This window comes from Nicotiana tomentosiformis, chromosome 2 (assembly GCF_000390325.3).
Source record: "Nicotiana tomentosiformis chromosome 2, ASM39032v3, whole genome shotgun sequence".
NCBI lineage: Eukaryota > Viridiplantae > Streptophyta > Magnoliopsida > Solanales > Solanaceae > Nicotiana > Nicotiana tomentosiformis.
In genome coordinates this window covers 152,228,417-152,300,505 of record NC_090813.1, presented here as the reverse complement: position 1 = coordinate 152,300,505, position 72,089 = coordinate 152,228,417, and the positions used below count along the sequence as shown (strand labels likewise).

The 72,089-nt window shown below is 37.8% G+C and overlaps 1 long non-coding RNA gene and 1 pseudogene across 1 annotated transcript; both read left to right on the top strand.

Annotated features, from left to right (window-relative positions):
- Window positions 1–39,569: 39,569 nt before the first annotated feature.
- On the top strand, window positions 39,570–44,076 carry LOC117280903 (uncharacterized; annotated as a pseudogene).
- An 18,010-nt stretch (window positions 44,077–62,086) lies between these two features.
- Window positions 62,087–68,523, top strand: LOC104093064 (uncharacterized). Its single transcript, XR_001968639.1, has 3 exons — window positions 62,087–62,333; window positions 65,997–66,111; window positions 67,754–68,523. It is a non-coding gene; the product is annotated as an uncharacterized lncRNA (long non-coding RNA).
- Window positions 68,524–72,089: the final 3,566 nt, after the last annotated feature.

Sequence of the window (72,089 nt, the reverse complement as noted above, 5' to 3'; positions counted from 1 at the left end):
ATTTACAATGCCATGCATATGCGTATAAATGTCATACCATGCATAGGTATATGTGTTCATATCATCATCAAGCCTCTGAGGGCATCCCATCATATCATCTCGGCCACTGTGGGAAAATCATCAACGTATACCAGCTGATCAGGTGGTGGTGCGTATATAACGCCATAACCTTTTCCCAATCTCATATACATATAATATGCGTGTATATAACGACATCTGGTCATGGGTCAATGTACATGTATAAATGCATGAAATGCATAAGAAATACGTTAATAAGATTTTCTCGGAATATCATAAAAATAATATGCATGTCGGATAAATTTTATCAAATATGTATTTTTCTGAGACCCATGAACAGAAGATATAATAATAATTCACATGGGGAATCAAGAATATAGACACCCCTAATATTTCTATGAATAGAGTCATTTATGGAAATTGTGCATTTGCTCGTTTCGTTCGTGCCGTATAGATCATGCCAAAAAGAAAGAAGGGATAGCCTTAACATACTTGAACTGATTCTTGTAGAATTTGCAATTCACTCTTTACAAAATCAATCAACCAACGTTATCAATTCTTGGTACGGATTTGCTTTGTTCTTTAAAGAGCTCACATCCAGCCACTCTTCTATAAGAGATTCAATTTGGTTTGTAAGACACATGAATTTATGTTGCCAAAAATGTGAAGTAAGTTGATAGTCTTATTAATTATAGAAAGCTTTTAGGTGTGGCCCACGTTATATGTGTCTTTCCTTTATTAAAAGGAAATGTCTCACATTCTTAAGACTTTCCACATAGTATAGTGACTTAAGAGTCACAATTCATGGATTGCTTTGCTGCCTCGTGGAGGATGTTTTATCTTAACCACATTCTTTAATTTATCACCCACAACTCCTTAATTAACTAGGTAATGTCCCATTACCCAATAATTAACCAATTACCCAATAATTAAGAATTATCTCAATTTACTTAAAATACTACTCACTTTTAACATATTTTATACATCTCACTATCATGGCCATGTGATACCTTGTATGGTATTAGTCCATAAATACCAGGTATTTTAGCTCGGGCCGTATTTTATCTGTCAAACTTTGACGAAATTCATTTTCTTCGATTTGCTTACCCTTTCTCCTTCACGAATTTACTCATCATTTGTTTGAAATAGTAAAATGCTTATAATCTCAAAATAATCCTATTCCCGAACTTACGTCGATTAACTTATGACGAAACTTTAACGTACGAAAATGTGGGATGTAATATCTCATTTTCGAGCTTTCATCAATTTACTTATGGCATACTTTTACGTACGAAAACATGGGGTGTAACAAGTAGCCCGCATAACCCGGAGAGTCTTATGCATCTCATCAGTGATGTCCTGTGGGTCCTCCTCAGGATTAGCACTCGGGAATACTGGAGGATCCAACTGAAGAAACCTGTTCACCCTGGAACCACTAAAATCCCCTTGTTGGCTAGACAAAGTGGGTCCAACATTTGATCTCTGGGCTTGAGAATCCACTATCTGTGTTAGCATCTGAATAGCTCCCCTAAGATGCCCATCAAAAATACCAGAACCAGAAGCTGGGGATGGAGGTGGAGGTGGAAATTGAATAACGGTTGGAGGAACCGTTGTACCCTCAGTAGGTGCAGGAACTGGTATGGCCTGAATAGGTGTAGTGAAATCAGGTAGTGTAGCAGTCGGGGGATTATCCTCACCCCTCGGGTATTCACCCGCCTCTCCAAGTAAAGGGTCAACTGCCACTCCCAAGGCGGCATTGGCTCCTTGGCAAGTTCTTGCTCTCTCCTTAGATGCCATATACTGAAAGTTAAAGGAATGTACGAGTTAGAAGAGGAACAGTTGCATAATTAGCTTCATCGCACGATCCAGAATATCAAAGAAGGGTATTATTCCTAAATGTCCAAGTAGCCTCCAACTTATAGATGTGGTCGACAACACACCGATAAGAAGGACTCTACTAGACACGGCTCCAAGATATCCTAGGATACTTTAAAACCTTAGACTCTCATACCAAGTTTGTCACGCTCCAACCTCGGGAGGCGCGACTGCCACTCAACCAAGTGAACCCGGCCGAGCAAGCCTGTTAGATACTTTCTACCCAACTCACCCATGATAAGAGAAGGCATGTTTTTATTAGCTAACTAGTAGAAGGACCATATGCATAGACATTTCCAAACCATTTCATTTTGCTACTTCCTGTTAAGTTTCAAAAAGGCATACATTTTGTGATTTAGTGGAACAAAAATCCAAAATACAACATAATCCGTTTGACCTTTCTAGTACCCATGTACAACCCACATCTACGGAGCCTTTAAAGATACAAAAGAGAGTCAAGATGGTGCCGACAACAAGGCCTCGGCTATACCTCAAAAATGACCGCAATATAAACAAAAGTTATAATACATGACCCCGGAATGAAATGGGGCTCACCGAGTCCGCTGAGAAGAGGATGCAACACTATCTGTGATCAACAATGTCTGCTTTGTAACCACCTGCATCCATTTAAAGATGCAGCGCCCCCGGCAAAAGGGGCGTTAGTACCGTTAAATAGCACTAGTATGTAAAGCTAAACACCAACTCAATAGAATGAATAATAATACAAGAGGAACAGTCAAGAATTCAATAAGGGCTTCAAATAATTTTAAAACAAAAAGTTAAGGATCATATACGTTTTCAAGTCAATTTCCATATTATTAAGTTGGGTGATCTTTAGTACCGATGTTCCACAATTCATAATGCCTTCGAATTCTTACAAAGAGTTCGATCTCGACCCGATCAGCTAGGTCGTCTCATTTTTGATATTACCACAATTTCATTATGATTTCCAGCACAGTACCACCATGTGTGCGGCATGGCGTCCGATCATGCCCCAATCGGCTAGGCCATCTCATTTGAGACATTACCACAATTTCATTCACAATACCACCGTGTTCTTACACGGAGTACGATCTCAGCCCGATAGGTTAGGCCATCTCATTTGAGATATTACCTTTTTCAGTCAATCGTCTCACATCGTACTTCTTAACAATTACAAAGTCATTCTTGGCACTGGCCGTATTTCATAGTTTTAGTTCCTTTTTCCACGTTCAAATATCATTATCATTATCAACATCAATAGGGCTTCCCATTCAAGACATTAATTCACATATGAGCAATTTAGGAAATCTTAGGCACATAGAGGCCTTAGGCACAATTTGGAATAACAACCTTTATTTCGGTCTTGACATGAAGTTTTAACATTCCTACCACATATTCCACATTTTTGAACATATTCTCAAATGTCAAGATGACATGATGAAGCATTTAGAATAAATATTGAACAAACATCCTTCAATACAATCACATTAGGAAAAGCCAATTCAATAATGATCAAGGACTTACTCCAATTACACGAACACCGTGGGATTCGATTCTAAGAAGAAGGGGGTTTAGCCAACATACCTCAATTGAGCTTCTCAACTCTAAAATAATCCGGAATTCTTAGAAACTTCAATCTATTTTAGAAATATAACAAGTTGAACCAAAAAATAGGAAGATGATCATGGTTTTAGCTCATTTGAGCATTTTATCAAACACTAGTTATGCATTAAGGTTCTAAGGCTCTTTTGTGGAAGAATCCATCATTTTCCAACCCACTCTCTACCATTTTTAGCTCACAATCTTCCCGAATACTTCAAGGATACATGCATGTAAGACAACAACCCCCCACACCCAATAATTGCCTCTTTAATTATCCCATTTTTACAAAATTTAAAAATTGAGAGCTAGGACATAGATTCTTACCTTTAGGGTGAAGACTTCCTTTGTTAATCCTCAATGATCGAGCAAGAATTGATAGGTAATGGTTAAAGATTGCTCCCCCACTCTAAGAACTCTCCCTCTTACTCTAATATATCAGAAATGTGCTCAAAATGGTCTATGGAGTGTGTTTTAACGGAATTGGGTCGGGTTTAAAAACCCCCAAAATGGAGCTTTGGAACGGGTTCTGCGGTCGCATATGCGATCGCATAATGGTTATGTGGTCTGCGAAATGACCGCGAAACAGGGTGCCAAAACTGGAAAAAAACTGACCTGGGCTGCGGTCACTATACGACCCGCATACCTGTTCTGCGGTCGCATAATGCACCGCAGAATTAACCTCCCTTCAAAAAATCAGAAGGCGCGATATGCGATAAGAATGCGGCCCGCGAAACGGTTATGCGGTCGTATAATGGCCGCAAAATTGGGTATCAAAAATGCCCCAAATGCACAACCGCGGCTCGCAAGATCGCCATAAAGAATTTCTACTAATATAACCTCTACGCCTACTTTGGCATAATGGAAACCGAATTTTTAGAAAAAATTGTATGGGGCCTTACACATGAACAGACGATAGAATAATAAGACATATGGGGAATCTAGAACATAGGAACCGCTAGTATTTATGTGAATAGAGTCATTTATGGAAGTTGTACATTTTGCTTGTTTCGTTTGTATCGTATGGATAATGCCAAAAATAAAGAAGGGATAGCCTTCATATACCTGAGCCGGTTCTCTTGACAATCCTTCTAACGCCCGACAATCGCGACAAAACACATGACTGCAAGATCGGAGTAGGAAAAAATCCATATGATATTCTTGAGAAAGATTATACTGGGCTCCCTTAGAATTGTAAATCCCGTTGCTATTGCGTAGTATAACTTCGTATGAATTCCTTTGCTAAAGATCGTTACTTGTGAATTTGATAAGTCTTTTATGGATTTTGCTAAAGCACTCACGCTGCTCTGGCATTAAGGAGTTTCATGTGAATTCTTGTTTGAGACATCACCCGTTGCTTAGCAACATAAGTATCGTACTTAAAAGATGTATGAAAGTCTTCTTATCTATGAAGTTTGTGAGCCCCCACTTTTGGGGATGAATTTTGCCTTAAAATCCCCTAATTAAGCCACCTAAATACCTAATTTACCTAGTCACTATAAGGCTTGTCCAACAATCCATCTTGCTGCCACGTTTTGGGAGGCATCTCCATTAAGCTTATCCACCAATTTCTAGTTAACTAGTTAATTTCCTACTAAAAATTAATAATTATCTACTTATCCACATAATCATGAATTATCTCAAATTACTTAAAATAATACTCACTTTTAACACACTTTATACATTTTACTATCATGGTTATGTGGTACCTTTTATGACACTAGTCCATAAATACGAGGTATTATAGCTTGGACCGTATTTTATCCCAAAATGTCAAACTTCGACGAAACTCATTTTTTTCGATTCGCTTACCCTTTCACCTTCACGAATTTACTTGCCACTTATTTGAAATAGCATAATTCTTATAATCTCAAAATAACCTCATTCCCAAACTTACGTCGATTAACTTACGACGAAACTTTAACATACGAAAATGCGGGATGTAACATCTCATTTCTGAGCTTCCATCAATTTACTTATGGCGTACTTTCGCGTGCGAAAATATGGGGTGTAACATCATTCCACCCTTTGGAACATTCATCCTTGAATGTTGACTAATGCACTTATCATTATCATAACTTATAGCTCTTGCAAATACTTTAGTACTCTCCTTGCTATCTAGGCAACTGTTCTGTGAATAAATCCAAAGGCCAGGGCGTTCCTCCCTCTTTTTTTTCTTCAAATCATTACTCAATCGAAGGCCTAAACGTCATTCCTTATTTATCACAATTACACCCTCATTCGAGTACCAGGACAGCATTCCATCTCTTCCAGGCTATACTGAGCTTCAAGCTATATTGAGCTTTCTATAATTTATAGAAACTATTAGCTCTCTTGTTTTCATGGGCTTAATCCCGAGGACTTATCCCTTCTCGTCGCCTTCTCACTCGCCTTTCCTTATCCTTGCTAATGTCTTCTTAAAACCTTGTCGCTCTACCATACTTTAGCTTGCGACCTACACATATCTATTTATACTACTTGCAACCTTCCTTCAACTTACTTGCACCATAGATTTCCTTATGTTATTCTGGAACATCAAGCGAGACATCACATCATCTCTAACTCTTATCTTTACTCTCTTGACTAGGCCTCTCGATACCTAGAAACCATAGGTTGGAAGATATGCCACTGACGATGCCGCTACCATTCCTGGATACTAAATCCCAGCGCTTCTAGCCTTTTATCTGCAGGATGGATTATTTACAACCTTCTGCATTTGAGTATCTCGTGCGTTGTTAATCTTTACCTTACTTACCTTAAAATCTCGCATCACATCTTCTATCTTTTTCATGACCTCCCTTCCACATAGGTATAATTTACATCCACAACTTGAAGCTCTATTATAATACTTGCACCTTTGGTGCATACACAATCTGGTGGGAGCTTCATATTGACTTCTTATGATGCTGATACTCTTTCTAGCTGGCTCTATCGTAGGGCAGTTATAGAATATGGTTGTTGTACTCTCTCTCTTGTGCCTCATATATTAAGGATGATCCTGCAGTTCTCAATCACGGTTTATATAATTGTCTGGGGCCAATAATCAGACTCTTGATTTACTGGTTGATGTAACTCTTTAGTTTCCTCTTCCTCCTGATCAATCATTATAGGCTTAAGCTATCTTTCGATGTGGCTCCTAGTATTAGTTATTACTTTAGCCTTTCATGGGCGCTATGGAATATCTATGCTACAATCTTCTAACAATTCAATCCTTTGTATATGCCCTGGGCTCAATTCTTTCTTTTAACTTATACTGGAGTCTTCTATGGCTATATGATTGTCAACATATATGATGCATGGGTAATACTCCAAAATCTTAAGTGTGTTCATAACGTAACTAACTCTGGATCATTGATCGAATAATTCATTTCGTTCCATCCCAGCTTTCTTTAAACATAAGCAATTACTTTTTCTGGTCTTTCTGCTCCCTTGTTGCGTGCATACTTAGCATCTTAGTTCCCATGCATGTCGGAGTTTCGTGAAACTCATATGATCTCGAGTATTACTTTTGAATTTACTTCCCGTTCACTAGCCACGATAGGTGCCACTTTCTTATAGAGTGCATATAATGTTGTAGTGAGACTATTGTTACAAGACCATTTCCTCTTTTGGTCACTGTGCTTAGGTTGAAGCCTTCTTCCTTATTTTCTCAGCTAGTCTTTCGTTGTGGTACTTAGGGAGGACCCTCTGACTCTTCTAAAGCTACGAGTTCATTACATCGTATACTCGATGGAATTTTTGATGTCCTTCCTCGCCTATAATTATCCGTAGTTATTTACCTCCACGCCCTTGTACTTGTAGGGTTGCTTTTGAACTGATATTTTGACCGTCTTCCCAGTGGCACTCTCTTTTATTTTCGTAACACTTATACGGTACCTTTAACTACCCCAACTCCTATCTGAATATTTCTCAAGGGTCACAATATCATTATCTGTGAGACTGAATTCCCCATGTTGGGGTTCACTATGTTTATCTTGCACAATCTGTTGATTTGTCTATATCCTCTTGTCTAGCCATAACTAGGCTCTTTCTGGATCAACTACTAACTACTCGTTGGCCCATTCTCATATCAATATTATGCATAATATTTCTTGGGTTATTTCCTTTGTCTTAACTTACGTCTCGCACAAGCTCCTTCTCTATCAATAACATCTCGGGCAGGAACCCTTACTTTCTCTCCTTGACGTCATGTTTCATAATGTTCTGGAATTGTAGCATATCTGTAGGATTTGAATAAGTGCATTCTCATCCCTTTTCTCATTGTTATCGCATTCTCCCTTTACCATTCCATAGTTACTATGATCACTAAATTCTGACTTAATGCCACATCACTCCATATTCCCCCTTTAGGGGAGTACTAAGATCTAGTGCTACGACGATCTACCTGTAGATGTTTTATCTCTTTATCTTTGGCATTTCTTCACATCATCGATAACCCTTACCCGCCTTGCGGTAATCCTTCTGTACCAAGGATAACAAAATTCCTTACTCACGAGGGTAACACCTAGTGTAACTGGCACACATAGTCCCTTAAGCTTAACTTTGCTCACATTGCTTGCTATAGGGAAGCGTCTCCCTGAATGACCTTTAAAAGTTATTCTTCTGTCATCCATTCTATTATCGTTGGAACGCAATCTAAAATCCTCATGATGCCGACTATTATCAAACCACTCAATCCCTAATTCATGTTTAGTTTATCTTGTTCACCAACCCATACTAATTTTTATTACTCTAGTGTCTAACTTTTCCTTCTAGTAGTCGCGTTGGAGTCACAAACTTATTTCTCGAAATGAGGATATGACTTTATGGCCTATACTCTTTTTTTGTCTCAAGGACTGTCACCTCTCGTCTTTTCCTTAAATTGACTATAGACTCATAGTATTGTCATCTTTTTTATCTATCGTTGTCATCCATGTATCACATCTTACTCATAATGCTTCATTATCTCTCTATTTATTTCCCGCTAATGTTTACGTCTATCACTTTATTCTGAAAATTTCAACAAGACATTCTCTTGCTTTTAGCTCCCCTTTGCTCCATCCACTGCCTCTTTGGGTTGCCTAACATTCTCTCTCTACTAAGGACGGGAGCCACACTAAGATAATATTTATCCCTTCTAGGCTTCCAGTGCCTATCTTTGTAGTACTCATAACTAGCTGTACTATTTTAGAGTGCACCATCTAGGTGTCTCTCAAGGAGATCTATTAGCACATTTGCAATATCCTTCAGAAATGTTAACTAACGCAAACAATTCATCCACCATTTTGGGTTACTCTAACCCAAACCAGATCATGATATCCCGTCCTCCTTTTAAACAATATCTGTTAGCTCCCATAGGGCATATCTGAGATGGGTGTGGCTAATTGTATATACATCTGTTATTGTTGAAGGTAACTCAAAAGGCTTATATTTCTCTACCTGAATTGTAAATACTGATAATCTCCATTGATTGGGCGCCTCGTACCCTTCTTCACCTGGCTTCTTTTATTTGTTGAAACTTGTATCTACCTTCTTAATCTATCATTACTTTTAACCATATGGGTGAATAGATATTCTTGCCTTAAGGCTCTTTATCAAGAAGCTTACACGTCTTAGTACACACATATTCTGCTGAATACCTCATATTTATCTATCATAAGCATGATGCAAAATTTGAGTTCCTCTAACTCAACTCTTCCACAGCTATATCTCTTACCATCTTTCTCGATGTAGACATCGTCGTATTATGAATAAGATAGAGTTTAGGAAATTGAGTTCTTACAACTGATCTCTACCACACAATCTAGAGTAAGAAGAAAGAGTGACAGTCCTAAATGCCCTGTAGCCTCCTACTTATAAGTGCGGTGCATAACACACCAATAAACAAGACTCTACTAGACATGGCTTTTGTCACAACCCAAATCGATGGGTCGCGATGGACACCCGGTACCTTACTCAACTGAGTAACAACGTAATGTATCTTTCGTATCATACTATCATAGGTAAATGAGCCGGAGAGGCTGTCGTGATATAAGTAGAATAAACATGAGAGAATACTCGACATAGAACGACCCAACCTGATATAGAAACTTACATACGTGACATACGGGCCTATAAGGCCAACATCATCATTTGTAAACTCGAAACCTAGGCCGACAAGGCCATACAAGTATCCGTATACATGACATCTGTCTACAAGCCTCTAAGAGTACATAAGTATCATAAAGTATCCATACCAATCAATACATGTCCTAATTATACTGACCCAATAAGCAACTCCAGAGCAAATGGAGCGCACCAACACCTTCCGCTGAGCTGATAGCCTACTTGGAGGACTCTCAACCTGTCTATCGGGACCTTCGGGCATGAAACGCAGCATCCCCAGGCAAAAGGGACGTCAGTACAAATAATGTACCGAGTATGTCCGGACTCAACATAGAGTCTGAATAAATTTATGAATCATTAATATTTATAATGCCATGCATATGCGTATAAATGTCATACCATGCATAGGTATATGCGTACATAACATCATCAAGCCTCTGAGGGCATCCCATCATATCATCTCGGCCACTGTGGGCAAAATCATCAACGTATACCAGCTGATCAGGTGGTGGTGCGTATATAACGCTGTAACCTTTTCCCATATCCCATATATATATTATATACATATATATGCATATATAACGCTATCTGGTCATGGGTTAATGTAAATGAATGCAATGCATGACAAGTACATTAATAAAATCTCTCAAAACGTCATAAGACCATTATGCCTTTGATTAATATCATGAAATAAACTTCATCAATTCACGTATTTTCTGAGACCCATGATGTCACGCCCCAACCTCGGGAGGCGCGATCGGCGCTTAACCGAGTGAACCCGACCAAGAAAGCATGTTAGATACTTTCTACCCAACTCACCCATGAGCCGGTTCTCTTGAAAATCCTTCCAATACTCGACAATCGCGACAAAACACGTGACTACAAGATCGGAGTAGGGAAAAATTCGTATGATATTCTTAAGAAAGATTATACTGGGCTCCCTTAGAATCACAAATCTCGTTGCTATTGCGTAGTATAATTTCGTATGAATTCCTTTGCTTCATCGTTACTAGTGAATTTGATAAGTTTTTTATGGATTTTGCTAAAGCACTCACGCTGCTCTTGCATTAAGGAGTTTCATGTGAATTCTTGTTTGAGACATCACTCATTGCATAGCAACATAAGTATCTTACTTAAAAGATGTATAAAAGTCTTCTTATCTATGATGTTTGTGGGCCCCCACTTTTGGGGATGACTTTTGCCCAAAAATCCACTAACTAAGCCACCTAGATACCTAATTTACCTAGTCACTATAAGGCTTGTCCAACAATCCAACTTGCTGACACGTTTTGGGAGGTATCTCTATTAAGCTTATCCACCAATTTCTAGTTCATTAGTTAATTTCCTACTAAAAATTAATAATTACCCAATTATCTAAAAAATTAAAAATTATCTCAAATTACTTAAAATACTACTCACTATTAACATATTTTATACATCTTACTATCATGGTCATGTGGTACCTTGTATGACACTAGTCCATAAATACGGGGTATTATAGCTTGGACCGTATTTTATCCCAAAATGTTAAACTTCGACGAAGCTTATTTTTCTCGATTTGCTTACCTTTTCACCTTCACGAATTTACTTATCACTTGTTTGAAATAGCACAATGCTTATAATCTCAAAATAATCTCATTCCTGAACTTACGTCGATTAACTTACGACGAAATTTTAACATACAAAAATGCGGGATATAACATCTCATTTCCGAGCTTTCATTAATTTACTTATAGCGTACTTTTGCGTACGAAAATATGTGGTGTAACATATGGTGTATCTTGTGAGATGTATACGAATCATCGGAGTCTTTAGTACTATTCAAGCAAAAGGATTTGAACTTGAGGCAGTGAAGGTGGTTGGAGCTACTGAAGGATTATGATATCACTATTCTTTATCAACCGGGGAAGGCCAATGTGGTAGCCCATATCTTGATTATAAAGGTGAAAAGTATGGGGAGTTTAGCATTTATTCCACCTAGGGAGAGGCATTTGACTATGGATGTTCAGGATTTGGCCGCAGTTTCGTAAGATTGGATATATCAGATCCTAGAAGAGTCATTGCTTGTGTTTGATCTTAGTCGTCCTTGTTTGAGCGCATTAAGGCCCGTTAGTGTGATGATCCCCACTTGCTTGTCATCAGAGATACGGTGCATCGAGGTGGTGCTAAAGAGGTGACTATTGGTGTTGATGGTGTATTGTGGCTTTAGGACAAGATTTATTTCCTAAAGTGGATGGTTTGAGGGAGTTGATTCTTGAGGAGGCTCACAGCTCCCAATATTCTATTCACCCAGGTACTACGAAGATGTATCGTGATTTGATGTAGCATTATTGGTAGCGGAGGATGAAGAAAGACATTGTTGGATATGTTGCGATGGTGTTTGAATTGTCAGCAGATCAAGTATGAGCATCAAAGATTGGGTGGTTTGCTTCAGAAGACTAGTATACCATAGTGGAAGTGGGAGCGCATCAGCATGGATTTTTTAATGGGGTTGCCATGGACATTGAGGAGATTTTATGTTGTTTGGGTTATTGTGGACAGACTGACCAAGTCTATATATTTCATTCCAGTCATGACTTCCTATACTTCGGAGCAGTTGGTTAAGATCTACATCAGGGATATTGTCCGCTTGCATGGTGTACCTGTTTCTATCATCTCCGATAAAGACATTTAGTTTACTTCGCATCTCTGGAGAGCGGTTTAGTGTGAGTTGGGCATGCAGGTTGAGTTGAGCACCGTATTTCACCCTCAGACAGGCAGTCCAAGCAGACCATTCATATTTTGGAGGATATGTTGAGAGCATGTGTCATAGATTTTAGAGGCTAGTGGGATCAGTTTCTTTATTTAGTAAAGTTTGCATACAACAATAGCTATAAGTCGAGTATCTAGATGGCTTTGTATAAGGCACTATATGGAAGGCAATGTCGTTCTCCGGTTGATTTGTTTGAGCCGTGTGAGGTTAGATTATTAGGTACATATTTTAACAAATAAAAGAAGCCAGGTGAAGAAGGGTACAAGGCGCCCAATCAGTTGAGATTATCAGTATTTACAATTTAGGTAGAGAAACATAAGCCTTTTGAGTTACCTTCAACAATAACAGATGTATATACAATTAGCCACACCCATCTCAGATATGCCCTATGGGAGCTAACAGATATTGTTTAAAAGGAGGACGGGATATCAGGATCTGGTTTGGGTTAGAGTAACCCAAAATGGTGGATGAATTATTTGCGTTAGTTGACATTTCTGAAGGATATTGCAAATGTGCTAATAGATCTCCTTGTGAGATACCTAGATGATACACTCTAAAATAGTACAGCTAGATATGAGTACTACAAAGATAGGCACTGGAAGCCTAGAAGGGATAAATATTATCTTAGTGTGGCTCCCGTACTTAATAGAGAGAGAATGTTAGGCAACCCAAAGAGCCAGTGGATGGAGCAAAGGGGAGCTAAAAGCAAGAGAATGTCTTGTTGAAATTTTCAGAATAAAGTGATAGACATAAATGTTAGCGGGAAATAAATAGAGAGATAATGAAGCATTATGAGTAAGATGTGATACATGGATGACAACGGTAGATCAAAAAGATGATAGTACTATGAGTCTATAGTCAATTTAAGGAAAAGACGCGAGGTGACAGTCCTTGAGACAACAAAAGAGTATAGGCCATAAAGTCATATTCTCATAAGGCTCCTTATCAAGAGGCTTACACGTCTTAGTATACACATGATCTACTGAAAACCTTACATTTACTCATCATAAGTATGATTCAAAATCGAGTTCCTCTGACTCAACTCTTCCATAGCTATATCTCTTATCAACCGTCTTTCTGGATGTAGGTATCGTTGTATTACGAATAAGATAGAATTTAGGAAATTGAGTTCTTACAACTGAGCTCTACCACACGATCTAGAGTAAGAAGAAAGAGTGACAATCCTAAATGCCTTGTAGCCTCCTTCTTATAAGTGTGGTGCACAACACACTCACAAACAAGACGCTACTAGACACGGCTTGTAGACTCCCTAGGACAGAACTGCTTTGATACCACTTTTGTCACGACCCAAACCGATGGGCCGCGACGGACACCTGGTACCTTACTCAACCGAGTACCAACATAACGTATCTTTTCGTATCATAGTATCATAGGAAAATGAGATGGAAAAGCTGCAGTGAGATAACCAGAATAAAATATGTAATACCAACTTATACATAAGATATACGGCCTATAAGACCAAAATGATCACTCGTACACAGAACATAGGCCGATAAGGCCATATATTCTTTCATATACATGACATCTGTCTACAAGCCTCTAAGAATACATAATCGTCATAAAGGTCAGGACAGAGCCCCGCCATACCAATCAATACATGTGCTAATCATACCGACCAAATAGTAACTCCGGAGCAAATGGAGCGCACTAACACCTTTTGCTGAGATGATAGCCTACTTGGAGGAGTCTCAACCTGTCTAACGGGACCTGCAGGCATGAAACGCAGCGTCCCCAAGCAAAAGGGACGTCAGTACAATAATATACCGAGTATGTAAGGAATGAAAATTAGTAAGTAATAGACATGAGAGAAACATGGAGTAAAAGACTCAATATGTAAGTCTGAATAACTCTGTGAATCATTTCATATTTATAATGTCATGCATATACGTATAAATGTCATACCATGCATAGGTATATGCGTTCATAACATCATCAAGTCTCTGAGGGCATCCCATCATATCATCTCGGCCACTGTGGGCAAATCATTAGCGTATACCTACTGATCAGGTGGTGGTGCGTATATAACGATGTAACCTTTTCCCATATCCCATATACATATAATATACGCGTATATAACTCCATCTGGTCATGGGTCAATGTACATGTATAAATGAATGCAATGCATCAGAAGTACGTCAATAAAATCTCTTAGAACGTTATAAGACCATTATGCCTCTAATTAATGTCATGAAATAAACTTTATCAACTTACGTATTTTCTGAGACCCATGAACAGATTATAGAATAATAAGACATATGGGGAATCAAGAATATAGACACCCCTAATATTTCTATGAATAGAGACATTTATGATAGTTGCATATTTTGCTCATTTCATTTGTATCATTTGGATCATGCCAAAAGGAAAGAAGGGATAGCCTTAACATACCTGAATCGATTTTCTTGACAACCCCTCTAACACACGTCTTTTGCGAAAAATACGTAATGGCGGATCGAGGTAGGAAAATATCCGTATGATATTCTTGAGAAATATTGCACTGTACTCCCTTAGAATCGTAAATCTCACGCTTTATCGTATCATGAAGTTTCAAACAAATTGTTTGAACTCCATCCATAAGCTTAGCATCACCAAACAAATTTCTATCGGTAAGCTTTTGCAAGCTTAGCATCACCAAATAAATTTCCATCCGTAATCTATTTCAAGTTTAGCATCACCTTAATGAGATAAGGGATGTATTAAATTTGTTGGTTTTTTTTGTGGGACCCACTTTAGGACGATTAAGCTTTGGCCTAAAGGCCCCTAAGATGCCACCTATTTTAATGACTAATGAGTCATTGCTTGGGCTGTTACACCACATATTTTTGTACGTGAAAATTCGCTATAAATAAATTGATGAAAGTTCGAAAATTAGATGTTACATCCCGCATTTTCGTACGTTAAAGTTTCGTCATAAGTTAATCGATGTAAGTTCGTAAATGAGATTATTTTGAGATTATAAGTATTATACTATTTCAAACAAGTGATAAGTAAATTCGTGAAGGTGAGAGGGTAAGCAAATCGAAGAAAATGAGTTTCATCGATATTTGACATTTTGGAATAAAATAGGGTCCGAACTATAATATCCGGTATTTATGGACTGATACCATACAGGGTACCACATGACCATGATAGTAAGGTATATAAAGTGTGTTAAAAGTGAGTGGTATTTTAAGTAAGTTGGGATAATAATTAATTATATGGGTAAGGATTAATTATTAATTTTAGTGGGAAATTAGCCAATTAATTAGAGATTAGTGAATAAATCTTTGGTAAAAACAACCCCCAACGTGGCAGCAAGGAACCACCCCAAACAATGACTCTTGGTTAAATGGATAGGTGGCATTTGGAGGGTTTTGATGAAGTGATATTTCTATCTTCAATACGTGTGCTTTTTGTGCTTACGGCCAACTATCAATACTCCAAATTTAGAAGTACTATTATCTCTAAGGATTTTAATATTCAAGATAGTGGTTCTAGAGATAAGTGACCAATTTTACGTTGATTCTACCATGAACAATATGGCCAATACATAGGCGTAGTTTTATCATTAAGGATTCCTCAACAATATTTTGAAGAAATTCATATCAAATCAATCTTGATGCACCGGTAGCCTTTGGCACGCGGTTAGATGATAAAAAATAAGAAGACTAGAATCATGTTTTTATGAACTAAGCATGCAGCATCATTTTATACTGCACATGCAAAGAAACATAACGATTATACTCATGTCGGTTTCCTTTAGCGGATACGAGTTGAACTCTTCAGCAAGTGGAATAAGACCAGGTATGTGAAGGCTATCCTTTTTTTCTTTTTGACACGATCCATACAATACAAACGAAATGAGTAAACACATAATTTTTATAAATGACTCTATTCATAGAAGTACTAGAGGTGTCTATATTCTTAATTTCCCGTGTGAATTATTGTTATATCTTCTGCTCATGGGTCTCAGAAAAATACGTATTTGATAAAGTTTATCCGAAAGGCATAATGATTTTATGATATTTCGAGAAATCTTATTAACATATTTCTTATGCATTTCATGTATTTATACATGTACATTGACCCATGACCAGATGGAGTTATATACGCGTATATTATATGTATATGGAATGTCGGAAAAAGTTATGGCGTTATATACGCACCACTACCTGATCAGCTGGTATACGTTGATGATTTACCCACAGTGGTCGAGATGATATGATGGGATGCCCTCAGAGGCTTGATGATGTTATGAACGCATATACCTATGCATGGTATGATATTTATACGCATATATGAAATGATTCATATGCATACATTTATATACATGACATTAACTATGAAATGATTCACAGATCTATTCAGACATACATGTTGAGTCTTTTACTCTATGTTTGTCTCATGTCTATTATTTACTAATTTTCATTCCTTATATACTCGGTACATTACTTGTACCGACGTCCCTTTTTCCTGGGGATGCTACGTTTCATGCCCGCAGGTCCCGATAGACAGGTCAAGAATCCTCCAAGTAGGCTATCAGCTCAGCGGAAGATGTTGGTGCGCTCCATTTGCTCCGGAGTTGCTATTTGGTTAGTATGATTAGGACATGTATTGATTGGTATGGCGGGGCTCTATCCCAGCCTTTATGACAATTATGTATTCTTAGAGGCTTGTAGACATATGTCATGTACGTAAATGATTGTATGGCCTTGTCGGCCTATGTTTAGTATACGAGTGATCATTTTGGTCTTATAGGCCCGTATGTCACATGTATAAGTTTTTATATCAGGTTGGGTCATCCTATATTGAGTATTCCCTTATGTTTATTCTGGTTAGCCCATGACAGCCCGTTTGACCCATTTGCCAATAAAAGTACGATCAGAAAGATATGTTATGTTGGTACTCGGTTCAGTAAGGCACTGGGTGCCCGTCGCGGCCCATCGGTTTGGGTCAGATAAAAGTGGTATCAGAGCAGTTATGTCCTAGGGAGTCTACAAGCCGTGTCTAGTAGAGTCTTGTTTATGGGTGTATTGTGCACGACACTTATAAGCAGGAGGCTATAGGGCATTTAGGACTGTCACTCTTTCTTCTTACTCTAGATCGTGTGGTAGAGCTCAGTTGTAAGAATTTAAAGTCCTAAATTCTATTTTATTTGTAATAAGACGATACATACTTCCAAAAGACAGTTGGTAAGAGATTGGATGTGTTTGTGGAAGATTTGGGTCAGAGAAACTCGATTTTGCATCATGCTTATGATGAATTAATGTAAGGTCTTCAGCAGAATGTGTGTGTACTAAGGCATGTAAGCTTCTTGATAAGGAGCCTTAAGGTAAGAATATCTAACCCCCCTCCCCCCCCCCATATGGTGAAAGGCAACAAGAGAATCAGAAGGTACGAGTTTCAATAAGTAAAAGAAGCAAGGAGAAGAAGGGTACGAGGTACCCAGTTAGTAAAAATGGTCATTATCTACAATTCAGGAAGAGAAATATAAGCATTTGGAGTTACCTTCAACAATAATAGAGGTATGTACAATTGGCCACACCCATCTCAGTTATGCCCTATGAGACCTAACAGACATGGCTTAAGAGAAGGACGAGATATCAGGATCCGACTGGGGTTAGAGTAACCCAAAATGAAGGATGGATTGTTAGCATAGTTGACATTTCCGAAAGATATTGCAAATGTGCTAATAGATCTCCTTGTGAGACACCCAGATGGTGCTTTCTAAAGTAGTACAGCTAGATATGAGTATTACAAAGATAGGCACTGGAAGTCTGAAAGGGATAAATATTATCTTAGTGTGACTCTCGTCCCTAGTAGAGAGAGAATGTTAGGTAACCCGAAGAGCTAGTGGATGGAGCAAGGGGAGTTAAAAGCAGAAGAATGTGTTGTTGAAGTTTTCAGAATAAAGTGATAGACATTAATGTTAGAGGAAAATAAGAAGAGAGTTAATGAAGCATTATGAGTAAGATGTGATACATGGATGATAACGGTAGATCAAAAAGATGACAGTATTACAGAGTCTATAGTCAAGTGAAGGAAAAGACGAGAGGTGAAAGGCCTTGAGACAATAAAAGAGTATCCATAAAAGTCATATCCTCATTTCGAGAAATAAGTTTTGACTCCAACGCGACTACCAGAAGGAAAAGTTAGACCCAGAGTAACAGAAATCAGTATGGACTGGTGAACAAGATAAACTAAACATGAATTAGGGATTGGGTGATTTGATAATAGTTGGCATCATGGGATATTCAGAGATTGCATTCCGGCAATAATAGAATGGATGACCGAAGAATAACCCTTAAAGGTCATTCAAGAAGATGCTTCCCTAAAGCAAGCAATGTGAGAAAATGTAAACGTAAGGGACTATGTGTGCCAGTTACACTAAGTGTCTACACTAAGTGTCTCCCTCGTGAGTAAGGAATTTTGTTATCCTTGGTACAGAAAGATTTCCGCAAAGCGAGTAAGGGTCACCGATGATGTCAAAACACACCAAAGATGAGAGGTAGAACATTTATATATAGATCGTCGTAGCACTAAATCTTAGTACTCCCCTAAGGGGGGAATATGGAGTGATATGGCATTAAGTCAGAATTAAGTGGTTCTGGTAACTATGAAATGGTAAAGGAAGAATGCGATAAACATGAGAAAGGAATGAGATTATACTTATTCAAATCCTACAGATATGCAACGATTCCAGAACATTATGCAAACACGACGTCAAGGAGAGGAAATAAGGGTTCCTGCCCGAGATGTTATTATTAGATAAGGAGCTAGTACGAGATATAAGTTAAGACAAAGAAAATAACCCAAGAAAGATTACGCGGAATAATGATAGGAGAATGGCCAACGAATAGTAAGCAGTTGATTCAGGAAGAGCCTAGTTATGGCTAGACAAGAGGATACAGACAAATCAGCAGATCGTGCAAGATAAACATAGTAAACCCCAACATAGCGAATCCAGTCTCGCAAATAATGATATCGTGATCACTTGAGAATTATTCAGATAGGAGTTGGGGTAGTTAAAGGTACTGTATGAGTATTACGAAAATAAAAGAGAGTACCACTGGGAAGACAGTCAAAATATCAGCTTAGGAGCAACCCTACAAACACAAGGGCATGGAAGTAAGTAACTACGGATAATTATAGGCGAGGAAGGACATTAAAAATTCCATCGAGTATATGATGTAATAAGCTCGCAGCTTTACAAGAGTCAGAGGATCCTCTCTAAGTACTACAATGAAAGACTAGCTAAAGAAATAAGAATTGACTTCAACCTAAACATAGTAACTTGAAGAAGAAATGGTCTTGTAACAACAGTCTCACAACAACATTGTATGCACTCCATAAGAAAGTGACACCTACCGTAGCTAATGAACGGGGAGAAGAAAAAAATCAAAAGGTGATATTCAAGATCATATGGGTTATATGAAATTCCAGTATGTGTGGACACTAAGATAAGCCAAGTATTCATGCAATAAGTGGCAGAATAACCAGGAAAAGTAATTGCTTACGTTTAAATAAAGTTGAGAAGGAACGAAAGGAATTATTCGATCGATGATCCAGAGTTAGTTACGTTATGAATGCACTCAAGATTTCGAAGTATAATCCATGCAGCATACATGTTGACAATCATATAGCCGTAGAAGACTTCGGTATAAGTTAAAAGAAAGAATTGAGTCCAGGTCATAGACAAAGGATTGAATTGTTAAAAGATTGTATCATGGATATTCCATAGCGCCCATGACAGGCTAAAGTAATAGCTAATACCAGAAGCCGCAGATCGGAAGATAGCTTAAGCCTATATAAAGGTTGATCAGAGAAAAGAGGAAATTAAAGAGTTAAATTAACTAAGTAAATTAGGAGTCTGATTATTGGACCCAGAAAATCATAGACCTCGTGATTGAGAATATTGCAAAATCACCCTTAATATCAGAGGTACAAGAGAGATAGTACAACAGTCATATTCTATAACGGCCCTATAATAGAGCCAGTTAGTACACCAGCCTCATAAGAAGTCAGTATGAAGCTCCCACCGGATTGTGTATGCACCAGAGGTGCAAGTATTATAAAAGAGCTTCAAGTTGTGGATGTGAATTATACTTATGTGGAAGGGAGGTCATGATAGAGATAGAAGATGTGATGCGAGATTTTAAGGTAAGTAAGGTAAAGGTGAACAACGTACAAGATACTCAAATACAGAAGGTTGTGAATAATCCATACTGCAGATAGAAGGTTAGAAGCTGTCACGCCCCAAAACCGAGGAGCGCGACCAGCGCTCAACCGAGTAAACCCGACCGAGTAAGCCTGTTAGATTTCATTCTACCCAAACTCATCCATGAATAGAGACAATACATATTATCATTAATTAGACGAAAATGTGTTCATGACTACAATACCAATTCATTTCCAATAGTTTTATCATTTTTAAAGTCTCAAATGGACAAGTAATACATCCACAACTCAATCTTTACCATTTTCAGATCAACAATCTTCCTGCACCCTTTGATAACACATGCATGTAAAATAAACAACTCTCATGCCTAAAAATTATCTTGCTAGTTACCCATTTTCAGAAAATAACGAAATTAGGGTTTAAGGTGTAGAATCTTACCTCTAGGATGAAGACCTAGTGAGCTTTCCTTCTTAATTTTCCAAAACTTGAGCAAGAATTGAAGAAATATTATTGAAGAACACCTTCTCACTCTAGGAAACTCTCTCTCACTCTAAAATATCAGATTATGTCTCAAAAATGACCCACAGAGTGTATTTAATGAACTAGGATCGGGTTTTAAAAACCCAAAAATGGAGCTCCGGAACAAGGTATGCGATCGCATATGGGATCGCATAACCGATATACGGACCGCATATCGGTCGCATAATTGGTTACAAAATAGCCAAAAGAACTGTCTGTGTATGCGGTCACTATGCGGTCCGCATAACTGTTATGTGGTCACATAATGCACCGCATAATAGTTATGCGGTCGCATAGTCGACCGCATAGTTGTTTTCAACTGACCCAATTAACTGCCTCACTCTGCGGCCATTATGCGGTCCGTAGAGTGGTTCTGCGGTCGCATAATGGACCGCAGAAATGCACTTTTCAGCCAAAAAATATTCTTTACTTTCCGGTGCATTGTTCAACCCAAAAAGTCTGAACCATGCTACAATCCTCAAACACGTAAGCCTAGTCCGGCACCATGAAACATTATTTTCTTTGTAAATTTTACCGAGCTTTACACTTAAGTACTTCGAAATTTTCCAGGGTGTTACATTCTCCCCCGCTTAGGATCATTCGTCCTCGAATGAGGGTAAAAATCCGTCATTAGCATCTTATGCAACTCAGTTTGTATCATACCACATTCGAGCAGCCCCAAATTTGACTAACTCCCGAAATTTCCAAAGCTTTTGCTAGAGTTTCCCTTGTAACTAGGCATATTCACCTGTCAGAGGGCCCCAGAAACACATCCTAACAACATATACGTATTCCAACGACGTAACATAATACAAAACAACACCAAATGTGATCTCATAAGCAATATATATCTAGAAAGGAACACCCTTAATGCCAATTGTTCACATGATACAAAATTCATAAAAAGTAAGTCTTATAATTTTTTCCTAGATCACAACTTTAAATACATGGTCATTCAAACAAATAAGGATACTTTTTCTTCATTTCTTCCTCGACCTCCCAAGTAGCCTCTTCAACCTGTTAGTTTCGCCACAACACTTTTACGGAGGCAATTTCTTTATTTCTCAACTTTCGGACTTGCCAATCAATAATAGAAACCGAAATCTCTTCGTAAGTCAATTTCTCATTTACCTCAATAGTCTCAATCGGAACAATGAGTGTCGGATCTCCAACTATTTTCTTCAATATAGACACATGAAACACCGAGTATACTAATGACATCTCAAGTGGCAGCTCAAGCTTGTACGCCACCTCACCGATCCTCTGAATGATTTTTTATGGTCCGACATACCTCGGACTCAATTTCCCTTTCTTACCAAATCGCATTATACCCTTCATGGGGGAAATTTTCAAGAATACCCAATCATCTTCTTTGAACTCCAAATCCCTACGACGAACATCCGAATAGGATTTCTGACGACTCTGAACAGTCTTCAACCGCTCCTTAATGATTTTAACTTTTTTCATAGCCTGATGCACAAGGTCTGGCCCTATCAAATCTGCTTTTCCAATTTCGATCCACCCGGGAGATCTACATCTCCTACCATAAAAAGCCCCGAATGGTGCCATATGAAAGGTAGCATGATAGCTATTGTTATATGCAAATTCTATGAGTGGTAAATGATCATCCCGGCTAACTTTGAAGTCTATAACACAAGCGCAACATATCCTCAAACGTCTGAATAGTCCGCTCTGCCTGCCCGTCAGTCTGCGGGTGAAAGATTGTACTAAGATTCAACTGAGTACCCAAACCTTGCTGAAATTTCTTCCAAAAATTAGCAGTGAATTGTGCCCCCCGATCAGAAATAATGGAAACTGGGGTGCCATGCAACCAGAAATATAAGCCTAGTCTGGCACCATGAAATATTATTTTTTTTGTAAATTTTACCGGGCTTTACACTTAAGTACTTCGAAATTTTTTGGGGTATTACAGAAGCGCTGGGATTCAGTATCCAGGAATGGTTGCAACGTCGTCAGTGGAATATCTTCCACCCTATGGTTTCTAGGTATCGAGAGGCCTAGTCAAGAGAGTAAAGAAGAGTTAGAGACGATGTGATGTCTCACTTGATATCCCAGAGTAACATAAGTAAATCTATGGTGCAAGCAAGTTGATGGAGGATTTCAAGTAGTATAAGTAGATATGTGTAGGTCACAAGCTAAAGTATGGTGGAGCTACAAGGTTTTAGGAAGACAGGAGTAAGGATAAGAAAGGGCGAGTGAGAAGGTGACGAGAATGAATAAATCCTCAAGTTTAAGCCCAGGAAAACAACAGAGCTAATGGTTTCTCTAAGTTATTGAAAGCTCTGTATATGTTTATAAAGTGAGGCCTAGAGATTGGCTAAAAGCCGTAGGAAAAAGGAGAGAAGAGTCGCATAGGTGCACTTACAAGGTCAGAGTCGTACATGCTGCATGACAGAAGGTAGCAACAGTTACGAGATTGGAAGGATTCCGATCACAAGTCATGGTGTGAGAAAGAGGCCTATAGGGGGGAATGCCCTGGCCTTTGGATTTATTCATAGAACAGTTGCCTACATAGCAAGGAGAGTACTAAAGCATTCGCAAGAGCTATAGGTTATAACAATGATAAGTGCATCAGTCAACATTCGAGGACGAATGTTCCAAAGGGGGGGAATGATGTTACACCCTATATTTTCGTACGTGAAAGTCCGCCATAAATAAATTGATGAAAGTTCGGAAATTAGATGTTACATCCCGCATTTTCGTACGTTAAAGTTTCGCCGTGAGTTAATCGATGTAAGTTCAGGAATGAGATTATTTTGAGATTATAAGTATTATGCTATTTCAAACAAGTGATAAGTAAATTCGTGAAGGTGAGAGGGTAAGCAAATCGAAGAAAATGAGTTTCGTCGAAATTTGACATTTTAAAATAAAATATGGTCCGAACTATAATACCCGATATTTATGGATTGGTACTATACAAGGTACTACATGACCATGATAGTAAGGTATATAAAGGGTGTTAAAAGTGAGTAATATTTTAAGTTGGGATAATTTTTAATTATGTGGGTAAGGGATTAATTATTAATTTTAGTTAAAAATTAGCCAATTAATTAGAGATTAGTGGATAAATCTTTGGTAAAAACAACCCCCAACGTGGCAGCAAGGAATCACCCCAAACAATGACTCTTGGTTAGGTGGATAGGTGGCATTTGGAGGGTTTCGATGAAGTGATATTTCTATCTTCAATACGTGTGCTTTTTGTGCTTACGGCCAACTATCAATACTCCAAATTTAGAAATACTATTATCTCTAAGGATTTTAATATTCAAGATAGTGGTTCTAGAGATAAGTGACCAATTTTACCTTGATTCTACCATGAACAATTTGGACAATACATATGCGTAGTTTTATCACTAATGATTCCTCAATAATATGTTGAATAAATTCTTATCAAATCAATCTTGATGCACCGGTAGCCTTTGGCACACGGTTAAATGAAAAAAAAACAAGAAGACTAGAATCAAGTTTTTCTGAACTAAGCATGCAGCATCATTTTATACTTCACATACGAAGAAACATTAGGATTATACTCATGTCGGTTTCCTTTAGCGGATATGAGTTGAACTCTTCAGCAAGTGGGATAAGACCATGTATGTAAAGGCTATCCCTTCTTTCTTTTTGACATGATCCATACGATACAAATGAAATGAGTAAACATACAATTTTCATAAATGACTCTATTCATAGAAGTACTAGGGGTGTCTATATTCTTGATTCCCCATGTGAATTATTATTATATCTTCTGCTCATGGATCTCAGAAAAATACGTATTTGATAAAGTCTATCCGAAAGGCATATTGATTTTATGATATTCCGAGAAATCTTATTAACGTATTTCTTATGCATTTCATGCATTTATACATGTACATTGACCAATGGCCAGATGGAGTTATATACGTGTATATTATATGTATAGAGGATATGGAAAAAGGCTATGGCGTTATATATGCACCACCACATGATCAGTTGGTATACGTTGATGATTTGCCCACAGTGGCCGAGATGATATGATGGGATGCCCTCAGAGGCTTGATGATGTTATGAAGATACCTATGCATGGTATGAAATTTATACGCATATATGAAATGATTCATATGCATACATTTATATACATGACATTAAATATGAAATGATTCACAGAGCTATTCAGACATACATGTTGAGTCTTTTACTCCATATTTCTCTCATGTCTATTATTTACTGATTTTCATTCCTTATATACTCGGTACATTATTTGTACTAACATCCCTTTTGCCTAAGGATGCTGCGTTTCATGCCAGCAGGTTCCGATAGACAGGTCGAGAGTCCTCCAAGTAGGCTATCAGCTCAGCGGAAGATGTTGGTGCACTCCATTTGCTTCGGAGTTGCTATTTGGTCAGTATGATTAGGACATGTATTGATTGGTATGGCGGGGCTCTGTCTCGACCTTTATGATAATTATGTATTCTTACAGGCTTGTAGACATATGCCATGTACGTAAAAGATTGTATGGCCTTGTCGGCCTATGTTTATTGTACGAGTAATCATTTTGGTCTTATAGGCCCGTATGTCACATGTATAAGTTTTTATATCAGGTTGGGTCGTCCTATATTGAGTATTCCTTTATGTTTATTCTGGTTAGCCCATGACGGCCCGTTTGCCCCATTTGCCAATAAAAGTACGATAAGAAAGATATGTTATGTTGGTACTCGGTTGAGTAAGGCACCGGGTGCCCGTCGCGGCCCATCGGTTTGGGTCGTGACATGGACTGCCACGTTGGGGGCTTTGTCCCCACTTACTAATTATTCACAATTCTCTAATTACATGGTTAATGTCCCATTAAATCAATAATTAATCAATTACCCACATAATTAAGAAATATCTTAAATTACTTAAAACACTACTCATTTTTAACACACTTTATACATCATACTATCATGGTCATGTGGTACCTTGTATGGCACTAGTCCATAAATACGGGGTATTGTAGCATGGACCGTATTTTACCTCAAAATGTCAAACTTCGACGAAAATTATTTTCTTCGATTTGCTAACTCTCTTACTTTCACGAATTTACTTATCACTTGTTTTGAAATATTATAATACTTATAATCTCAATATAATCTTACTCCCGAACTTACGTCGATTAACTTACGACGAAACTTTAACATAGGAAAATGCGGGACGAAACATCTTATATCTGAGCTTCCATCAATTTATTTATGGTGTACTTTCACGTACGAAAACATGGGATGTAACAAAAACCTTCAAATCTCCAATCCGAAGTCATTTACACAAAAGTCAAACATTGGTCAACTCCAACCACTTAATGCTTCCGAAATGAGAATTTTTCGTCCAATACACCCGGAACCTCCCGAAAATCAAAACCAACCCGCATGCAAGTAATAAAACTTTAAATGGACCTACTCGAGGTCTCAAATCGCAAAATGAAGCGCTAGAACTCAAAACGACCATTCGGGTCGTTACATTCTGGACCACTTAAATATATGTTCATCGTCGAATGTACCAAGAATCGTTCTAAACCCATCAATTAGTCGAACAACACATCATGCTCATACCCATGAGTGATCCCATAACACTTCCATCCATATAAATCTATTAACACAATCCTCACTGAAGATTCTTTCTTCGACCTTAGCCCACAGGGCCTGGAACCAAATTCCAACATCAGGATTTCCCTATAAGATCTGATCCTTATATATATACACTGTAACAATCCCCACAAGTTACGCCAAGTCGTAAATGTACTCCCAAGATCTAGCCACATGATGTGCCCTATAGCTCATATGCCCATAACTATATCTTCTACCCGCAATAACTGCTCATTATCAAATCTGGTACTGGTTACATACCTCATGTCACATAAAACCTTGTCCCAAACACTCGAAACACTACAGATGATAAAAGAACAGCATAACTACCAATCAAATCAATAAGACTTGGAGTCCTCACGCTCGACATGAATCATCGTCGTTCAATTTATCACCCTTATTCAGATCAACAATATTACTTTTTTAAAGCCATAGCCTGTTATATTTATAAAAGACAATGCAAGTATCAGCCATTAATAATACATGCAATATAGACGCTTAAGCAAATAAATTCCCATAATGACTTCACATTTAGTGTATAATCGAAAGGTCGCATAGTTTTCAATCATCATCTACATTCCAAATGGTTAATCAAAAGCGAAAAACATCCTTAGTGTATACTATATTAATATTCGTGACTAGAATCACACTGATTCTTTAAGTCTTATCTTCTTACAACACTTTGTTATACATACTAATGAACAAAAAAAATAATAAAAGAGACAAACAATCATATTCTCATAACAAAATTTACACAATTAGAAGTCATACAAACATTTGTTTATATTTATATGTAATTTTCCTCATTATGATAGTGATGAGGATTTACAACACTATCAGCTAGTGTCTTAGCTAGCTTATCTATAGGAGAAGCGTGATAAAACCGAGGCTAGGACATGTGTTAGAAGCCAAGACTCTTTAATCTAGCTTCTATGTCCCTTTGCTTCTCTAACTTGGCTTCAAGGGCCTACGTATATATCCAAAGAGGCACAGTTGGACCATACACGTGATAAATATCGGTCCCAATGTGCATAAATAAACTTAAATATCAGTATTAAGTTGTCTCAAATGCAGAATAAAAGTCAAAAAATGGCACAACTGAAAACCATCCCAAAATCTGGTATCATCGAGTACATGAGTTTTATAAAATAAGTAAATACAAAGTCTGAGCTGGATACAATACTGTCGGAAGACTAAACATGAAATAAGGAAAGGGACATCAAAGCCAGCGAAGGGTACAACAGTGCTACCTCGAAATCTCCAAATAGTCTGAAACCGGCTCACTAGCAGCTATCACAATAAGCAACACCTAGGTCTGCACATGAAGTGCAAAGTATAGTATGAGTACAACCGACCTCATGTTCTCAATAAGTAGCAAGCCTAACCTCGGACTGAAAGTAGTGACGAGTTTGGCAAGGTCCAATACTCTTTTTCAAAAGCAAACAAGAACAATTACAATATGAAAATAGCATAAGAAAAAGCAGCTCAATAATATTATATTCAACTCTATCACACTAAGAGCAAAATAACATGTTTTTCGAATATATCAATCAAGACGTCGATTTTAAAGACATCAAGTATCAAATAGCATGAGAAAAATACAACTCTATGCCTGTATGACATGTATTCATGTCAAAATCAACAACATCACAGTGTAATCATCAAGTAAACACAAGTCTCAGCACATACATAGTTCCTAGAACAATTACCCCTCTATCATACCCTCAGCAAACTCACAGTGACTGGCTCAAAGCCCCCCGAATCATCACACACACTCATACTCAACATTGTACGGGTGCCTTGCATATGACCCTCACTAAGCACATATCAAGTGCATGCACTCACAAAATTATATCTGGCTCCAAAGGAGAGGATCCTAGGCCAAGCACCGGTCAAATCAAAAGTCAACAATCTAAATCACCGAGCCCAATATGGGGCCTGACACAACATCCATTCACATTCAACATCTCACTCTACATACAAATTCCCCTCAGCCCGATACAGGGCATGGATGCAAACATCACCTTACAATCAATATCAACATGGCTTAACGACTCAAGATTAGTCATTAATCTGATCAAGTCTCAATATGCTCATGTCTCATAGTACGATAATCAAGAATATCGCATAGAAAATATCAACGTGCCATAACTCAGCTCAAACCCGTGTCATACAAATAAGGACACTAATAAAATGCAAGATATCATATAACGAATGCATAGAGACAGAGATATAACGCGCAGATATGATATCATGATTGAAAATATGATTACAGTTAAGACAAATAGCTCAAAATATCAAAAATAGCTCTAGCATGTCTCAAACAAATAAGTACAAAGTCTAGACATGGTTTCTAACATGAATAATAGCTCAGGTAGTCATACATGTAGAGAAAACATAGTATCAAAAAGGCATGATAGAAAAACAAAGCGCATAATAGCCTAAAGTCTATCCGGATCATGAATAACCACGGTGCACACATATACACTCATCACCTCGCATGTGCGTCATACCCAACATATAACAAATATCAGTCAATGGGAAAATACCCTTAAACCAAGCTTGGGCAAGATACTTACCTAAAAGTGCGAGAATCAATACTCCAAAAATCCCTTGCCTCTCAAATCGGCCTCCGAATGGGTAAAATCTAGCCAAAACAACTCAATAATATCAAATAAAGCCATAGAAATCAATTCCAAACAATAAAGCTTCGATTTTTATTCAATCCCCAAAAAGTCAAAAAATGTCAACCCGAACCCACATGGTCAAAACCCGAGTAAAGAGATAGATCTCCACTATCCATAACTCCACGAGTCCAAATATATAATTAGATTTAAAAATCGAGTCCAAATCGACAACAAAATCCCCAAGTTCCACTCTCTTAAGTTGAAGGATAACCCCCTAAATTTCCTCAAAATTTCATATTTTATGTGCTAATAATCCATGTAGATTCTTGAAATAATACCAAAAATGAGTAGAAATCACTTACCCCAAAGTCTTGGATGAAAGTCTCCTTCAAAAATCGCCTCTCTCCAAGTCTAGTTCAAAATTTGAGAGAATTAGCTAAAATTCCGAAATTAGAACTTAAATGAGTATGCCTACCACTACCCATTGCGAACGCGGCCTAAGCCACGCGTTCGAGAAGCATGATCCTACCACTTCCAAAAATACCCTTCGTGAACGCGGTTGTATACTATGCGAACGCGATGCACAGGTGTCCCAAGCCTATGCAAACGTGACCCTGACCCCGCGATCGAGAAGGCTAACTCCAGCCAATCTCCTAGCCTGCCTCTCCTTTAAGCGAACGCGACCCCTATGGCACGAACGCGAAGATATAATGCGACAACCATCCCTAAATTGACCGACTGTTCGCAAACACGAAGATCAAAACCAGTTGCCTCTAAAATAACCATGCGCGATTGCGTGACCCACTCCGTGATCGCGAAGTACACCAGACACCAGCAAAAATTCTGCAATCTCAATCAAGCTTCCGATGGTCTGAAACTCACCCAACCATCCGGGACCCCGTCCAATAATATCAACCAATCTGTAAACACTACCCGAACCTTTCCAAAGCCTCCACACATGTGTGAGAACATCACATCTATGAAATAACGACCAAACCATAAATTGAACTTCTCTTAAGTTCATAAGCTTCTAACTTCATATTGAGCGTCTGATTCATACCTAACCAATGTGGATTGCATCCAAACTTTTCACACAAGTCCCAAATGACATAACGAACCTATTTCAAGTCTCGGGACAACAATCTGAACTCGATATAATAAAATCAACTCTCGGTAAAAGCTATGAACCTTCCAAACCTTCAACTTTCCAACTTTCGACAATTAGAGGCAAAACACGTTAGGAACTTCCAAATCCAAATCCGGACATACGCCTAAGTTCAAATTACTATACGAACCTATTGGAACTATCAAATCACTAATCCGAGATCATCTACTGAATGTCAAACCTTGGTCAACTCTTATAAATTATGCTCCCAACAATGGAACTATATGTTGGACCAATTCACTCTAAAATATTTCCAAAACCAAACCAACCATACCCACAAGTCACAAAATAATACAGAAATATAAGGGAAGCATCAAATCAGGGAACGAGACTCAAATACACAAATCAACCAGCCGGGTTGTTATATTCCCCCTCGTAAATAAATATTCATCCTCAAACATGTTTAGAATCATACCCGAAAAATAAAAAAATAAGGATATTTGCTCTGCATATCAGGGATCGGTCTCCTAAGTCACCTCCTCAATCGGTTTGCCTCTCTATTGGACCTTCACTATGTAATATCTTTAGGCCTTATCTTCCTAGTTACATCCCGTATTTCGTACGTTAACGTTTCGTTGTAAGTTAATCGACGTAGACTCGGGAATGAGATTATTTAGGAGATTATAAGTATTATGCTATTTCAAACAAGTGATAAGTAAATTCATGAAGGTGAGAGGGTAAGCAAATCGAAGAAAATAAATTTCGTTGAAGTTTGACATTTTGAGATAAAATACGGTCCATGCTACAATACCCCATATTTATGGACTAGTGCCATACAAGGTACCAAATGACCATGATAGTAAGATGTATAAAGTATGTTAAAAGTGAGTAGTATTATAAGTAATTTGAGATAATTCTTATTTATGTGGGTAATTAATTAATTATTGGTTGATTGGAGATTAACAAGTTAATTAAGAAATTAGTGGTTAATTAATTAAGATCTTGGATAAGCCTAAGGAACCATAACATTGGCAGCAAAGGCTTTTGGGCAATTATAACTCTTATTTCATGTAAGTAGGTGTCATGTTTAGAGGGATTATGGGCCAAGTCATCTTATAAAGTGGGCCCACACCTATAACAAAAGTAACGGATGAAGCTCAACAATTCGTATGAAACAGCACCAGCATGAAATCGCGATTCTGAGGGAGTACGGTACAATCTTTCTCAAGAATATCATACGGATTTTCCCTACTTCGATCTGCCGTTACGTGATTTGTCGCAACTGACATCTATTAGAGGGATTGTCAAGAGAATCAGCTCAGGTATATTAAGGTTATCCCTTCTTTCCATTTGGCATAATCCATACGATACAAACGAAACGAGCAAATGCACAATTTCCATAAATGACTCTATTCCTAGAAATACTAGAGGTTCATATGTTCTTGATTTCCCATATGTCTTATTATTCTATCATCTATTCATGGGTCTAAGAAAATACGTGAATTGATAAAGTTTATTTCATGATATTAATCAAAGGTATAACGGTCTTATGACATTTTGAGAGATCTTATTACCATATTTCATATGCATTTCATTCATTTATACATGTACATTGACCCGTGATCAGATGGCATTATATACGCGTATATTATATGTATATTGGATATGAAAAAAGGTTACTGCGTTATATACGCACCACCACCTGATCTGCTAGTATATGTTGATGATTTACCCATAGTGGCCGAGATGATATGATGGGATGCCCTCAGAGGCTTGATGATGTTATGAACGCATATACCTATGCATGTTATGACATTTATACGCATATGCATGACATTATAAATATGAAATGATTTACAGAGCTATTCAGACTTATATGTTGAGTCTTTTACTCCATGTTTCTCTATGTCTTTTATTTACTGATTTTCATTCATTACATACTCGGTATATTATTTGTACTAACATCCCTTTTTTCTGGGGACGCTGCGTTTCATGCCCGTAAGTCCCGATAGATAGGTTGAGAGTCTTCCAAATAGGCTATCAGCTCAGCGGAAGGTGTTGGTGTGCTCCATTTGCTCCGGAGTTGCTTATTTGGTTAGTATGATTAGGACATATATTGATTAGTATGGTGGGGACCTGTCCCGACCTTTGTGATATTTATGTACTCTTAGAGGCTTGTAGACATATGTCGTATACGTGAAAGATTGTATGGCCTTGTCGGCCTATATTCAGTGTACGAGTGATCATTTTGGTCTTATAGGCCAGTATGTCATATGTATAAGTTTGTATTCCCTCATGCTTTACTCCAGTTTATTTACCTATGATAGAATGATACGAAAGATATGTTACGTTGGTACTCAGTTGAGTAAGGTACCGGGTGCCCGTCGCGTCCCATCGGTTTGGGTCATGACATTCCTGACCTGCCTATATAAAATGGCCACCGACTCTTCTTCATAAGCCAGATTCTTATCTAACCGCACTGAACTGAATTCCATCACATATGACTAATCCTCATAATACTTCTGAAGCATGAAAACATGAAAACATGAAACCCTGGGTGAACTCCCGATAAGCTAGGTGGCAAAGAAGGTATGTAGGCCACCTCACCAACTCTCTCCAACACCTCGAATGGACCAATATACCGAGGGATCAGCTTGCCCTCCTTCCCAAATCTCATCATGCCCTTCATCGGCAAACCTCGGGGAAGAACCCTCTCACCCTCCATGAAAGCCACATCCTGAAGTTTCTTGTCAGCATAGCTCTTTTGCCCTGACTGGGTGGTACGAAGTTACTCCTGAATCAATTTCACCTTCTCCAAAGCATCACGAACCAAGTCTTTGCCCAATAACATAGCCTTGCTGGGTTCAAGCCAACCATTCGGATAATAATATCGTTGTCACGACCCAAACCGATGGGCCATGACGAGTGCCCGAGTCCTACCTATCGAACACCCATAAGCATACATCTAAGATATAAATATGAATTAAGGGTAGGTCATGAATAATATCTGTCAACAAACTGCTAAATTATGTGAATAACATACGTGAGGGAAATATGTCCAAAAGACATATATACATATACATGCGGAATACGGTAGGGCGAGCCGGCAAGGCTACTATAGACAACTACATATCCAAGATTAGAAGCCGACAAGGCCACTTACTATCCAACTATACATGACTATTACAAACCTCTAATAGAGTGTACAACTATATAAAGGATGGGATTGGGCCACGCCGTACCCATATCTACATACAAATGTAGCGTACCAAAACTAATAACAGCTCCGGATCAAGTGGAGCACACCAACTCTCGCTGATCAAGGATCCTAAAAAGGGGTCCGTCAACTTGTCTACCTGCACCTGCGAGCATGAAACGTAGCGTCCTCAAGCAAAATAGACGTCAATACGAATAATGTATCGAGTATGTAAGGCATGAAAATCAGTCCATAAAAGACATAAATGAAACATAGAGTAAAGGAATACACTTGTAAGTCTAAATAACTTTGTAAATCCTAAAATATTTATAAAGTCATGCATGTGCATATAAATATCGTATCACGCATAGGTATAGGTGTACATAACATCATCAAGCCTCTGAGGGCATCCCATCATATCATCTCGGTCACTATGGGCAAAATCATCAACATATACCAGCTGATCAGGTGGTGGTGCGTATATAATGCCGTAACCTTTTTCCATATCCCATATACATATAATATACGCTTATATAACGCCATCTAGTCATGGGTCAATGTTCATATATAAATGAATGAAACGCATAAGAAATACGTTAATTAGATTTCTCGGAATGTCATAAGATCAATATGCCTTTTGGATAACTTTCTCAGCTACATATTTTTCTGAGACCCATGAACAGAAGATATAATAATAGGATACATGGGGAATTCAAGAACATAGGCACCCCTAGTGCTTCTATGAATAGAGGTATTTATGAAATCTATGTGTTTGCTCGTTTCGTTTGTATCGTATGAATCATGCCAAAAAGAAAGAAGAGATAGCCTTAACATACCTGAGCCGATTCTCTTGACAATCCCTCTAACACACATCAATCGCGACGAAACACGTAACGGCGAGATCGAAATAGGAAAAAAATCCGTATGATATTCTTGAGAAAGATTGCACCGTATTATTCCCTTAGAATTTCAAATCTCATTGCTATTACATAGTATAACTTCGTATGAATTTTGTAATAAATCACGTTGCTATCACATAATAATCTTTGCTGAAGCTTTTTTCATTACATTGTAGAGATACAAAGTGAATTAGAGAGGTCTTTAATATCTTTGGGTGTGGGCCCCACATATGTGGTGACTTAGCCACAAAAACCTTCTAAATGTGCTACCTTTTACATGAATTAATAGTCACAAATTGCCTAAGGCCTTTGCTGCCATGTTGAGTTCCATTAGGCTTATCCAAAGATACTAATTAATTAGCTAATCTCCCACCAAAAATTATTAATTACCCAATTATCCATATAATTAAAAATTATCCCAAATTACTTAAAATACTACTCACTTTTAATATACATTATACATCTTACTATCATGATTATGTGGTACCTTGTATGACACTAGTCCATAAATACCGGGTATTATAGCTCGGACTGTATTTTATCCCAAATTAATAACCTTCAACGAAACTCATTTTCTTTGATTCGTTTACCCTTTAACTTTCACGGCACTTACTTATCGCCTGTTATAAATAGCATAAATGCTTATAACCTCAAAAATAATCTCATTCCCTAGTCTACGTCGATTAACTTACGACAAAATTTTAACGTACGAAATGCGGGATTTAACAATCGCCTTCTATATAATGCCTCATATAGAGCCATCTAGATGCTTGACTGATAGCGGTTGTTTTATGCAAACTCCGCTAATAGAAGAAACTGATCCCACTTGCCTCCAAAATCTATGACACATGCCCACAACTTATCCTCTAAAATCTGAATGTTCTGCTCGGACTGCCCATCCATTTGAGGGTGAAATTTAGTGCTCAAATCAACCTGCGTGCCCAACTCACGCTGAACCGCTCTACAAAAGTGTGAAGTAAACCAAATGCTATGATCCGAGATGACAAAAATAGGTACACCATGCAAGCAGACTATCTCTGATGTAGATCTTAGCTAGCTGCTCCAAAGTGTAGGAAGCCATGATAGGGATGAAATGCGTAGACTTTGTCAAACTGTCCACAATGACCCAAATAGCGTAAAATCTCCTCAATGTCTGTGTAAACCCTACCCCAAATTCCATGGTGATGCGCTTCTACTTCCCCTCGGTATCTCAATCTTCTAAAGCAAACCACCCGATCTCTGATACTCATACTTGACCTGCTGGCAATTCAAACATCGTGTATGATATCCAACAATGTCTTTCTTTATTCTCCGCCACCAACAATGCTGCTTCAAATCACGATACATCTTCGTAGCATCTAGATTAATAGAATACCGCGAACTATGAGCCTCCTTAAGTATCAACTCCAGCAAATCATCCACATTAAGAACACAAATCCGGCCTTGAAGCTGTAATACACCATCATTACCATTAGCGCCACCTCACGACACCATGTCATAAAGGACAAGCAAATATAAATCATCATACTGACGAGCCTTAATGTGCTCAAACAAGGACGGCTGAGATACAACACAAGCAAGTACTTTACTAGGCTCTGAAATATCCAATCTCACGAATCAGTTGGCCAAAGCCTAAATATCCATAGCCAAAGGCCTCTCTATAGTTGGGATAAATGCTAAACCCCCCATACTCTCCACCTTTCAACTCAAGGCATCAGCTACCACAATTAGCCTTCGCAAGATGATAATGAATAGTGATATCATAATATTTCAATAACTTCAACCACTTCCGCTAGCTCAAGTTGAAATATATTGCTTGAATAGATGCTGAAGAATCTGATGATCTGTATATACCTTACAAGACACGCCATATATCTAATGCCTCTAAATTTTGAGCGTGTGTTGCTAACTCAAAATCATATACTGGATAGTTCTTCTCATGGGGCTTCAACTAGCTTGACATATAGGCAATCGCCCAACCGTCCTAAATCAATACACACCCAAGGCCAACGCGCGAAGAATTGCAATAGAGAGTAAATATCTCCAATCCTGAGGGCAACACCAAAACTGAAGTTGTAGCTAAAGCAGTCTTGAACTTCTGAAAGCTCTTCTCACACTCGTCCGACCATCTAAATTGTCACAACCCAAACTGATGGGCCATGATGGGCATCCGGAACCTTACTCAACCGATTACCAACGTAACGTATATTTCGTATGACGACCCAACATGATATAAAGTATTATGCACATGACATACGGGGCCTATAAGGCCGATATGATCATTTGTACATTTAAAACATAGGCCAACAAGGCCATACAATCTTTAATATACATGACATATATCTACAAGCTTCTAAGAGTACATAAACGTCATAAGGTCGGGACAGGGCCACAACATACCAATCAATACGTGTACAATGCATACTGACCAAATAGGCAACTCCGGAGCAAATGGAGCGCACCAACATCTTCCACTGAGCTGATAGCCTACTTGGAGGACTCTCGACCTGTCTATCGGGACCTGTGGGCATGAAACTCAGCGTCCCCAAGAAAAAAGGATGTCAGTGCAAATAATGTACCGAGTATGTAAGGAATGAAAATCATTAAATAATAGACATGAGAAACATGGAGTAAAAGACTCAACATGTAAGTCTGAATAGCTGTGTAAATCATTTCATATTTATAATATCATGCATATGCGTATAAATGTCATACCATGCATATGTATATGCGTTCATAACATCATCCAGCCTCTGAGGGAATCCCATCATATCATCTCGGCCACTGTGGGCAACTTATCAACGTATACCAGCTGATCAGGTGGTGGTACGTATATAACGCCGTAATATTTCCCATCTATATATATATATATATATATATATATATATATATATATATATATATATACATATACACGTATATAACGTCATCTGATCATGAGTCAATGTGCATGTATTAATGCATGAAATGCATAAGAATTACGTTAATAAAATTTCTCGGAATGTCATAAGATCAATATGCCTTTTCGGATAAACTTTATCAACTACGTTTTTTTTTTCTGAGACCCATGAACAGAAGATATAATAATTATTCATATGGGAATCAAGAATATAGACACCCATAGTACTTCTATGAATAGAGTCATCTATGAAAGTTGCATATTTTGCTCGTTTCATTTGTATTATTTGGATCATGCCAAAAAGAAGAAAAAGGATAGCCTTAACATACCTGAACCGATTCTCTTGACAATCCCTTTAACACCGTCTTTTGCGACGAAACACGTAACGGCGGATCGAAATAGGGAAAATCTGTATGATATTCTTTGATATCATAGCACATTATTTCTTATCCGACTAATATTCACTCCATCGAAAAATAACACTTGCAAGGATGAATAACCATTAAACCCCTTAATAATCAACATTGCTAATCTACGTTATAAAGTGGTAAGCTTGCCATAACTTCCTTCTTATTCTCCAAGTTATATCACTAATAAAGAGACCCAACCAAGGAAATTATCCCATGATTCTTACGTGTAGACAAAACATCTTAGGTCTTATGACTCATTATTTATATTGGTGCCACCTTGGTGATAGCATCAAGGACAAGGATAGAGTTTTGGAAGCTCCAAGGCCATTTACAAGATCCCAAGGTAAAGAGTTGCACTCTAAGGTTGCTGGACTTCAATGGCAAATAAAGAAGCTTTTAATTGTAGAGGAAGAGCTCAAGCCCAAAGTAGATGAATTATCCAAGTTTTATAATTATTTGGTGATCCAAATTGAAGTCCAAGAGGAGGAAGATTGGGCCACCAAATCAGACCTTGAAGTCCACCAAAGGGGCTCAAAATGAGCTTAAAAGAAGTCCAAAAGGGGGTGTTTCAAAGGGAGCCCAATTGGAGTCCAAATCAATGGCCCAAACTAGTAGTTTTAAGGTCCAAATCTGCCCCAAAGGGATTTGGCCAGCTCCCCACCTAATTGTAATGACTTTTCTTACTCTTTAGTAATCACCCTACCTAATTGTAATGACTTTTTATGCCTTAGCAACCACCCTACCTAATTTTAAGGACTTTTTGTGCCTTAGTACTCCTATAAATAAGGAGTTCTTCTCATTCATTGAGACACTTCATTATTGATTAAGTATATCATACTTTGAGAGTTCTTTTGAACCTTTGTTACTTGTGCTTTGAGATTTATCTTTCAACCTTTACTAGTTCATAGTTCAAGGTAGTAAGATTACTTCTCTATTGTGATATCTTTGATTCCTTTGTGGTATTCTTAGAAGGTGATTAATACTAGTTATTAATTGTTATCTCAAGTTACTCGTAAAGCGGTCAAGATCCGAATCTATTGTTTTAATTTGCTTTTAAGTAAAGGCGTTTGATTTCTTTAATAAATCAAGACATTGTTGCTTTGATCTTGTCAAGGCTATAGAACTTGCGTTCTTGGAAGTTCTTGGAATTCTTTCCTTGAATTTTCCCATATCCTTTATTTTCTGCCCTTTAGTTCTAGTTGCTCAATTCCTTATTGTTATTGCTTTCGCATTTACTTTTTAAATTCTTACTCTAGTTTGGATTCTCGACCTTGTCGTTATCAAGTGGTATCAGAGCGGTTCTATCAAGGTTTCGTTCTTGATAATTCTGGGGATTTCTTGAATAATAAGAGCAAAAAAAAAAAGTTAAAAAAAAAACGAAAATCAATTTTAAAAAAAAAAATTGCTTGCTCTCTAGGAACTTTCTTTTGTATCTAATTTATTTCCAAAAACTATCAAAGGAAACAAGAAGAGGGGATCCCATATTTCAAAGATAAGATAAAAATTCAATTCTTCTTACTCTTTCTAATCTAAATATATAATCATTTCCTTTTTGTTCGTGTCTTGTTTCAACCGAGTCTAATAGTTCTAGGATTTGGTTCTTCTTTCATTTGTTCCCCAAAAATCTACATTTTACTACTAAGAACTTTATACGAGTTGGGTTTAACTATAAATCTACAAAGTATTTCGTTCAAAGGTTATTTCGAGAGAGAGAAAAAAGGCAAAGTGTGTGTGAGAACAATTGAGGAAAAATTCAATTTTCTGATATAGTTTAATTATTTAAGATGTCACATACAGGTAGTGATGATGAACGAAGGGTTCTTCAAGAAGCCGAAATCAAAGCAAGAAATAATTTTACCTTGCAAGCTATGCATCAACAATTTGAAAGGTGAAATTTGCAACTCCAAGAGATGAGGGACACCATTGCTGAGCAAAATGATACAATAGCTGAACTTAGAAGAGAAAATAATGTTAGGCCCCAAGCTAGGAGAAATGTACCCCTTGCTCCCATTGTAAATCAAGAAAACCCAATAGATGATTTTAATGATATCGATTTTGATAGGATGGAAAGAGATAGGAGGGGACAAAGAGGTAGAGTAGAAGATGATAATATAAGCAGTATAAAGATGAAGATGCCATCTTTCAAGGGAACAAGGGATCCAGACTTGTACCTTGATTGGGAGAGAAAGGTTGAAGCCATATTTGACTGTCACAACTACTCTGAGGGTAAGAAGGTTAAACTTACTATTGTTGAGTTTTCTGACTATGCTGCTATTTGGTGGAAAAAGCTTACTAGGGACAAATTGCAAGAAGGACAAGCACCAATTGCTACTTGGGCTGAGATGAAGAGGGTGATGAGAAAGAGATTCATACCATCACACTTTCAAAGAGAGCTACAACAACGCCTTCAAACATTGAAGTAAGGGTCCATGTCTGTGGATGAGTACTTTAAGGTTATGGATATGGCTATGATCCAAGCTAATTGTATGGAGGAAGAAGAGGCTACAATGGCTAGGTTTTTAAATGGTTTAAATAAGGAAATAGCTGATGTAGTAGAATTACAACAATATGTAACAATAGATGAGTTAGTTGATTTGTCTGTAAAGGTAGAAAATCAAAATAAAAGAAAGCAAGCTAGCTCATGGAAAGGTCGGTCAAACACCATCTCCAAGAAGCCATGGTCGAATCAAGAGATGAAGAGTTCTTCTAGACCTCAAGAAGACAAGGATAAAGGTAAATTTGAGAACAAAGATGGAGGTAAAACCTTTAACCCTAAACCTTTTACACCTTCTAGTTCTATTCAGTGTCATAAATGTAAAGGAAGGGGACATATGATGCATGAATGTCCAAGTAGAAGAAACATCATTCTTAGAGAAGATGGAGGATATGAGAGTGAAAAAAGTGAGGGAGAAGAAGAGGGAGATGTGAGTAATGATGATGATATAGAACTACCTAATGATGGCATGATTGGGGTAGTTAGGAGGATTATGACTATCAATTTGGGAAGCAATAGTGAAGAACAAAGGGAGAATATATTCCATACTAGGTGTGGGATAAAGGGAAAAACTTGTTCTATGATCATTGATAGTGGTAGTTGTGCTAATGCGGTGAGTTCATACTTTGTGAAAAAATTGGGACTTGCATGCATGAAATACCCTACTCCCTATAGACTCCAATGGTTAAATGATAGTGGTGAACTAAAGGTAAACAAACAATGCATGATTTCATTCAATGTTGGTAGATATGAGGATGATATTCTTTGTGACATAGTCCCTATGCAAGCTTGTCATATCTTACTGGGTCGTCCTTGGCAGTATGATAGGAATGTTTTTCATGATGGAAGGAAGAATAGATATTCTCTTGAGCTAAATGGCAGGAAATTTACTCTTGCACCTTTATCTCCTTCTCAAGTGTTTGAAGATCAAAAGAGATTAAGGGAAACAATGGGAAAACCAAGGGGAGGGATAAAAAGTGAGCTTGAGGAAAAAGAAAAGAAAGGAGGCCAAGAGTTGGAAAAAAAGAGAGATGGCCGAGAGAAAGAGAGAGAGGGCAACAATTTGAGAGAAGAGATAAAAAGGGGCTTGAATGAAAAAATAGAAAGTCTTGGTGAGAGGAAAGAGGCTAAGGAAATAAAAAAAAAAGAGTTTTTATATAAAAGCCAAATGGTGTTTAAATGCAAGAAAAGAGGGGTTGCCCATAATACTACTTACTTACAAAGAAGTTTTGATTAATTCTGAGTTACTAACTTCTTCTTTGCCAAGTAGTATTTCTTCTCTTTTGCATGATTTTGAAGATGTCTTTCCTGAAGATATTCCTAATGGATTGCCACCTTTACGTGGCATTGAGCATCAAATTGATTTCGTGCCTGGATCACAAATCCCAAATAGGCCTGCTTATAGGAGTAATCCAGAAGAGACAAAAGAGCTTCAAAGGCAAGTTGAGGAGCTTCTTGAGAAAGGCTTTGTGAGAGAGAGCCTGAGCCTTTACTCTGTTCCCGTCCTATTGGTACCCAAAAAAGATGGAACTTGGAGGATGTGCGTGGATTGTAGAGCAATCAACAAGATAACGGTAAAGTATCGCCATCCTATTCCTCGTCTTCATGACATGTTGGATCAATTACATGGATCCAAAATCTTTTCTAAAATTGATCTAAAAAGTGGTTACCATCAGATTCGAATGAATCCTGGAGATGAATGGAAAACTGCTTTTAAGACCAAATATGGGCTTTATGAGTGGTTAGTTATGTCTTTTGGCTTGACTAATGCACTAGCACTTTCATGAGATTAATGAATCATATCTTTAAGGATTTTCATGGAAAATTTGTTGTGGTGTACTTCGATGATATCTTGATCTTTTCTAACACTTTAGAAGAGCATGTAGAACACCTAAAACAAGTTTTTGAAGTTCTTAGAAAGCAACTCTTATTTGCTAATCTTAAAAAGTGTACTTTTTGTGTGGATCGTGTGATTTTCTTGGGTTTTGTGGTTAGTTCTAAAGTAGTTGAGGTTGATGAAGAGAAAATTAAAGTAATAAAAGAATGGCCAAAACCTAAGAGTGTAACTGAAGTTAGGAGTTTTCATGGACTTGCTAGTTTTTATAGGAGGTTTGTGAGAAACTTTAGCACCATTGCTTCTCCTTTAACTGAAGTTATTAAAAAGGATAAGATTTTTACATGGGGAAAAGAACAAGATGATGCTTTTAACTTGTTGAAAGAAAAGTTATGTTCTGCTCCATTGTTACAATTGCCTGATTTTTCTAAATCTTTTGAAATTGAATGTGATGCTTCTGGCAAAGGAATATGTGCTGTTTTGATGCAAGATTCTAAACCTATTGCCTACTTTAGTAAGAAGTTGAGTGGAGCCATATTGAACTATTCCACTTATGACAAAGAGCTATATGCTTTGGTAAGGGCTTTAGCCACATGGCAACATTACTTGTGGCCAAGAGAGTTTGTCATTAAAACTGACCATGAATCCTTGAAATACTTGAAGAGTCAAGGTAAGCTTAGTAGAAGGCATGCTAAGTGGGTTGAATTCATTGAAACATTTCCTTATGTAATTTCTTACAAACAAGGGAAAGAGAATGTTGTTGCGGATGCACTTTCAAGAAGGCATGTCTTAGTTTCTACCCTGACTTCTAAATTGATGGGTTTTGATCAAATCAAGGGACTTTATGCTAATGATGTTGATTTTGGCAAGATTTTTACAGATTGTAAGTTGGGTCCTTTTGAGAGGTTTAACCTCCAAGATGGGTTTCTCTTTAAGGAAAATAAGTTATGTATCCCTAATTGCTCTTTACGTGAAGTATTTGTAAGGGAAGCACATTGTGGAGGGCTTATGGGTCACTTTGGAGTCCCAAAGACGCTAGACATACTTGCTGAAAATTTCTTTTGGCCTGAAATGAGAAAAGATGTTGAAAGAATGTGTGCACAGTGTTTGGAATGTAAACAAGCTAAATCTAAAGTGTTACCACATGGTCTTTACACGCCACTACCTGTTCCTACTTCACCTTGGATTGATATTTCTATGAATTTTGTGTTAGGTTTGCCTAGAACAAGGTATGGTAAGGATAGCATATATGTTGTGGTAGATAGGTTCTCCAAAATGGCTCGTTTTATTTCCTGTTTAAAGACTAATGATGCTTCACATGTTGCTGATCTTTTTGTAAAAGAAGTTGTCAAATTTCATGGTATACCTAGAACTATTGTTAGTGATAGGGATGCTAAGTTTTTGAGCCACTTTTGGTGTGTATTTTGGGGGAAGTTAGGCACTAAATTGTTGTTTTCTACTTCTTGTCACCCACAAACTGATGGACAAACTGAAGTAGTTAATAGAACCTTAGGAAACATGTTAAGGGCTGTTTTGAAACGTAAATTAACTTCTTGGGAGGCTCACTTACCTATGATTGAATTTGCTTACAATAGAACAATCCATTCTTCTACAGGTATGTCTCCTTTTGAGGTTGTTTATGGTTTTAATCCCTTCACTCCCCTTGATTTATTACCATTACCTACTAATGATATTGTTAATCTTGATGGTAGGACAAAGGCTGAGATGATGAAAAAAATTCATGAACAAACAAGGCTTGCAATTGAGAAGAAAAATGAGCAAACTGCCTTGAGAAAGAATAAGGGTCGAAAATAAGTAATTTTTAAACCTGGAGATTTAGTTTGGGTTCACTTTAGAAAGGAGAGATTTCCCTCCAAAAGAAAGTCAAAGTTGCACCCTAGAGGAGATGGCCCATTTCAAGTCCTTGAAAGGATTGGAGACAATGCTTACAAGCTGGACCTACCTGGTGAGTTCCAAGTAAGTGCTACATTCAATGTTGCGTAATGAAAATTTGTAAGCAAATCACTCTTAATTCACATTGCTTGTTGAAAAGATCCATTACTTGTAGTCATAAGCATCTCTATTAAATGGATTTGGAAAGCCTTTTATCAATGTGGTTGTGGGCACCACTTGATTCCCAAAGTGTGCCACCTAGCAATGTGATTAAAGAGTCACTTGATTGATATATTTTGCTGCCACGTTGAGGAGTACTTAATCTTATCCAAATATACTTAATTAATTGGTTAATCTCCCACCAAAAATTAATAATTACCCGATTATTCACATAATTAAGAATTATCTCAATTTACTTAAAATACTACTCACTTTTAACCCACTTTATATATCTTGCTATCATGGTCATGTGGTACCTTGTATGGCACTAGTCCATAAATACGAGGTATTGTAGCTTGGACTGTATTTTATCTCAAAATGTCAAACTTCGACGAAATTTATTTTTTTTTGATTTTCTTACCCTCTCACCTTCACGAATTTTCTTGTCACTTGTTTGAAATAGCATAATACTTATAACCTCAAAATAATCTCATTTCCGAGCTTACGTCGATTAACTTACGACGAAACTTTAACGTACGAAAATGTGGGATGTAACAAAACTAAAGTACCCAAGATTTTTTTGGTGTTTGTTGGACACGTGGCATGTGATAGGCACATGGATTTGGGCTGTGAGTTGTTGATATTGGATCAGGGGCATGCATTGGAAGATTAGAAACATGCATTGGCTCTTATACATATTGATTTGGATCAAGAGCATGCATTGGTAGCTTGTGTTACATCCCATATTTTCGTACGTGGAAGTATGGCATAAGTAAATTGATATAAGTTCGGAAATGAGATGTTACATCCCGCATTTTCGTACGTTTATGTTTTATCGTAAGTTAATTGATGTAAGCTCAGGAATGAGATTATTTTGAGATTATAAGTATTACGCTATTTCAAATAAGTGATAAGTAAATTCGTGAAGGCGAGAAGGTAAGCGAATCAAAGAAATGAGTTTCGTCGAAATTTGACAATTTGGGATAAAATACGGTCCAAGCTATAATACCCGATATTTATGGACTAGTGACATATAAGGTACCACATGACCATGATAGTGAGGTGTATAGAGTGTGTTAAAAGTGAGTAGTATTTTAAGTAATTTGAGATAATTCTTAATTATGTGAATAATTGGGTAATTATGAATTTTTAAGTGGGAGATTAACTTGTAAATTGAATTTTATGGATAATTATTTAAATGAGATTTGGATAAATGTTAGGGGGGACAACATCCACGTGGTATTTATGGAAACTTGGCAGCAAATTGCCACCAATTCATAACCTTAAGTAGGTGGTGGCAACATTTAAAGTTATGTGCACCTTTATATCATTCTTGTCGAAGTATGCTATCTCTAATCCACAAGTTTAGGTAAATAGTGTATCAAATAGTGTTACACTTTGAGAACAACAAGGTACGGATGAAGCTACAACAAGAATCCATACGGGATTGCATTATGCATTAGCAACGTGAGTTTCTTCAACCTTTCAAAATCATTTAAGAGAGATACTTGTATCTTTATAAGATAATGAAAGGAAACATCATCAAATTCATACGAATATGTTATTATGTAATGGCATCATGAATTTGCAAATTCCAAGGGAGCCCGGTACAATCTTTCTCAAGAATATCATACGGATTTTTCCCTACTCCGATTTTGCCGTTACGTGTTTTATCGCGATTGACGTGTGTTAGAGGGATTGTCAAGAGAATCAGCTCAGGTATCTTAAGGCTATCCCTTCTTTATTTTTGGCATGATCCATACGATACAAACGAAATAAGTAAACGCACAATTTTCATAAATGACTCTATTCATAGAAGTACTAGGGGTGTCTATATTTATGATTCCCCATGTGAATTATTATTATATCTTTTGTTTATGGGTCTCAGAAAATACATATTTGATAAAGTTTTTCCGAAAGGCATATTGATCTTATGACATACCGAGAAATCTTATTAATGCATTTCTTATGCACTTCATGCATTTATACATGTACATTGACCCATGACCAGATGGCGTTATATACGCGTATATTATATGTATATGGGATATGGGAAAAGGTTACGGCGTTATATACGCACCACCACCTGATCAGCTGGTATACGTTGATGATTTTCCCATAGTGGCCGAGATGATATGATGCGATGCCCTCAGACGCTTGATGATGTTATGAACGCATATACCTATGCATGGTATGACATTTATACGCATATGCATGACATTATAAATATGAAATGATTTACAGAGCTATTCAGACTTACATGTTGAGTCTTTTACTCCATGTTTCTCTCATGTCTATTGTTTACTGATTTTTATTCCTTACATACTCGATACATTATTTGTACTGACGTCCCTTTTGCCTGGGGACGCTGCGTTTCATGCTCGCAAGTCTCGATAGACAGGTCAAGAGTCTTCCATGACTATCAACTCAGTGGAAGATGTTGGTGCGCTCAATTTGCTCCGGAGTTGCCTATTTGGTCAGTATGCATTAGACACGTATTGATTGGTATGTCGGGGACCTGTCCCGGCCTTATGATATTTATGTACTCTTAGAGGCTTGTAAACATATGTCAAGTATATGAAAGATTGTATGGCCTTATAGGCCTATGTTTGGAATGTACAAATGATCATGCCGGCCTTATAGGCCCGTATGTCACGTGCATAAAATTCTATATCATGTTGGGTTGTCATACGAAATATTACGTTGGTACTCGATTGAGTAAGGTGTCGGGTGCCCGTCATGGCCCATCGGCTTAGGTCATGACAAAAGTGATATCAGAGTAGTTCTGTCCTACGGAGTCTACAAGTCGTGTCTAGTAAAGTCTTGTTTATGGGTGTGTTGTGCACCACGCTTATAAGCAGGAGGCTACAGGGCATTTAGGACTGTCGCTCTTTCTTCTTACTCTAGATCGTGTGGTAGAGCTCAGTTGTAAGAACTCAATTTCCTAAACTCTATCTTATTCATAATACGATGATTCCTACATCTAGAAAGACGGTTGGTAAGGGATTGAATGTGGCTATGGAAAAGTTAAGTCAGAGGAACTCAATTTTGCATGATGCTCATGATGAGTAAATGTGAGGCCTTCAGCAGATCATGTGTGTACTAAGACGTGTAAGTCTCTTGATAAGGATCCTTAAGGCAAGAATATCTATCCACCCTTATGGTGAAAGGCAATGAGTGATTCAGAAGCTAGATACCAGTTTCAACAAGTAAAAGAAGAAAGGTGAAGAAGGGTACGAGATGCCCAGTTAATGAAGATTATCAGTATTTACAATTCAGGCAGAGAAATATAAGCATTTTGAGTTACCTTCAACACTGATATATGTATGTACAATTGGCCACACACATCTCAGTTATGCCCTATGGGAGCGATATGGTTTGAGAAAAGGACGTGATCTCACGATCGGGCTGGGGTTAGAGTAACCCAAAATGGTGAATGAATTGTTTGAGTTAGTTTACATTTCCGAAGGATATTGCAAATGTGCTAATAGATCTCCTTGTGAGACACTCAGATGGTGCACTCTAGAATAGTACAACTAGATATGAATATTAGAATGTTCAAAGATAGGCACTGGAATCCTGAAGGGGTAAATATTACCTTAGTATGGCTCCCGTCCCTAATAGAGAGAGAATGTTAGGCAACCCGAAGAGCTAGTGGATGGAACAAGGGGAGCTAAAAGCAAAAGAATGTCTTGTTGAAATTTTCAGAATAAAGTGATAGACATAAATGTTAGCAGGGAAATGAGAAGAGAATTAATGAAGCATTATGAGTAAGATGTGATACATGGATGAGAATGGAAGAAAAAATAATGACAGTATTACAGAGTCTATAGTCAAGTGAAGGAAAAGATGAGAGATGACATGCCTTGAGACAACAAAAGAGTATAGGCCATAAAGTCATACCCTCATTTTGAAAAATAAGTTCGTGACTCTAACGTTATTACCATAAGGAAAAGTTAGACCCCAGAGTAATACAAATCAGTATGGGCTGGTGAACAAGATACACTAAACATGAATTAGGGACTGAGTGATTTGATAATAGTCAGCATCATGGGAGATTCAGAGATTGCGTTCCGGCAATAATAGAATGGACGACAGAAGAATAACCTTTAAAGGTCATTCAAGAAGACGCTTCCCTAAAGCAAGCAATGTGAGCAAAGTTAAGCTTAAGGGACTATGTGTGCCAATTATACTAGGTGTCACCCTCGTGAGTAAGGAATTTTGTTATCCTAGGTACAGAAAGATTTTCGCAATGCGAGTAAGGGTCATCGATGATGTGAAAACACGCCAAAGATGAAGAGGTAAAACATCTATACGTAGATCATCGTAGCACTAAATCTTAGTACTCCCCTAAAGGGGGGAATATGGAGTGATGTGGAATTAAGTCAGAATTAAGTGATTCTAGTAACTATGGAATGGTAAAGGAAGAATGCGATAAAAATAAGAAATGGGATGAGATTGAACTTATTCAAATCCTACTGATATGTTGCATTATGCAAACACGACGTAAAGGAGAGGAAGTAAGGGTTCCTGCCCGAGATGTTATTGATAAATAAGGAGCCAGTGCGAGATGTAAGTTAAGACAAAGGAAATAACCCAAGAAAGATTACGTGGAATATTGATATGAGAATGGGCCAACGAATTGTAAGCAGTTGATTCAAGAAGAGCCTAGTTATGTCTAGACAAGAGGTTACTGACAAATCAGCAGATCGCGCAAGATAAATATAGTGAACCCCAACATAGTGAATCCAGTCTCACAGATAATGATATCGTGATCCTTGAGAAATATTAAGATAAGAGTTGGGGTAGTTAGAGGTGCCATATGAGTGTTACGGAAATAATAGAGAGTGCCACTGGGAAGACAGTCCAAATATCAGTTCAGAAGCAACACTACAAGCACAAGGACGTGAAGGTAAGTAACTACGGATAATTATAGGCGAGGAAGGACATCAAAAAATTCCATCGGGTATACGATGTAATAAGCTCGTAGCTTTACAAAAGTCAAGGGGTCTTCCCTAAGTACTACAATGAAAAACTAGCTGAGGAAATAAGGAAGAAGGCTTCAACCTAAGCGCAGTGACCTAAAGAGAAAATGGTCTTGTAACAAGAGTCTCACTACAACATTGTATGTACTCCATAAGAAAGTGGCACCTACCGTGGCTAATGAACGAGAAGTAAAATCAAAATTAATATTCGAGATCATATGAGTTGCATGAAAACTCCGGCATGTGTGGGAACTAAGATAAGCTAAGTATGCACGCAACAAGGGGCAGAAAGACCCGGAAAGGTAATAGCTTACGTTTAAAGAAAGCTAAGAAAGAACGAAAGGAATTGTTCGATCAATGATCCAGAGTTAGTTACGTTATGAACGCACTTAAGAGTTCAGAGTATTATCCATGCAGCATATATGTTCACAATCATACAGCCGTAGAAGACTCCGGTATAAGTTAAAAGAAAGAATTGAGTCCAGGTCATAGACAAAGGGTTGAATTGTTAAAAGATTGTATCATGGATATTCCATAGAGCCCATGAAAGGCTAAAGTAATAGCTAATACCAGAAGCCGCAGATTAGGAGATAGCTTAAGCCTACATAAAGGCCGATCAGAAGGAAGAGGAAACTAAAGAGTTACAACTAAGTAAATTAGGAGTCTGATTATTGGACCAGAAAGTTATAGACATCAAGATTAAGAACATTGCAGAATTACTCTTAATATCATAGGTACAAGAGAGATAGTACAACAACCATATTTTATGACGGCTCTACGACAAAGCCAGTTAGAAGAGTACCAGCCTCATAAGAAGTCAGTATGAAACTTTCACCGGATTGTGTATGCACCAGAGGTGCAAGTATTATAATAGAGCTTCAAGTTGTGGATGTGAATTATACCTGTGTGGAAGGGAGGTCATGAAAGAGATAGAAGATGTAACGCAAGATTTTAAGATAAGTAAGGTAAAGGTGAACAACGTACGAGATACTCAGGTGCAGAAGGTTGTGAATAATCCATACTTCAGATAGAGGGTTAGAAGAATTGGGATTCAGTATCCAGGAATGATAACGGTGTCATTGGTGGCATACCTCTCAGCCTATGGTTTCTAGGTACCAAAAGGTCTAGTTAAAAGAGGCGATGTGATGTCTCGCTTGATGTTCCAGAATAACATAAGGAAATCATGGGGCAAGCAAGTTGAAGGAAGGTTACAAGTAGTATAAATAGATATGTGTAGGTCGCAAGCTAAAGTATGGTAGAGCGACAAGGTTTTAGGAAGACAGGAGTAAGGATAAGAAAATCTGAGTGAGAAGGTGACGAGAATGGATAAGTTCTCGGGATTAAGCTGTCACACCCCAAAACCGAGGGGCGCGACCGGCGCTCAACCGAGTGAACCCGGCTGAGAAAGCCTATTCGATTTCCTTCTACCCAAACTCATTCATGAATAAAGAAAATATATATGTTTTCGTTAATCAACCAATAAAGTGATCATGTCTACAATACCAATTTCTTACCATCAGTTACTTTATTTTAAAATCTCAATTCCAAATACATTTTTCATAATCTGAAGTGGAAATAGTAATTCAAGCACAACACACGAGTTTGACTTCCCCAGCACCATTATATAACCCCACACTATGTCTACGGAGCCTCTATAGATAAAGATGAGTACAATGATAAAGCCGGCAACAAGGCCCCAGCTATACCTCAAACAGAATACACAAAGAACAAACGATACATGACCCCGGGATGAAGTGGGGCTCACTAAGTCGGCTGGGAAGAAGGTGTACTGCTATTACTGATCAATATCTCCTGCTGTGGAACCACCTGCATCTATTTAAAGATGCAGTGCCCCCGGCAAAAGGGACGTTAGTACCGTCGAATAGTACTAGTATGAAAACTAAACACCAATTTAAGAATTCAGAACTACAAGATGAATATGATGAACCAGTGCGGCAATAGAATAATATAGATAACCATTTAAACCAGAGCAAGCTTATTAAGAGCTATTAGTAACATTTATAGGATTTAAGATGAGATCTTTTGTAACCATCTTCACACAAAGCGGCCCTGCCGCCTCACCCCAATATATGCGGGTGGATGTATAACCATAGTACCAAGAACCTACATAAGCGGCTATGCCGCCTCACCCCAATGTTTGCGGGTGGAAATGCATCAACGATACCAATACCAACACAAAGCGGCTATGCCGCCACACCCCAATGTATGTAGGTGGAAATGCATCAACGATACCAATACCAACACAAAGCGGCTATGCCGCTTCACCCCAATATATATATATGTGGGTGGTGGTGCCACAACAATACCAAACTATACACAAAGCGGTCGTACCGCCTCACCCCAATGTATGCTGGTGGAGGCGCAGTCCCACAATACCATAATCCCTACACAAAGCGGTCATGCTGCCTCACCCCAATATATGCTGGTGGAGGTGTATCAAAATTTCAATCTCTACACAACTTGGCATAATAACTTTCATATAAATCACGACTTGAAATTATAACATGTGGATACACAATCCATAGTTTGAAATACATCCTCAATTTATAATGCAATATGATAAGAGCATTTGAAACACAAATTGAACATATATCTTTATCACAAAACTTATCGGAATACTCGGTTTGTAATCAACATCTTGGAACTTACAAAGATAATAGGAATTCCAATTCTTAAAGAAGAGTTTAGCCAACATACCTCACTTGAGCTTCCTTATACTCTAAATGTTCCGGAATTCTTAGCAACTTCAATCTATTTTAGAAATATAACAAATTTAACCAAAATTAGGAAGATGATCATGGTTCTAGCTCATTTGAGCATTTTATCAACCATTAGATGTGCATTAAGGTTTCAAGGTCCTTTTATGGAGGATTCCATCATCCCACAACCCAATCTTTACTATTTTTAGCTCAACAATCTTCCTACACCCTTTGATAACACATGCATGTAAAATAAACAACCATCCTCCCCAGAAATCATCTTGCTAATTATCCATTTCTACACAAAATTCAAAATTGAGGGTTAGGGTATAGAATCTTATCTCTAGGACAAAGACCTAGCGAGTTTCCCTTCTTAATCTTCCAAAACTTGAGCAAGAATTGAAAAACAATTATTGAAGAACACCTTCTCACTCTAGGGCACTCTGTCTCACTCTAAAATGTCAGATTATAGCTCAAAAAATGGCCCAAAGAGTGTATTTAATGAAATAGGGTCGGGTTTTAAAAACCCAAAAATGGAGCTCCGGAATGGTTCTGCGATCGCATAAGTGATATGCGGACCGCATAATTGCTAACAAAAATTATCAAAAATCTGTTTGCGTATGCGGTCACTATGCGGTCCGCATAACTGTTATGCGGTCGCATAATGCACCACATAACAGTTATGCGGTCGCATAGTCGACCGCATAACTGGTGCCAGAATGGCCCCTTTCCTGCTCACTTCTGGGGCCATTATGCGGCCCGCAGAGTGGTTCTGCGGTCGCATAATGGACTGCAAAATTACATTTTTTTGCCAAAAATTTTCCTTTACCTTCTGGTGCATTGTTCAACCCGTAAGCCCACAAAACACGTAAAACAAATCTGGCGCCACGAAACATCATTTTCTTTTGCAAAAAGTTTATGGGGCCTTACATAAGCCCATGAAAAAAGAGAGCTGATGGGTTCTTTAAGTTATAGAAAGCTCAATATAGCCTGAATGAACTTAAAGGAGTCTAAGACTAGTAGCATTTAGAAGAAATGGAATGCTGCCCTGGTAGTAGAATAAAGGTGTAATTGTGGTAGATAAAGGATGGCGTTTGGGCCTTTGATTGAGTTATGATTTAAAGAACAAAGGGGGGATTTCATGAGTTGTACAGGATTAGAATAACCCCCATAGGATGAATCACATTGGGATGCTATGAAATACGGTTATGGAAGCATGGTATCGCCCCCAGGTGGATCAGTCTAATCATTTCAAATGTTCTACGATGCAACGTGAGCACTAGTTATTACATAAAAGGTCAAGTTATCAATGGTAAATTATAGATCAATATTGAGGTGAATCAACAATGGATGGATAAAAGTTACAAAATATGATAAGTGCATCAGTCAACATTCGAGGACGAATGTTCCAAAGGGAGGAATGATGTTACATCCCATATTTTCGTACGTGAAAGCATGCCATAAGTAAATTGATATAAGCTCGGAAATGAGATGTTACATCCCGTATTTTTGTAAAACAAATACGGTGCCATGAAATATCATTTTCTTTTGCAAAAATTTTACAGGGCCTTACATTCTCCCCCACTTAGGATCGTTCATCCTCGAATGAGGGTAAAAATCTGTTATTAGCGTCTTATGCAACTCAGTTTTCATATCACACACTAGCAGTCCCAAATTTGACTAACTCCCTAAATTTCCAAAACTTTCGCCAGAGTTTCCTTTGTAACTAGGCCTATCCACCAGTCAGAGTGCCCCAGAAATATATCATAACAACATATACATAATCCAATGACGTAACATAATACGAAACAATACCAACTGTGGCCTCACAAGCAATTATATTACCAGAAAGGAACACACTTAACGCAAATTGTACAAATGATACAAAATTCATAGAAAGTAAGTTTTATAATTTTCCTAGATCACAACTTTATAAATACATGGTCATTCAAACAAATAAGGATACTTTTTCTTCATTTCTTCCTCGGCCTCTCAAGTAGCCTCTTCAACCTGTTGGTTTCGTCATAGCACTTTCACGGAGCAATTTCTTTGTTTCTCAATTTTTGGACTTGCCGATCAATAATAGAAACTGGAATCTCTTCATAAGTAAATTCTTCATTAACTTCAATAGTCTCAACTGGAACAATGACTGACGGGTTTCCAACTACCTTCTTTAACATAGATACATGAAACGTCGGGTGTACTAATGACATCTCAGGTGGTAGCTAAAGCTTGTACGCCACCTCACCGATCCTCTGAATGATTTTGTACGGTCCGACATACCTTGGACTCAATTTCCCTTTCTTACCAAATTGCATTACGCCTTTTATGGGCGAAACTTTCAAGAATACCCAATCATCTTCTTTGAACTCCAAATCCATACGACGAACATCCGAATAGGATTTCTGACGACTCTAAGCAGTCTTCAACTGCTCCTTAATAATTTTAACTTTTTCCATAGACTGATGCACGAGGTCTGGCCCTATCAACTCTGCTTCCCCAATTTTGAACCACCCAATGGGAGATCTATATCTCCTACCATATAAAGCCTCGAACGGTGCCATTTGAATGCTAGCATGATAGATATTGTTGTATGCAAATTCTATGAGTGGTAAATGATCATCCCAACTACCTTTGAAGTCTAGAACACAAGCGCGCAACATATCTTCAAGCATCTGAATAGTCCGCTTTATCTGCTCGTCAGTCTGTGGGTGAAAGGCTGTACTAAGATTCACCTGAGTACCCAAGCCTTGCTGAAATATCTTCCAAAACTTAGCAGTGAATTATGCTCCCCGATCAGAAATGATGGAAACTGGGGTACCATGCAACCTGACTATTTCTTTGATATACAACTGAGTATACTGCTCCGCTGTGTCGGTAGACTTAACCGGCAAAAAGTGTGTTGATTTCGTGAGTCGATCCACAATCACCCAAATTGAGTCAAGCTTGCACAGAGTACGCGGTAATCCTATCACAAAGTCCATATTAATCATTTCCCACTTCCACATTGGGATTTCTATGTTTTGTGCCAACCCACCGGGCCTTTGGTGTTTGGCCTTCACTTGATGACAATTTGGACATCTTGCCACAAAATCCGCCATATTTCTCTTCATATCATTCCACCAATAGATTTTCTTAAGATCATGATACATTTTTGTAGAACCTAGGTGCACGGAATACCTAGAAGTGTGAGCTTCAGTCATAATTCTTTCTCGGAGACATTTGGAACACAGAGTTGCCCTTGGTACCTTAGTGTACCATCATCCATGCCAAGAGAAAAGGCCATGGTCTTATGTTTATGAATCCCCTCTTTCAACTGCACCAACAATGGATCGATGTATTGCTTCTCTTTGACTTCCACAACAAATGATGATCCATCCCTGTTTTGCACAATTACCCCTCCTTCACTAGAGTCCGCAAGACAAACTCCCAAACTAGCCAATCGGTGAACTTACTTGGCTAATGGCCTTTAATATGCCTCCAAGTGAGCCAAACTACCCATAGATTTCCGGCTAAGAGCATCAACCACAACATTGGCCTTTCTCGGATGATATAGGATATCAATGTTGTAGTCCTTGAGTAACTCAAGCCATCTTCTCTGCCTCATATTCAATTCCTTCTGCTTGAAAATATATTGAAGGCTCTTATGGTCCGTGAATATATCAACATGGACCCCATATAAATAATGACGCCAAATTTTCAATGCAGATACCACTGCCGCAAGTTCTAAATCATATGTTGGATAGTTCTTTTCATGATTCTTTAGTTGCCTAGAAGCATAAGCTATCACCTTCCCGTGTTGTATTAATACACACCCAAGCCCGATTCTTGAAGTATCACAATATACCACAAATCCATCTATACCCTCTGGTAGGGTCAATACCGGTGCCGTAGTCAATCTTGCTTTCAATTCCTGGAAACTTTTTTCACAAGCATCTGACCATTGGAACTTAATTGTCTTCTGTGTCAATTTAGTCAATGGAGAGGCAAGAGTAGAAAACCCCTCCAGAAACTTTCTGTAATATCCAGCTAAGCCTAAGAAACTGCGAATCTCTAATGGAGTTGTAGGCCTCGGCCAATTCTTCACAGCTGCAATTTTCTGAGGATTAACCTTAATCCCTTCACTAGAGACAACATGACCCAAGAATATGACCGATTCAAGCAAAAATTTACATTTTGAAAACTACGCATACAACTGGTGTCGGTACAGGGTTTGCAACACTGCCCTGAGGTGACCGGCATGGTCCTCTCGACTTCGTGAACATACAAGAATATCGTCAATGAACACTATCACAAAAGAGTCGAGAAAAAGCTTGAAGACTCGATTCATAAGATCCATGAAAGCTGCAAGGGCATTTGTTACCCCAAAAGACATCACCAGAAATTCAAAATGTCCATATAGGGTTCTAAAAGCTGTTTTTGGAATATCCTGCTCCCTGATCTTCAATTGATGATACCCGGATCTTAAATCAATTTTGGAGAAGTACTTGGCACCTTGTAATTGATCAAACAAGTCATCTATCCTTGGTAGTGGGTATTTATTTTTCATTGTGACCTTGTTGAGCTGCCGATAGTCAATACATATTCTCAATGACCCAACTTTCTTCCTTACAAAAAGGACCGGTGTTCCCCAAGGCGACACACTTGGTCGGATAAAACCCTTTTCTAACAAATCTCTCAATTGTTCCTTTAGTTCCTTCAATTCCGTCGGTGCCATTCTGTAGGGTGGAATAGATATAGGATGCGTGTCTGGCATCACATCAATCCCAAAATCAATCTCCCTGTCTGGTGGGATCCCAAGGAGTTAATCGAAAGACTCCCGAAAATTCATTCACAACAGGCACAGACTCAAGTGTAGGTGCCTCAATATTGGTGTCCGTAACCCGGACCAAATGGTAAATACATCCCTTGTTGATCATATTTGTGGCCTTAAGGTAGGAAATAAACCTACCCTTTAGTACCACATCATCACCCTTCCACTCAATAACTGGCTCATTTGGAAATTCGAACCTAACAGTTCTGGTTCGGCAATCGAGCTTGGCAAAATATGAATAAAGCCAATCCATCCCAATTAACACATCAAAATCTACCATTCTCAATTCAATAAGATCGGCCACGGTGCCCCGACCACGCAGCGTGACAACACAATCCCTATAAACCCGCGCGGCCAAAATAGACTCACCAACCGGAGTAGATACAGAGAACGGCTCATGAAGCTGTTCCGGTTCTATCCCAAATTCCATAGAAACAAAAGGAGTGACATATGACAAAGTTAAACCGGGATCAATATGAGCATATACATCAAGGGATTGGACATTCAATATACCTATGACAACATCTGGAGAAGCCTCTGATTCCCGACATCTCCGTATAGCATAAAATCTACTGGGTCCTCCCAAATTTTGTGCACCACCCCTAGCTGCACCACGCCCTATAGGTGCTAGGGTGCCTCGAGCTAGAGGTGTTGTGGATGTAGTAGTTGCAGAATTAGCTGGTTGTGCCGCACCTCTGCCCATATTTCGGCGGGACGAGCGACAATCTCTCTGAATGTGACCCCTCAAACCACACCCATAGCATACTGGTAGGTCCACAAAACAGGACCCAAAGTGCATCCTCCCACATATAGGGCATGGAAGCCTTCGCTGCTGAAACCTTTTGTCGGGCCGACCCTGCTGGTGGGGTCCCTTGTTGCCCTGACTGGGTCCAGATGACTGTGCACCCATCGAAGATTGGGCGAATGATGGGGATGGTCCTGATGACGCTCCCCTGAATGCCGACCTACCACCACCACCACCACCAGAAGAACCACCAAAGTTGCCCGCGGATCGGGCTTTGCTGTTACTATGACGCTCTATTCTATTCTTCAATTTGCGGGTCTCTGTGGCTTGGGCAAATGCCACCATCTTACCATAGTTCATATCGGAATTTAAGGCATCTATAGAGGCCTCATTGATAACCAAGGGGCTAAGGCCCAACATAAACCGGTGCACTCTAGCCTCCATAGTGGGCAACATGTGAATAGCATACTTGGACAGGCGCGCAAACTCCATATGATACTCCCACACATTCATACTACCCTGCTTCAGGCTTTCAAAATCAGCGACACGGGTTGCCTTAGTTTCGGCAGGCAAGAAATGATCCATAAAGGCATCTGTGAACTCACCCACCTTGCCGGAGGGCTTCCCTCCTCACGGGATTTCTCCCACAACTCAAACCAAGAATAGGCCACCCCTTTCAAGCGGTAGGAGGCCAACTCTACTCCCCCCGTCTCTGTAGCATGCATAACCCGGAGAGCATTTTGCATCTCAACAATGAAGTCATGGGGGTCCTCCTCGGGATCAGTACCCGTAAACACTGAAGGATCTAACTGAAGAAACTTGTTCACCCTGGAACTAGCAGATTCCCCTGGATGACTAGAAGAAGTAGGCCCAACACTCGACCTCTGGGCCTGAGAAGCCACTATCTGTGTCAACATTTGTATGGCTCCCCTAATATCAATATCAGACACACCGGAATCGGAAGCTGGAGTTGGAGGTGGAACTGGAATATCAGTTGGAGGAACTGTTGCACTTTTAGTAGGTATAGGGATAGATGTAGTCTGATCAGCTGTGGTAGAATCAGGTAGTGTAGTAACTGGAGGAATATTCTCACTCCTCGGGTGCTCACCCGCATCATCAATTATAGGGTCAACTGTCACTCCTGGGGTGACATTGGCTCTTTGGCCAGTTTTTCACTTCTTATTAGGTTCCATGTACTGAAAATTAGAGCAACGCATGAGTTAAAAGAAGAACAATCTTACAACCAGCTTTATCGCACGATCAAGAACATGAAAGAAGGGTATTATTCCTAAATGCCCAAGTAGCATCCTAATTATAGATGTGGTCGACAACACACCGATAATAAGGACTCTACTAGACATGGCTCCGAGACATCCTAAGACACTTTAAAACCTTAGGCTCTGATACCAAGTTTGTCACGCCCCAAATCTGAGGGGCGCGACCGGCGCTCAACCGAGTGAACCTGGCCGAGCAAGCCTATTAGATTTTCTTCTACCCAAACTCATTCATGAATAAAGAGAATATATATATATGTTTTCGTTAATCAACCAATAAAGTGATCATGTCTGTAATACCAATTTCTTACCATCAATTAATTTATTTAAAATCTCAATTCCAAACACATTTTTCATAATCTGAAGTGAAAGTAATGCAAGCACAACACACGAGGTTTTCATAATCGAAAATGAGATGTTACATCCCGTATTTTCGTACGTTAAAGTTTCATCGTAAGTTAATTGACGTAAGCTCGGGAATGAGATTATTTTGAGATTATAAGTATTACGCTATTTCAAACAGGTGATAAGTAAATTCGTGATGGTGAGAAGGTAAGCGAATCGAAGAAATGAGTTTCGTCAAAATTTGACAATTTAGTATAAAATACGGTCCAAGCTATAATATCCGGTATTTATGGACTAGTGTCATATAAGGTACCACATGACCATGATAGTGAGGTGTATAAAATGTGTTAAAAGTGAGTAGTATTTTAAGTAATTTGAGATAATTCTTAATTATGTGGATAATTGGATAATTATGGATTTTTAAGTGGGAGATTAACTTGTAAATTAAATTTTGTGAATAATTATTTAAATGAGATTTGGATAATTGTTAGGGGGGACAACATCCACGTGGGATTTATGGAAACTTGGCAGCAAATTGCCACCAATTCATAACCTTAAGTAGGTGGTGGCAACATTTAAAGTTATGTGTACCTTTATATCATTCTTGTTGAAGAATGCCATCTCTAATCCCCAAGGTTAGGTAAATAGTGTATCAAATGGTGTTACACTTTGAGAACAATAAGGTACGGATGAAGCTACAACAAAAATCCATATGGGATTGCATTATCCTTTCGCAACGTGAGTTGCTTCAACCTTTCAAAATCACTTAAGAGAGATACTTGTATCTCTACAAGATAATGAAGGGAAACATCATCAAATTCATACGAAGATGTCAATATGTAATGGCAGCGTGAATTTGAAAATTTCAAGGGAGCCCGGTACAATCTTTCTCAAGAATATCATACGGATTTTTCCGTACTCTGATCTCGCCGTTACGTGTTTTATTGCGATTGACGTGTGTTAGAGGGATTGTCAAGAGAATCGGCTCAGCTATGTTAAGGCTATCCCTTCATTCTTTTTGGCATGATCCATACGATACAAACGAAACGTATAAACGCACCATTTTCATAAATGACTCTATTCATAGAAGTACTAGGGGTGTCTATATTCTTGATTCCCCATGTGAATTATTATTATATATTCTGTTCATGGGTCTCAGAAAAATACATATTTGATAAAGTTTATCCGAAAGGCATATTGATCTTATGACATACCGATAAATCTTATTAACGCATTTCTTATGCACTTCATGCATTTATACATGTACATTAACCCATGACCAGATAGTGTTATATACCCGTATATTATATATATATGGGATAAGGGAAAAGGTTACGGTGTTATATATGCACCACCACCTGATCAACTGGTATACATTGATGATTTGCCCATAGTAGCCGAGATGATATGATGGGATGCCCTTAGAGGCTTGATAATATTATGAACGCATATACCTATGCATGGTATGACATTCATATGCATATGCATGACATTATAAATATGAAATGATTTACAGAGCTATTCATACTTACATGTTGAGTCGTTTACTCCATGTTTCTCTCATGTATATTGTTTACCGATTTTTATTCCTTACATACTCGGTACATTATTTGTACTGATGTCCCTTTTGCCTGGGGACGCTGCATTTCATGCCCGCAGGTCCCGATAGACAGGTCGAGAGTCCTCCAAGTAGGCTATCAGCTCAGTGGAAGATGTTAGTGCGCTCCATTTGCTCCGGAGTTTCCTATTTGATCAGTATGCATTGGACACGTATTGATTGGTATGTCGGGGCCCTGTCCTAGCCTTATGATGTTTATGTACTCTCAGAGGCTTGTAGACATATGGCATGTATATGAATGATTGTATGGCCTTGTCGGCCTATGTTTTAAATGTATAAATGATCATGTCGGTCTTATAGGCCCGTATGTTACTTGCATAAAATTCTATATCATGTTGGGTCTTCATACGAAATATACGTTACGTTGGTACTCGATTAAGTAAGGTGCCGGGTACCCGTCATGGCCCATCGGTTTGGGTCGTGACAACTTGGACTCATGCATTGGCTCTTACATACATTGATATTAGATAATGAGCATGCATATGTACTTATTTTTGACTTATACAGTGATTTGATATAAATGTTGTTGACATAGATCATGTCTTGGTATGTCGATCGAGGTGTTGATGTCTTAATTGCTCTCCTTATCTACTAAGCATGCCTAAATTTATGACATGTATTTCTTTGTGTTGTCGTATTTATTACATGATAGCATGCTTATTTTTCATGTTTTTATTTATGCTTTACCTGATTATTGGATGGATAGTGACTGTCGATGTCGACCCTTTGACACTACTTCTTCGAGGTTAGAGTTGATACTTACTGGGTACTGCAGTTTTATACTCATACTACACTTCGATATATTTTTGTGTAGGTTCTGAGACTGGTATTAGCGGTACCTTTGAGTTGAGTAGGAGCACTATATTGGAGACTTCATGGTGAGCTACTATTCTCGATCTGATTCATTGCACATGGAGTCTCCTTCCCTACTTATCTATTTTCTGTTCATGTATTTCTTTTTCGTTCAGATGTATTTATTCAGTTGACTCTAGTTACTCTTATTAGATGCTCGTGATGTAGTGACACCGGGTTTTGGGCATTTGATTAAACATTTGTCTTCATGTTTAGATCATGCCACGGATTATGTACTCATGTTATTGGTTTGAAATTATTTTCGCTTTGTTAATTTGTATTGTGAAAACAGTGAATGACTTAATAATTGGATTTTGTGATGATAATTGAGTGCTGATTTGCCTAGCTAGAATATTAGGCGCCATCACGGCTTTTGGTGGAATTTTGGATTGACATTTAGTAACAATAATAAATATAGTGTAATAACATATATGTTCTCCTATGGATTACGAACTTCTTAAACTGACTTTTCTTGAATCTAATGTTAAATTATTGAATATTGGGTCATGGATCGCCCATGTGATTTGAGCCGACCCGACCCGTTTAAATAAGATAGACATGAGGGAAGTTACCAGAGAGTTATTTTACTCCTAAAAACTACCTCTACATTAATAGTAGAGAAACAAAATGGGATTTAGGATTGAAGCGGTTCTTCATGAAAACTATTATGTAGAAAAACTTCTCTAGGTACAAAATTCTTTTGTTCAACAAAGAGATTGATCTATAAAATTTTCTCATTCTCCACAGTCCACACGAAGTCCAAATACAATAAAGATATTTAGTTAGTGGGATTTGACTATATTTCCGAGGGAGACCAAGTTCGACTTGGGGCAATTACTTTGGTGGTGAGTTCACTGATTCTTTCGATGCGCTAAAAAAATACAAAATTCATTGTTCTTGCTTTATAATTTGTTCTTACAGGGGTATTAGAGCAATATTTTATGATTCCTGGTTCGCATCTTCTCTTTCAAAGTTTTCGTATTTAAGACTTCCTCTATATTTTTTGTTTCTGCGAATGTCATAGTTAAATAACAAAAGAAATGATGAAACATTTTTGGATAACAATACTTATGGCGTCAAAAAATTGTTTGATCATAATTGGTTTTGTTCTTCTCATTGCAGTACCTGTAATAGGGAAAAGCTTTTTATGTTTAAATGGGAAATTTCTTGTCCCAACTTAAAGTTGTATTTTTTTCATGCTATTTGATATTTGATGTCTTTTAAATCGATACCTTGACTAATATATTTGGAAAGCATGCTATTTTCCTCTCAATGTGATAGAGTTGAATCTGATATTATCGAGCTGCTTTTCCTTTTGCTATTTTTAGACTATTTATGTTGTTGTTGGCTGTTGAGAAAGAGTATTGGACCTTAAGCTTGTCACTTCTTTTAGTCCGAGGTTAGGCTTTGTACTTATTGAGTACATGGGCTCGGTTGTACTCATACTACACTCTGCACTTCATCTGCAGATCCAGGTGTCACTACTAGAAATTAGAGTTATGGCAACGCTTTTTATTGCCACGGTTCTGTAACCGTTGCTATAGATGGTTTGTTGCAATGGTTTCAACCGTTGCGTAAGGTAATTGGTACTATCGGCACAGTTTAGCGCCTAAACCGTTGCATTAGTCTAAAAACCGTTACAGTAGATTTTCCATAGCAACGTTTTTGGACGTAGCAATAAGTTTATCTATGGTAAGGGTTATTTATAATTTTAATGTAAGGCAACGGTTATGAATTCCCTCTATAATTTCCCCCAAATTTTGGATAGCCCGCTAAAAGAGACCCGCTTCTATTATATTTTATATTTAATATTTAATAAAATAATAAAACCTAATAATATACGTATATACACACCGGAGATTACGAGGAAGCTAAGCACACAAACGCTATCTTCAAAAGTTCCGATCTCTCTCTCCCAAAAAGCCTTCATTAGTTAGCCGGAGATGACGAGGAAGACAAACCACCATCGGCGGCACCAGTAAGCTACATTTTTCATTACGATTCCAACTGTATTCTACCATTTTTATTTATTTTATTTAAGATCTCAGTCATGCCTTCTGTTTTCCACACTGCCTGCGCGCCGCTGGGCCTTATGTTTTCCATTTTTAGGGTTTCATAGAAAATGAAGTTGAGTTCTATATTTGTCGAAAGATCACTTCTTTTGTCTCAATAAGAAAATGGTGATTATTGTTTCTTGAATGCTAATATTTTTATTGTTTGTGAGAGCATCACCATTCTGAATTGGTGTTTCTCGAAATTAAGTGTAGCTGGTTTGGTTCTATGTGGGGCCATTGCGAATCTACCGAGTAATTGTTGAATGAAAAGTGAGGAACCATGAGGTTTTGCAAGTGAATTTATAGGATGAGAATACCCAACAAGTTTCATGAAATTCTACTCCTATAACATATTAGTTTTCAACTGTAGAAGAATGAGAATACCCAACATTTATAGGTGTGTGTTGAGGTTGAGTTTGCAGCTGTAGAAGAATTAGCAGCTACTATCAGGTTCTTGTAGGTGTTGTGTTTTGCAACTTGATTTTTCTTTTGGTTAAGGGGTTGTGCTGGAGCTGGGAGTTCCAAAACAGGTGGGGATCTGCAATGTTAAGGCCTGAGGATTGGCCACTGTGGCTTGTTCTTGTTAAAACTGACTGCAGTATTTGTTGAGGCAGTGTTTTTTGGGTGGGAGATTGTGACTGCATTTCCTTCCTGGCAGTGGTGTCTAGCCTCAATGCATAGGTACACCTCCAGTAGAATGAGTATCATAGATACTAATACCACTAACTGGAGTTGTAACAAGCATGGGATGCATGATGGGGATAAGATATATTTTCTTTACTTCCTGCCAATTTGCACTCATCTGATTCAGAACTGTCTGTGAACTTGCATTGTTTCTGGATTTGAGCTTTAAGTTCATCAGAAATCAGGGCATGACTTGCAAAATATTCATACATTCCTCTCGTATCCGTCTCATCATTAATCACTGCATTACCAATCTGCCAAGAATAAGTACATAATTTGAATCAAGTTAAACCAAATGACATAATTAGATACTTTCTACTTAGGAGTTATTTAATGAGGCAGTAATTGATAGTTGTGGAATCGAGAAAAAAATTATGAATATACATCATGTTGACACTACAACATTTTGTGAACAAATGATAACTAACTTTATACTGCAAGTACCTAAACATTTATATATTGGGACTATTATATTCATACTTCACTACTATTACTTAACCTTATTGTGATTAGCTTGCACCATAATATAAGTTCAATCTTTTTAATTAGTACACAGATACAAAATGCAGCTAAGCAGTTTACAGATCTGTTATTATTTTTACTTTAAGTTCTTGTAAGTGCAATTTATGTTAAAATATATCTTTAGGAAACAACCATTATGTCTGAGCGAACTGTAATTGGTAGCTTTCTTGAAAGTTGCCTTTCTTATTGATACCATAAGTTGTCAATGATAAGTGATATGTGAACAACTCTATAATATCTAGTCTCTTTAAGTGAGACCTTGTGACCGCTAGGCCATTTCTTATGCAGAGAAGATTAGTCCTTATGAGAATGACCATTCAGAGTCTCTTCGTCCAGTAAATTCTTTCAATTGCATTTTCTTCTCTCATGTGTGTGATCTAGAGTTATCTCATGCTCATATAATGTAGTTGACATTTCTGAGAATAAGAATAGTTCTTTGAATTTTCTCTTTTGCTAATTCAGGAGAATTACAATGAACCGATCTGTTATGTCTAACTTCTTTCTCCACTTTGGACTGGTTATGGTTGAATGATTAAATTGTTAAATTCTTATTTAGTCAAAGCTCTTATAATGATACGAAAAACCAATAAAAGGATAAATGAGGTAAGTAATGGAGTAGTTGGTTTTTATTATTACAAATAGCAAATTCTATCATTCCTTCCAATTGTAAAACACTCTAAATATTCCAGTTAAATAATGTATGTTGTATATGCTGAGATGAAAATTGAAAAGTATGATCTAAAATACCGGAATTGAAGTGTTATTACATTGTGGCATAATTGCTGACCAATGCAAGAATAACGACAGTACTTAGAATTAATCAATTCAGAATCTGCTTAATAATTGTTGGTATTTGGATTAATCCACCAAACAAGGCCTTGGAGCTTGAAATAGGTTCTCTGCATTTATGCAATGCAAGATGTTAGGATCTCTAGCTTTATTTTTTGTCGATTTTGATGATCAGGTTCTTCATATTTTTTAGTTGGGGTTTTCTGTTTCTCTAACTCTACATGAAGTGTGAGTTTTATTTTATAATGGTGTTTAGCTGTCCCGTCATTTTATAATGACCAATATATTTATGTAGTTAGTTCTTTTTATTTTTATCAAGAATAAAGTAGTGCAAAAGAAGTGAACACAATTAACTGTTTGGAGTGTTCTGTTTCTGGCTTAGTTCTTATTTTATTTAATTTTTTCGGCTTCAGATGCTTTGTTCCCCTAAGTCACATGTTCTTTCTTTTGTATCCTCAGGGTTTAGCTGGAGACTGATTGGTGCATGTACATCATATCCATTGTTGATTACATGTGTGGCCTGGACACCCCCATTCGGTTCACTTCCGCATCCTTGCTTAGAAATCTGGAATAGGTAACTTCCCCTTTAAATTAATACCTTTTTCTTCAATTTTGTATTCTCTTGTCGAATGAGGTTTACCTTTTTATAGAGTTCTATATTTTCTTGATGAATAAGATTGCCCTGCAGAAGCAATATTAATCATTTGGGTACCAACATTTAAAGACAAGAGAATATGGGAAGTTGTGATAGTTTTTCTAGTAGAACCTTCTGATTTATTTCTCTGATTTCATCAGTCAAAATCTAATACATTTAGGATCAGTCGTAGACTATATAAGAAACCTGAATTACTCTAATGTTTGTAAGAAATGAACCAGTGTTGTGAAAAGCGCTCGCTTCAGCGCTTAAAGCGTGAAGCGAAGCGAAGCAGGAACTTGGTTGTTCTATGTTGTGAAGTGTAGAAGGTGTTATTAGGGTTCCCATTTTCTGCACTTTTCAAATTCAAGTTCATCAAGTTCAAGCCCAGGTATGTGATTTCTTCCTCCTCCTCCTCTTCTTTCACTGTTTCAGTCTCAAAATAGCGGCGAAATGCTGCCAAATATTTTTTCCCTCCAGTTCTTCTTTTTCTCATTCTTCTTCTTTCTTCTTCTTCTTCTTCTTCAATTGCAGCGAAATGCTGCCCAATGTTTTTCATTTCAGTTGCTGCCATTTTTTGCTTACAGTTACATAGGTTGTCTGTGTAGTATTTGTTTTAATATTTTTTTTAAGTTCCGCTTCACTTCAAAAAAGCGAGAGCTTCCCTTCTCACTTCTCGCTTCTTGCTTTAAGTGAAAATGGGCTTGTCGCTTTTCCTCGCTTCACGCTCTTCACAACACTGAAATGAACTTTAAAACAAAATCAGCAAGCAGCATCTTTGAGAAACCTTAAACTATTTCAAACACTAGAAACGAACCCCTAAAAGTCCTTTTTGCATATTCAAGTGGAAACACCAGCAAAGGTTGGGGATAAGTAGGTGTAGATTACCATGTAAAAAGATGTGATTGGTCAAAATATCATAACTATTTTCTCGGAAACATGATGAAGAAACTTTTATGATGTTTTCGAAATTCTGGTTAATTACCCATAACGGCATTTATTTGTGTATGAAATAAAAGTAATAATAGATTTGATTGTTGATTGGATTTGTCAAGTGCTTATATTACTTAAAATTTATCTCCAATTAAAGTTTATAATAAGTGTGTTCCTCAAGCATGTATAGGCATTTGTATGTTTATGTCTTTCTGATGTAACATCACATAATCTCATTTCCCCATTTTCAATCTTATCCATATTTCCCCAGATTATTCAAGTTTCATAATCTCATTCTAGCAAAATCTTCATAACTAGTAGTATATTTGCACTTTAAGCTTATTCATATTAATTTCCAGAAGAAGCTTCTTTAATGCTTGTTGTCTTATGAAATGGAAGAAATCCATTAAGAAACTTTCTTCCTGGCAAGTGAATTTAGCCCATTAAAGGGTATAATATTCTTGAGTGAGACTGGCGGGGGAGAATGGGCCATATGCCATGTGGTAATCAGCTTTTTTTAGTCACTATAGTAACATTATTCATTACCATTGTTTCTAGTAAGTAGGAGAGTAGTTAAGATATCAAAATTCAAATCATCAATGTTTCTGTCCTATGTCCATAATGTGTTCTGTTGACGCTTTTGCATCAGTCATGGGACCTGAACATTCAGGTCGCGTGAGATTGTATGGACGAGGGGTTACCAAGACTGTATTAAAAGGGCAAAAAGGGAATCTTGGATCTTCTTTAGATGCTACTGATGAGAGGATGCAGCAGAAAATGGAGGAAATGGAGGAGAGGATGCAACAAAGAATGTATGAAATGTTGAACGAACAAAAGGATGCTATAGAACAAAATATTACAATGAACGTCATCGCACGACTTCAGCGTTTGAACCCAGATTTGCGACTTGATCCTGACATGTTAAGGTTCAATGCACGTTCACCTGTAGAAGCTTCCTCTGCAGACAAGCTGATGTTCAACTAAACAGTCGACCATCTGCTGGTAGTAAAAATCAAGGCTAGTACGTACCAAATGTTATACATCTTCGTCTATTTCTTCTTCTTCTCCTCCTTCCTTGCTTGGGATTTTGGTTTGGTCAAGTCTGAGTGGATATGGTAATATCCTTTTTTCTTCCTATAGATGTGCCTATTTCGGTATTATTGGTATCCAACTTCTCTGTGACAGACTGAGAGTCAATGGTTGAGGTTGTAGTTGTGGTTGGGACTTGGGACTTATGTGTCAAACTTGGTTGTCTTGTTTGGGGTTCCTGCTTTTTCGGGCAGTGCACTTTAAGGGTGTAAAGTAGGTTGAGTTTGAGTTTCCTTATGGGAAATGATTACTCTGTGTAGACAAATCAGTTGTCAGGAACTCCTCAACGAAACACGATTTGAATTTGGAATGGATTTGAATTTATTCTTATTTCCTTTTTTGGTGGCTGGCTCCTGCCGGAGTTCATTGAACTGATTCATTGATTCTTGAAGTTTTTTCCTCAAACCATTCACAACAGAAGTTCTTGTTCTTTAAGAAGAACTACCAGGGCCACAACCAGCTATACTTCTATTAGCAGCATTAGATCTGTCTAAAGCTTCTAAACGGACTTAATAAATTTGGCTTTTTTCAAAGCTATTGAAATATCATTATCCATCTTTGTTCTAACATCTTTGACAGTTTTTGCATTGTACAGAGTCTTGCTCTGTTTGTGTGAGTTGTGGAGTTGAGAGTGAAGCTTTTCAAGTTGTTTAAGCTCGTCTTTTATAGCTTCTACATCTTCAAAAAGCTTGTCAAGACTCTTTGAATTATTCTGAAGTTGTTCAAGCTCGTCTTTTATACTTAATATGGAGCAATACAATTGAAAATATTTCTCAAAACTTTCTCCTTTACCTACTACAACTATGCATACCATTCTTTTCTTTTCTACTAACCTAAAATTATTACAATATAATAGGACATAAACATAGGCCAAAATTACAAAACCTTCTAAATCAAGATGCTAATACAAACTAAACACTATGTACAAGTTCAATACTATCTTTTTTAGAGTCCTAATCTTCTGTCTTTTGTACCTGAATAGGCTTGAAAGTATAGAATTTTGCACAAAACAGATAGTAAATCAAGTTAATCACTTGTATAATTGTGATTAACCAATAAAAAATACTCTAATTTTCCCTTTCTCAAATTATTATCAGGTAACCAATTTGATCCTCCAGATCCTGAAGTAAATTTATGCACTAATGAAACCCAAAGTGTACTCAGATAATTCCCAGCTGAAATTGATGTCCAGAATAATGCAGTAGCTGTACTTCTCATACTCTCTGGTGCTTTATCATAGAAAAATTCAAGATGTCCAATTGACATAAATGTCTCAGCCACACCATGTAAGCAATACTGAGGCACTAGCCAAAATACTGAAATGGGAACAATCGCCTTACCTTTATCGATTAGTCCATGAGTTAAGGCTGCTTCTTTTTGTTTAACTTCTATAAATCCGGCTACTAATGTGTCTAGAACTGAAATAGAGAACCCGATAGCCATTCTGCTAAGGAACGATATGCCTCGTTCTAGACCAGTGAATTTATGTGCTATTGGCACAAATACGCGGTCATAGAAGCAAATGGTGCATAACATTGCTGTTAATGTGAAGACTCTCATCGATGCAGCTGGGATTTCGAAGGAATTTATTTAGTGTTTGTCCATTGTTTTTGCCTGTTGAACTGAGAATGTGTGTTGTTGAGCATATGCTGTGATTAGAATAATTCCAGATGCCCATATAGGTCCTATTCGGATCAAAAAGTTGTTTCTTCACCATTTGTTATGGTCAAACATGGCGCAACTTGGAAGACTTGAACTTCTTGTTGTAGTTTCTTTTTGTTTTACAACTACTATTGTTGGTTCTGGAGTTTTCATGTTCTTTTCTTTTTTCATGGCAATTTGTACTATGAGTATTCTTAGACAGGATTCTCTTGAAGGGTAATAACTTTATTTATCCTCTTTTATATATGGAGTAGATCAATAAATGGATGATGTAGAAGAACTAGATCTTACTTGAGATGAATTTTGAATTGTTATAGATGAATGTTCTAGGAATATTTTGTTATCAACATTTTTGAAACTTACTTACTCTCTTGAAATGTACTAAACTTATGCACTTGGGGTAGAACATTTGCTTTATGGATATTATTTGCTTGATGGATAATTTTATATTATTAATTGTTTCATTTTATGATGTATTTAAATTTTAGTGTTATTATAATTTATTATACATATAAATATTTATTTATAACAGGTGCTATATTTTGGTTTTAACTGAACTAATACAATAGCCTACCAGAACCGTTGTAATAGGACACAAATGACGTTCTAGTAGACAATGTTAACCGTTGCAATAGGTCCTATAAAATGTTCCAAAATGATCTATAAACCGTTCCAATTACAAATATAACTGTTACGATAGCTTAAAGAAACCGTTGTTATATCCATACATAATCGTAACAATAGTTTACATAAGTGTTGCTTTAAATAATATGGTAACGGTTAAGAACCGTTGTATAAATAATATAGTAATGGTTTTAAACCGTTCCAATTGAAAAAAATAATCGTTCCAACAGAGAAAGGAAAAACCCTTGCGATAGACGTATTTATAGTCACGGCAATGCAAACCGTTGCAAGAACCGTTCCAATAGACCTATGGGCACGCGGACTGATGTAACGGGCTGTAAACCGTTCCAATATCCCTATGGCAATGGTTTGACAGTCTGTGGCAACAGTTTTTCAAGCGTTACCGTAGACCAATTTTTCAGTAGTGTGTTGCTGATCGTGGTAGCTGCTAGTGAGCCGGATTTGGAGATTTCGAGGTAGCACTGTTATTCCATTCGTAGGCCTTGAAGTCCTTTTTCTTATTTCATGTTATTACTGTTTAGTCTTTTGGACAGTATTGTATCTAACTCAGACCTTGTATTTATTTATTCTATAAAGCTCATGTACTCGATGACACTAAATTTTGGGATGGTTTTTCAGTTGTACCTTTATTTGACTTCAGTTATTTATATTATTCTGTATTTGAGACTATTCAATACTGTTATTTAAGTTTATTTAAGCACATTGGTTGTTAGTTTGCCTTGTAAGCGGTGTTAGGCATCATCATGTCTTAGGTGGGATTTTGGATCGTAACAAGTTGGTATCAGAGCCCTAGGTTGCTTAGGTCTCACGAGTCATGAGCAAGTCTAGTAAAGTCTAGCCGATCGGTATGGAGACATCTGTAATTATCTTCAAGAGGCTATAGGGCTTTAAGGAAAACTTATTTTTCTTTCATTCTCGGTTGTGCAAATTTGTTTATCCCTAAGTCTGAATCTTTGCACTATTTTCTCGCAGATGGTGAGGATGCATTCATCTGGTTTAACTGATGAGGCGCTGGTACCCTAGGCTAGGGCCATGAGAGGTAGGGGTCGAGGCAGAGATAGGGGTGAAGCACGCACCACAGCTAGGGGGCCTACTTGAGCAGTTGTTATTGAGCCATCAGTAGCTCACATTGAGGATCAGGTTCATGACTATGCTGAGCCTGATGGACCAGCTCAAGTTCCCCGGGTTTACTTATTACACTAGTTGTTCAGGATGCTTTGTTCCATATGGTGAGGTTGTTCGAGAGTTTGGCCCATGTCGGGGCATTTCCTACTATACTAACTACTTCCCAGGCAGGGGGCGAAGTGCAGACTCCAGCTACCCATACCCTAGAGAAGATGTCCCATGGTTATCAGACCCCCGGAGTGTTACCCGTTTGGGGATTTATCCTATTGCTGTGTAGCATGAGGAGATGACCGCGATGTCAGCTGATGAGTTAAATAGGCTAGATAAGTTCATAAAGTTGCATTCTCCTCACTTTAATACTACACCTTTAGAGGATGATCAAGGGTTCTTGGATCATTGTCATGAGATTCCGTGCAATTTTGGACTAGTTGAGTCCAATGGAGTTGACTTCAGCATCTTTCAGA